Source organism: Brachycentrus maculatus, unplaced genomic scaffold (assembly GCF_059751285.1).
Source record: "Brachycentrus maculatus isolate JH-2025_06_01 unplaced genomic scaffold, ASM5975128v1 h1tg000364l, whole genome shotgun sequence".
Classification (NCBI taxonomy): domain Eukaryota; kingdom Metazoa; phylum Arthropoda; class Insecta; order Trichoptera; family Brachycentridae; genus Brachycentrus; species Brachycentrus maculatus.
The window spans coordinates 55,007-116,314 of record NW_028281113.1 but is presented as its reverse complement, the minus strand read 5'-3'; the positions used below and the strand labels follow the sequence as shown (position 1 = coordinate 116,314).

The 61,308-nt window shown below is 33.5% G+C and overlaps 1 protein-coding gene across 1 annotated transcript; it reads right to left on the bottom strand.

Annotated features, from left to right (window-relative positions):
• Positions 1-3,287: 3,287 nt before the first annotated feature.
• LOC148303524 (T-complex protein 11-like protein 1) lies at positions 3,288-15,092 on the bottom strand. Its single transcript, XM_088269813.1, has 9 exons — positions 14,914-15,092; positions 13,207-13,392; positions 11,723-11,843; positions 9,747-9,953; positions 8,540-8,690; positions 7,215-7,378; positions 5,075-5,259; positions 4,362-4,528; positions 3,288-3,813 (listed from the first exon to the last, which is right to left on the bottom strand). Exons 1-9 carry the CDS (start codon positions 15,054-15,056, stop codon positions 3,617-3,619), a joined length of 1,521 nt encoding a protein of 506 aa, XP_088125939.1. The 5' UTR covers positions 15,057-15,092; the 3' UTR covers positions 3,288-3,616.
• Positions 15,093-61,308: the final 46,216 nt, after the last annotated feature.

The following is a 61,308-nucleotide window of genomic DNA, read 5'->3' as shown; positions in this document are numbered from 1 at the left end:
AAAATCAAAAGTTTAGAAATAAATTGATCTGAGGGTTGCCCTGCGAAAAATTTTATAAACTGGAAAAAAGGGTGTACTTAATGCATTAGTAAATATGAATTGTATAGTACATACAATGTTTATATTTTGTTCGCATTCTTATGTTGGACGTATGAATGTTTAACTGATTTTTTAAATATTTTTATATTCGAGTTACGATATATAAAATACTGATACATTTTTTCATCATATACAGGGTGGCATAATTGTAAAAAACTGAAAATCATTGAAAAAACGAGGATTTTATTATAAGAAAAATTATGCTTGTAAAATGAATTCATCTCATGTTGCAAAGGATGACTTTTTGAACCAAGTTTTCACATAATTGGTTACATTTCGCTGGCCACAACGCAAAGAAATAAATTAAACTCTTTATTCCAAAAATGGTATCTAAATTTTCAACATTTTCATATTCGAAAAACACCCATGATTCTAGCGTTAGAAATGTCCATTTCATTTATATTCATGGGTGTCTTTTTAGAATGTGAAATTTTTTACGATTCAGATACCATTTGTTGGCTTGTAGACTTTTGGCATTAAACCAGCGATATAACTGTGTACATCGCCATACAATTGAGACTAAACGTAACTCAAAATTTCAAGAATGTAGATTCATTTAAAATGGTTTTCTGTTTGGCATGCTATAAACCATAGATGACATGTCATTATTTATACTTTTAATCCTCATTTTTTCATCAATTTACACACCCCACGTAATATTTCTACTCTATCAATAAGTCCAGATGTTTGATCAACAGAAATGGTAACGGAGTGATGATATTTCAAGTATTCACTTGTTTGAATTCATTCAAATCATGGTTATATTTTCCCAATAGATTGATGAATAAAATATATGCAAGCATATCTTAGCGATGAGTTGCATTTTTCATGAAAGTGCACTATTCAATTTCCAAAGAAAGTACGAAGCGTTTTTAATATTTGCACATTGAACACAATTTACCTCTTTAGTTTAGCAAAAACTGGAATAAATTATAGTGGAATAAATTACAGTCAAAACAAAAAAAATTGAGACAACAAGAATATTATGAATAATTCTGACAGTAAAAAATATTATTTATTGTCCGGGAAGTATAAACCAGGAAAATTTATGCATTAACACATTGTTTACAGCGTGCACATATTTGTGCATTTCAGAAACCATATGTTGCAGCAGTGTGCACATTTCTGTGCATTTCGGTTACCTCCAACTTCATATACAAAAAACACATCTCAAATGTCTAATTTCTTGTCATGTTTGCTTTGCTGTGAAGCAAATAAGTGTCATTTGAATACAAAAATACTATCTTGCAGAGTGTCTATTTTAGATGCTTGTCTGCAGGTAGGATAGTCAGGATATGGAAGGTAAATGTGAAAAATACATCACAAACACCCTGACCAATTGATAAAAATTTTTTCTTGAATTCATTTTGCAATTGGCGGGAATCGAACCCGCGATGCCAGTTTCGCAGTCGAGCGTCTACCCGACTACGTTACGGAGCCTGTCATCAATTATTTTCTGTCATCATTCTTTCAATGTGATCTAATATCGTCTGTGTCGAATAACATTTCTTTAACAAACTTCACAGTAGCCAATGTGTTAATAACCACTGTGTTTGTCTCCAACTGTTTTAAACAGCAACTTAAAGGAACCACTCTTTCTAGTACAAAAGTGTTAGGTAAGAAAGTTTATACCTAGTACATAAGCAAACTCATATCGCGCACTCCTTTCAAGAACGTCATAAATCAAAATACTCGATTTTTCAGGAGAACGTTTTTAAAGTTTATAAATATACTACAATGTATTAAAAATAAATATAAAGCCACTTATCGAACTTTTTACTGTTCAACAGATCTTTTTAGGTAAATCCTGAAGATTTATTCTCCATTTGAAAAATATTAAGTATATTTGAAAAAATAATTAAACAATACCATTTCTTCAAAATGCAAAAACAACACTTTCTGCCCTGTAGCGGGTAAATATTAAGTTAGAAATATTCCGCTTTTGCTGGGATATAGTACATTTTCTGGGCATTCCAAAAACATGCACAACTGAATATTGACGATTTTTGATTTATGATGTTCTTGAAAGGAGTGAGCGATATGTAAATTCACAAGTAAAATCATAGATTTTTCCGCCTCCGTAGTGTAATGGTCAGCACGCTCGGCTACCGTTCTGGAGGTCCCGGGTTCGATTCCCAGGGGGGTCGAATAAATATAAGTGATTTTTTCACTCCAATATTTATTTAATATTACCCTGGACAGGTTGGTACCTGAAGCGGAGGGCTGATCACCTTTCCTTCGTGTGTTAACGATCAAGATAACACTGTGTTTATATAATGCAGTGCCCTATGCACCATTGGGTGCGGATAAGGGTTTGAATGAAGTGTGAACCAGCCCACGTAAAAAAATCATAGAACTAAAATCATTCACCCAAGTAACTTCATCGCTAACTTCGAATCATTGAATTGTACAAACTCACACCTTACGAGATAGTGAGTGTTTTTGCCCAGAATTTTCACTCATGAATTACATGAAATTATAGTTAGTTTAAACATAATAGTAAACCATCTCACAAGTAGGAATAGGTTATAAAATTGAAGCCTAAGTAGGGCCACAATAAGCATCATTAGTAGGCTTACCATGATTATGAGCCTCTAAACCGGGACAGGTAGGGAAAAAAAACAAATACAGTGGAACTTCTTATAACGAGCATAATTCGTTCCAGCATCTTACTTGTTTGTCTGCCTCCGTAGTGTAATGGTCAGCACGCTCGGCTACCGTTCTGGAGGTCCCGGGTTCGATTCCCAAGGGGGGTAAAATAAATAGAAGTGATTTTTTCACTGTCACATTTATTCAATATTATCCTGGACTGGTACCTGAAGCGGAGGGCTGATCACCTTTCCTTCATGTGTAAACGATCAAGATAACACTGCGTTTATATGACGCAGTGCCCTATGCACCATTGGGGTGCGGATAAGGGTTTTATTATTATATCTTACTTGTTAGGCAAAATACACGTTAAGCGAAACATGTTTTCCCATAGGAATCAATGTAAAATACGATAATGATACTGTTTTCAATAATTTTATGTAAGAAATGCACCGTGTGAATACATAAATAGATAGTGCTTGGGACAAAATCTAAGCCGGCTGGGACTCTGGGACCCGTGTCAGAAACCGGTACAATCCCGGTCAAACCGGGACGTATGGTAAGCCTAATCATAAGTATTTTACGAAAATAACGGTATATAGATTACGCAAAATTATTGCTTTTATTATTATACTCATCGCTGATATCTAAAAGTGGAGACTGACCGGAGCATTTCGTCGTAACATCGCACGCGGTGAGCATCACCGAGTATCCGAAACTATGGATGGAGCGCTCGGCTCGCTGTAATGACTGCCTGAACGCTCGCATCGTAACGTGTTACGTTACGACGAAATGCTCCGGTCAGTCTCCACCTCAAGCTTACTTCTCAAGGTGCCTTTATTACATTTGAATCATTACTCTACGCATCTTTGAATATCACTGAATTTAGGCTTGCTGATCAAACAACGGGGTCCAAGAAAGGCAGCGTTTAGTTTTTGTCCAATTGGCTGGCGACAATCTCGGAGTAGTACCGGCTGAACACCGCCTTGTTGTGCATGACCAGACGCAGAAGGGTTCCCGCTATGGAAGTCAGCTCCGGACTGAACGTGGACAGGCCGATGGGAACTTGCTTGGAACCCCCGCCGCACACGAGGATCTCCTTCAGGAACTCTACAACTCGTTGGCCTAGGAAAAAATATCTGTCATTAAACTCTCTAGTCAATAAATCTTAATAATCTTTAAAAGAGTATCGACGTTAATGAACGTAGAAGTCCGTCTGTCAGTTAGTATGTAGTAACTTGTATAGCAATGACATCTGTGGATATTTATGTGTAATTTTGTCATATTTGAAAAATATTTCGAATAGGTGATTTAAAAAAAAAGTATTATAACATAATTTCTATCTTCATAATTCATCGACTAAATGAAAAAAAAAATATATATATATCATGTTAAAAGAACCCACTCCCCAGAGAAAGTCGGACATAAATTTTTGTACTCCCGGAAACGTTAATTTCATTGATAAAACTAATCTCAGCCTTGCATTCTTTCCTTATTTCGCCATTCTAACATCTATCATACATAGTTTTGCCACACTGAGAGATGGCATTTCGACTGCATTCAGTCTACTTTCATCCTTCTTTTGCCAACTCCAAGCTTACTTCCACACCTTAGGGTTGCTACAAAGACTCCACTGTGCCCTAATAAAATAACTATAATAAATATCAACTTACGGACTAGATGCCTGACTTTATTTTGAGGGTCCTTAAGAGAGGTGACCTGTCCTTTGATGACATCCTTCACCTGATCCGTCAGCGGATCGAGCTTCAACTCTTCTAGAAGCTTGTCCGTGTCCGCAATAACTTGCTCAGCAAGTGATGGAAGAATCTTCTCCAATTCACTAAAAAAAAAATATACTAGTATTTTTTGTTAATATCTTGTTAAGTCAGAGGAAGACCAAGAAAAACTTGCCACAATCAGGTATGCCAAATACTTGAAAGCGGTCAGATTAGGAGTCGAAACAATCGGCGGGTGTGTATGAGGAGATGTATACCCAGGAGTGGTCACTGAAGCGCAGGAGTGATTCCTTGCCTTCATGTAAGTAAAGATCAAGAAATCACTGCATCTATACGATGTAGTGCCCTATGCAGCATTGGGTGCTCATAAGGGTTAGAGGAAGAAGAAGGCATGAGTACAGCCATTCTCCTGGACAGCTTAAGAAATCATTAATTGATTGCGTTTCAAGTGATGTTATTTATATGTATTAGTTTTGGTTATTTAAAAAAAAATGTTACTTTATTATTTGTGTTCCAGTCTTGTTAACCGTAATCCCATGTCCCAAAATGAGATAAAGAAATTACTCATCGGGAATGTTATATGTATATATGACTTATGTACGTAATATGTTTTGAAAAAATAAATAAATTTATGAGACGACAACACATACCTGTCATTTGTCACAGTCTGCAGTATAATAACAATTTTCTTCTTCAGCTCGACCTTAAACTTGAGAGCCAGTGTGTCGTTTGCTGTATTGCAAGACGGACTAGACAGCAAAATGCACGCCGCGGCGATAAGTCTGTACATCGAATAGCCGAGGTCTGCAAAGCGAGACGCATCCATCATGACTGTCTGAAATACAAAAATTGAAGATTAAAAGTGTATTCTTCTTCATCTTGTTGTAGGCTGTGTGGCCTGTTTTTATGAGGGATAAAGCCCCCTGCGATTTCGATTCCCAGCCATCGACCCATCTCTTTGGTGGTTTGCCTGGGAGTTGTCTACCATGGGGTTGGCCGTACAGTGCGATGTGGGGGAGTCTGGATGGTTTCATTCTCCTCACACGCGAATACCATTGTCTCCTTTGTTGCCTTCCCACCTAACGACATCTTCGATCTCGCATATTTCCCTGATCCTGGCGTTTCTATATCTCGAAGACTCTTGCCTGACATGCTTCTTAGAGTCTTCATTTCTGACACTCTAAGCGCGTTCTTTGTGCCAACGGTGTCCGCTCTACTTTCGATTCCATACGTCATGATGGGTCGGACACAAGTTTTGTAAATCTTGATTTTGCTGCCGATCTTCATCTCAAGATTTTTCCATATACCATTTTTCAGGCATCCTGAGATGGCTGCAGCCTTTTTCACTTGCCCCATCACTTCGCATCGCAAAAATGTATTACTGTTAACAAATGATACATAAAGACACACATAAGGTAAGGGCGTTCCATACGTAGATGCTTCAAATCCCTTGAAATTTCTGTTATCCGCCCTGCTAAGTTGACGCAATATTTTTATGTACATCTATATAGATCATAGGTGGCATTTGCAAATGCCGCCTATATAATTCAATTCAATTCAATTTATTCTATCATAATTCATGTACCGTAGAACGGGGCTACTTGAACTTTGATGTATTACTTGAGCCCAGTACAAAAAACAAAAAAATTAGATTGTGGTATCGATCGAAGTATCGTGACAATAAGTGTCACCTGCCAGGGAAATAATGAATCATGTCGATACGTTCATTATTGTAGACCAAATACAGATTTGAATATTTTTTTTGTACTGGGCTCAAGTAACACATCAAAGTTCAAGTAGCCCCGTTCTACGGTATATAATACATTACAAACAAACATTTAAAGCGTATGCATTAAAAACAAGTAAGTGAGGAGACTCTTGTTAAAGATGTAGAAGAATCCCGCTTCGGAATACTCCATCAGACACATGGAACAGATCAATATCCGGCGTGATATTGTTCAGTATAGGGGTAGCTCTTCCTACAATTATAACCAACGGCAGGTTGGTCCTGTGTATATGAATGTGAAACAATCTATGCCGACGCTGTCTTAGGTAACTATCGGGAACAAAAAGAACCGATTCTCCGGATAATTTCAGGATTATCGATTAAACAATTGATAAAAATGCGTAATCAAATACACATTCCTTCTAGTCTCTAAACTGTTGTAGCCAAGCATACCTTGGAGCAACTTGGTCGGGTAGAGCCGGTAATACCGGTCATTAATGCCTGACCAGCCGTATACTCAGCTGTGAAAATAGATTAGACGTGCAGTGGTTTCAATTTATGAAGAATGAAGAAATAAGGCATAGGACGCAGTATCCCATGGTCACACCTGTTGTCAAGATAAGGCGATTCAGTTAGCTACGCCATGTACTGATCATGCCTCCAGATAGCAGAGATCGCACGGAACATATCTACCATGCAAATGGAGAGTTCAGCGTATTTTCTTAACTCTTACCACTCTGTAGGCCAGACATTCTGGCCCGTATGATTCTAGTAGGCAGCTCCGTGGGCCACAATGTCTGGCCCGGCGCAGGTATAACTTTAATCACTGATTTCTCTATCACCCAAGTATATTCTACCAAAAAATATTTCAGATAAATACAGTTAATCTTAATTAACATGGTCATACGAATTGCCAGACAGAGTGTCCCAAAATTAGGGAACCAAAATATTTATTTTAATGGTAGAAAAACGTCGCATTTTTTTGATCAGAGTAGCTGATCAGTTATGAGAAAATGGTCAGAGTGGAAAGGGTTAAAACAGTTAGATTGGTAATAAAAATGTACCTCAGGATAGGTTTTATCCACGTCCCATTCCAAAAGTTCAAGGTACGCTTTGGCCAACGTCTGCGATGTTGTATTCCTCAGGTAGAGTCCATCAGATTCCGCAGGCTTGGCGACACTCATATCCATGTGCCCTAGTAACCATTTTTTCGTGTTTTCTAAACCATCTGTAAAATAAAATGGGTTATTATCGTAAGCTGAAGTGAGAATGCCTTAACTATAAAGTACTCGCATTGCAGGAGCCTGTGTGAAGACCTGTCCGGCATTGGATCTGTGATAGTTCATAAGGAACTCTCACGAGAGGTGGTATCATACATGATAAAAATAGTGAAGGACATTGGTACCATAAACCAAGCTAGGACACAAAATGCCGAACCCTCTTCTAGTGGAACGGAAGGCCTGTTGACGACAGTCACCAGTCCAGCTTTGAGGTTTCTGATTTTAGAGCTCACACTAGATTATCTCTCCTGCTCCCAACACAGATTAAAATAAAACATTTTTGAGCTAAAAGAAACAAAAATCAACAAAATCTATAAACTTTGTACATAATAAGCAAGGTAAAAAATAAATGCAGCTCCCACCTAAAAAAAAATCAAACTATAAAGTACTTAGATAAAGTAAAATTTAAACCTTGTTATAGAGTTGAAAATCTTAAAAGACAGTACTGCGATTTTTGAGAGCAAGTTGCAATTCAATTGTGCCCTGTCATATATATAATCAAAGGGACAATCCAATCTTGATATATATATACATTTAAAATTACTGCCGGTACGTGGAATATTGTGGATGAGTAACATCGTTGAACAACAAACTAGACAAAAATATCAAAATCCTTTAGTACACAACCATGATACACGATTTACACACAACGAAGGTTTGATAGTCCCAAGAATTAACAATAAATATGGGAGTCGAACACTGTAAGATATCGTTCCGAACATTTTTAATTTGTTGCCGACGGATGTTAGAGGTCAAAATAAAATATGGAACAAAGGCAAAATAAAGGAATGGATAAATGATCAAGAGTTAATTTTATTAAAATTGTAAAATGTTAATATTCATAATTTTTTTTCTCTTTTTTGTGTGTATATTAGGTTAAAAACATCGTTAAAAACAATAAAAAATGTATTAAAAAAGAACTCCACCGACAAGACACACAAGGTGGCTTGGTGGGTCTCTGCAAAAAAAAAGTTCTTAATATGTATAAATTGTGATTTAAATAAATGTATACAAATAAAAAATAAAATAAAATCTTGCGTCAATGCTCTTAGACAATGGAGATGAGACGGTCGACAAACAAGAAAAAAGAATATTATAAACAAGCTTACCATCTTGAACTTCCAGAAACTCTTTAAACTTTTCTTGCTCGTACTGAACGCTCTGCGCCTGCACGTGAGGCCTTATCATCGCAATCAACGTGTTGGCCAAGTCGAGTTTCAGAACCTCCAAAGTCTCTAAGATGGCACGGAATATATCCACCTGAAATATAAACCAAATGATACAGAACCCGCGACTCCAGTCCAAATGCGATCTCCCAGACAGATCATTCAGTAATTGATACAATTTTAATATACACATCTTCATCAAACCATTATCCACACCCTAATGGTGCATATGGCACTGCATCATATAAACGCAGTGTTATCTTGATCGTTAATACATGAAGGAAAGGTGATCAGCCCTCTGCTTCAGGCACCAGTTCAGGGTAATATTAAATAAATATTAGAGTGAAAAAAATATAATATACACAGCTAATCGGAAATACGCATTTTTATGGTAACCGAACCATTATTGGTTCAAACGGAAAATGAGGGGAAGATTCTCAGAAATTATTGAATTGGTAATATGTAACATGTTGGTAATATGCTAGGTGAATACGCCATGCGCAATTTACTAATACGGAGAAGAAAAAAAAACAAGTAGGAATGTATAACATGTGCGGGAAGGCGATGTATGATAGATGTTTGAATGGTGATATAAGGAAGGAATGAAAGGCTGAGATAAGGATTATCAATAGAATTTAGAATGGTGTGTTAAAAATGAAAGACGAAAAGAGTGGTAAAAAACAAATTTATGAGGCGAATGTGGTTGGTAATAGAATCTAAGGAAAACTTGGCTTTATCAATTATTTGAAATCAGGCGCTGTGGCAAAGTAGGTAGACGCTCGACTGCGAAACTGGCGTCGCGGGTTCGATTCCCGCCAATTGCAAAATAAATTCAAGAAAGATTTATTTTCAATTGGTCTGGGTGTGTGTGATGTATTTTTACATCTACCTTCCCTATTCTTACTATCCTACCTGCAGACAAGCCTCTAAAATTGGGGCTTTGCAGGTTATTCCTTTTTAAAAAAACATACATGAAAGTGGTCAGGACAAGAGTCGGAATAATCGGAAGGTATGTATGAGGAGATGCATGGACGCGGAAGAGCCAAAGATTGTTTGCAAAGACAGATTGGTATGGCATTCTATTCTCTCTGCCTACCCTTGCAGATAGTGGTGTGATGGTGACTTATTTAGCTAGTTAAGAATGACTTACCGTGTCCTCGAACTTAGAAATGTCTTGAATCATCTCATCTCTTATGGGAGCGGCTAGCTTGGACATCAGGTCTATGACGAAGGCGGCGTACTTGGGGAAGTCGATAGCGCCGCTCTCCGCTTGCTGCCTGATGAAGGACTGGTCCAGGACCTCCTCGATCATGGTGCGTACCTTGGTGTGGCGGGGCATCAGGATGGAGAACAACCCCTGCAAATTTTTCCAATAAAAAATCAGAATAGTGCGATGGTAGTGATGTGTAATGTTATTACCATGCTGGTGTAGTGATTGTCCTGACAAAGAGACGGGTTATTATTATTATTATTATTAATTAAGTCTTTACAAGCGCTCTGAGGTAGTATTTACGAAAATGGCACTATACAAATTATCCAAATTATTATTATTACGTCTCGAAACACGTAGACTAAAACTCGGTGAGCAGTTATAATAAGTACTTTATAAAATTAAACAACTTTGTTTTAACCACTTTTTTATTATTAGTACACTTTAACCTACCGGTTTTGACAAGAACCTTGTCATCATCGGGGTTTATTAAATTTTAAAACATTAAAAACATTAAAATACTCATAATTAATTACATTCCCTTACTAAAAACTAAATCCTAAATGGTATTGATTTATAATAACAAGGTTATACATATATAATTATACTGATGTATATATAAATAAACATATATAATTATACATATATAATTATAATTATAATGATGACAAGGTTCTTGTCGAAACCGGTAGGTTAAAGTGTACTTTTAATAAAAAAAGTGGTTAAAACTGTTTAATTTTATAAAGTTCATAAAATGTGCCACAAAGTATCTGCTAAAAACATTCAAGAAAAGTTGTATTATATTTTATCTATCAACATTTTGTAAAACATTACTAATAGTTTGTAAAATTCTATATGGAAAAACTCTGACATGAAGATTGGCAGCAAATCAAAATATATAAAACTTGTGAGCAACCCATCATGACATATGCAATCGAATGCAGAGCAGACACCGCAGTAACAAAAAACGTGCTAAGAGTGTCAGAAATGAAGACTCTAAGGAGTATATCTGACAAGAGTCTACAAGATAGTATAAGGAACACCAGGATAAGAGAAATATGCGAGATCCAAGACGTTGTTAGGTGGGGTAGACAACAAAGAAGAAAATGGTATGCGCATGTGAGGAGAATGGAACCATCTAGACTCCCCCACATTGCGCTGCACGGCCAACCCCAATGTACATAAAGAGATGGATTGACAGCTGGGAATCAACATCACAGGAGGCTTACCCCTCTTAACCGGATCCACGCGGCTCGCATAACCGTATGTGTTTTGACAAAACATGCCCCATACGCGGCTAAGTTTCGAACCTCAGTTCACTTGGGAGGGATTTTTTCATGGTGTGGAACTTTGGATAAAATAATACGTCAATCCTTGGCCTTATGACATCTGTTGAAATATTTGACTAATAATTTGTAACATCACATGGATAAATAAAAGAAAAGATTCCTGATTTTTCTTGAGGTCGATAATTAGTCTGCGCCATAATCACGCCCTATATCTGTCTCACTCTCGACGCTATGCATCGCCAGTGGGTAAGAGTGACACACGACGCGTGCTTTCATTTATTTATGTTACGATCTTATTTGCTTATATTACGATATATTTCAAGAATAATGTGACACACGTGTATTATAGAGTACCAAAAAGGCACAATGAATCCCATTAAACGTTTTTGTTTAGGGAAATGAATTGTTTCTTAACTAAATACATGATAAAAGTAATCATTTAAAAAACGGCGAAATACCGTCGCGCACAGGCGTTTTTCAGGAACAAAGTTAACGCGGTTAAAAGGTTGAAAACAGGCCACGAGACCTACACCGAGCAGAAGAAGAACAAGAACATTTTTAAAAAATTACTGACCACAACATAAATATTAATAATACACAAATATTTCTTTATTTAATATAAGATACCTCTTTTACATCCTCCAAGAGAACTAAAGCTTGCCGGAATATGGGTGGGTCTGAATTCAATTCCTGTCGCAGGATATCGAAGAAGGCACGATGCATGGTTTCCTTCACAAGCTTTTGATAACTGCAATAAAATAAGACAATACAGCAAGAAAAACAAAAGTAAACTCACCCAAACTTGAAAAGATTTTTTTTTAAAAAAATACTGGCAAAATACACTAAGAAGCTTGAAATGTCATATATATATCGCTCACTCCTTTCAAGAACGTCATAAATCAAAAAACTTGATTTTTCAGGAGAACGTTTTTAAAGTTTAAAAATATAATACAATGTATTAAAAATAAATATGAAGCCACTTACTGAACTTTTTACTGTGCAACAGATCTTTTTGGGCAAAACCTGAAGGTTTTTTCTCCATTTGAAAAATATTTATTATATTTAAAAAAAACAATTAAACAATACCTTTTCATCAAAATGCAAAAACAACATTTTCTGCCCTGTGGCGGGTAAATATTAAGTTTAAAATATGCCTCTTTTGCTGGGATATAATACATTTTCTGGGCATTCTGAAAACATGCCCAACTCAAAATTCACGATTTTTGATTTATGACGTTCTTGAAAGGAGTGAGCGATATGTGGTTTTAATAGTAAATTCAACTTTAAGTTTAACAGCGGGTATTTTATTTATTTTATATAATAAAATCGTCCGCCTCCGTAGCGTAATGGTCAGCACGCTCGGCTACCGTTCTGGAGGTCCCGGGTTCGATTCCCAGGGGGGTCAAATAAATATAAGTGATTTTTTCACTCTAATATTTATTTAATATTACCCTGGACTGGTATCTGAAGCGGAGGGCTGATTACCTTTCTTTCGTGTGTTAACGATCAAGATAACACTGTGTTTATCTAATGCAGTGCCCTATGCACCATTGGGGTGCGGATAAGGGTTTGAATTTGAATGAAATTTTATACAGGCTAAAAGCTTTAAATAACAGGGATTATTCAAACAGGGATTTTAGAGTAAACGTTTTTTGCAATATACCCACGGTATATATATGTGTCCTGCAAACAACCAACAGGATGATTCAGGAAAAAATGTATTTATATATATATAACGTGGTAATATTTTTCTTTGTAAATTGGGTGTAAATAATATGTAAAGTGGGTGTATAATAATAAAATAAACAATGTGTTGCTTTGTAATTAAAGTTTATAATTAAAGTTAATTCTTAATTTATCTTTATAATATTTTTCTATCTATCTATCTGATTCACACAGTTCAGAATATTATGTCTTTTGTTTTATTCAGTGCGACGCATGCGACATCTGGTGGTAGAACTGTTTTATGTAGGTACTATTTGTAAGTACTTAATAAAATGTAAAGGTAGGTACCTAGGTATTTTATTACATATATATGTCACATTTCCTAACCACAATTAAGAAAAAACCTTTTTATACATGTCTCAATAACAATGTGAACAAAGTGGCACCTGTTATCTGGGGGTTCAAAAGGCTCCAGCCTGAAGTCCTGGTCAATGGCTATTTCATGTGCCAAGGCCATGTCCTGAACTCCGTGAGCGGCCTTCATGATCTCTTCCAGCGAGATAAACTTGGGGGGAGACGCAGCTGTGATGGTGGACCCCCGTACCCTGAACTGGATGTTGTCGGATCGTCCTCTGAAAACATCGACAAATACATTTACAGTTGATCGACTCGTCAATGGATTAATAGCTTTTTTCGCATATAAAAAAAACATTGTTAACTGTGTGGTATAGTAATTTAATTTTTTATATTATTTTTAATTAATTTTTTATTAAGTAAATACCACTATTTCTTAAAATCTACTGTGACACGTGTTTCGATGCATTCTCCACCATTTTCAAACACCGTATTTACTTAGTAAAACATGAATTAAAAATGGATAGATTTTACCACAAAGTGACTGCCGAATCAATGAATGATATTTTTTTGGAAAACCAACAGAATGCTTTAAAAATAACAAAGCATAAAAAATATAAATAAAATTACAGGTTCCAATTAACAATTAAAATTAAAACTACAGGTTACAATTCCACTAAAAAATAATCTAAAAAAAAACTGTCCTGTAAATAGGTATTACTTTATAATATTTTAACATTTTTTAATCAAATAACACTCTCCTTATCATTAATCATACACTTTGTGTAATGCCACTAAAAAATACTACTGAACGACTATCGGTTTTGGAATAACCATTCCATCATTAAGTCAACTGTATTCCATCATTAGTTCAACAGTGGACCTGTTGATGGAATGGTTATTCCGAAACCAGTAATGAAGTACTGTTTTTAAGTTATACTACACAAAGTGAATGATGAATGATAAGAAGAGTGTTAGATTAGTACCTTAATCGCTCTACCCATACGAACATATCGCTCACTCCTTTCAACAACGTCATATATTAAAATCGTTAATTTTCAGTTGTGCATATTTTCCCCCTGAAAATGAACTATATCTCAGCAAAAGCGGCATATGTTTAACTTAATATTTACCTGCTACAGGGCACAAAGTGTTATTTTTGCATTTTAAAGAACAGATATTGTTCAACTTTTATTTTAAATACACTAAATATTTTTGAAATGGAGAAAAAACATTCAGGTTTTACCTAAAAAGATCTATTGCACAGTAAAAAGTTCAATAAGTGACTTGATATTTATTTTTAATATATTTGATTATATTCTTAAACTTTAAAAATGGTCCCCTGAAAAATCAAGTTTTTTTATTTATGACGTTGTTGAAAGGAGTGAGCGATGTGTGATACGTCTGCCATATTGTATTTGATTGCATGTCATAAACAATTTTTTTAAATATAATTTTAAAAATAAGTACTTTATACTTTGCACTAGGCATGAGAAAACCTAGTGAGGGTACATTATTATAAATTGTAATTATGTATTTAAATATCTAGACACTGGCCATAAACACAATTTTTTTATTGTTTGGGAATTATACAGCTTGAACATAAAAAATAGTAAGATTGACAAAAATAAAAGCCAATTAAATATTTCCACAATTATTGAAGGGCGAAAGCCATAAAAGAAACATTTTATTAAAAAGAAAATGAGTCATCGTATTATTGCACAATACCTATGGACACTTTTACTTCAGAATAAATTAGAATGGCATTTATTTCATTAATAAAAAGTAAAATGTTTTACCGATTAATTATTGGCAAAGCGATAGACGCGGTGATGGAAGGTCCAGGTAAGTTAGCCGAAGAAGTAAGAGGAACACCTTGGTCCATGGGTTCATCATTTTTGTCGCCGTCATTTTGCGACGACTTTTGGCTCGGATCACTCATTTCGAATGGTGTTCTCGCAAAACACAAAGGGATACTGAAGATTGAATATAAAAATGACTGTTTCCAGCGCCTTTTAGGCGATAATGGAAGGTTATTCACTAACAAGTCCTTTGTTTACGGTCATCCGCCTTGAAGACAAAACACAACATAACCTCGTTTCACAAAATTTATCACGAGTTTAGTTTATCCAGTACATTTTTTTAAAAATACACTGAATTTTTAAACACTTGTATTAAATTTTATTATTTATTTAAAATACAACTTGAATTTAACGCCTATATCTTATTTACGAAGAACGAAACAGTTGAAATACAGTGAACGCAATATACGAAGGCACAAACGTCAAATTTTAAAATCAGCTGTTTTTATTTTTGTATATGGCAATATTTGTGAAGTCAATTTTGTTTCTCTTCTTTGGCGATAGATGTTACTCCTGGCACCTAAAAACCTCCGTAAGCTAACGTTTTCCATAAGAGTTTTCCTCTTTACAAGTTCCGAATGCACGAATCTCATATGAAAATTATTCTTAAAAATATGTTTTTGGTACATAGTATTTGCATGCGATATATGCATTCGGAATTCCGAAAGAAGAAAGTGGCGACCGAAAACTTCGGCAATAAGCACACGTTTGCAGAGCGGTTAATTCGACAAATTTATTTGTAGAATCGCCAAAAATAGAACTAACATAAGAAATAAATTAAATAATAAATCAACCATATCCATCATATGTATATAAATAGAAGTGCATTAAAAATAACTAACCATCACACCGCTTCCACGCAAAGTTAGACAGAGAGAATAAAATGCCACACCAAGCTATGTTTGCAAACAATCTTTACCCATCCACGTCATGCATCTCCTCATACCACTCACTCCTTTAAAGAACGTCATAAATAAAAAAATAAAAGATTTTTCAGGATAACGTTTTTAATGTTTAAAAACAACACACAATGTATTACAAATAAATATCAAGCCACTTATTGAACTTTTTACTGTGCAACAGATATTTTAGGTAAAACCTTAAGTTTTTTTCTCCATTTGAAAAGAAGTAGTAAATTAAAAAATAATAATAAATCAATGCCTTTTCTTCAAAATGCAAAAACAACATTTTCTGCCCTGTAGCGAGTAAATATTAAGTCTTTTCTGCTGGGATATAGTACATTTTCTAGGCATTGCCGAAAACATGTACAACTAAAAATTGACGATTTTTGATTTACGACGTTCTTGAATGAAGTGAGCGACACATACTCCCGGATTATTTCGACTCCTGAACTGACCACTTTCAAGTATTAGACGTACTTGATTTGCCAAGTTTTCCTCAGCCTTTCTCTGATCCTATTTCCAATTACATTCGCCTCATAAATTTGTTTTCCTGTTCTTTCATAACTCATTCGTACCGCGTGTCAAAACCATCTCAACGCACCTTTCTTAGTTTTATCGATATTGCTTATTTCAGCCTTACAATCTATCCTTATATCACCATTCGAACATTTATCATACATCGTTTTGCCGCTTTCAGAGATCGAATTTCGACTTGTTTTGCCTACTACATGCTTCACTTCCAAACATTAGGGTTGGAACCATAAGTGAAATAATACAAACTTATAACCTAAAACGTTAGTAATATTTTATTACTAGAGTGCACCATTACCATCAAACTAGAGTCATGTTTCGCGCAACGAGCTTAATTCGTTCCAGGAGAAGTTTGTTATGTGAAACGCATTTTCCCATAAACATTATTCGAACCCTTATCCGCACCCTAATGGTGCATAGGGCACTTCATCATATAAACGCGGTGTTATCTTGATCGTTAACACACGAAGGAAAGGTGATCAACCCCTCCGCTTCAGGTACCAGTCCAGGGTAATATTAAATAAATATTAGAGTGAAAGAATCACTTATATTTATTTGATCCCCCCTGGGAATCGAACTCAGTACCTCCAGAACGGTTGCTGAGCGTGCTGACCATTACACTACGGAGGCGGACAAGTAATGAATACTAACGGCATATTGACATCCTGACATAAAATATATTAACTCAGATGAATGCTATCCGAATGGTCCAGAAAATATAAGGAATTTAACTATCGGACCTTGCTTATATATAATTTTGATCAGGATAAAGCTGCATTTTCTGATGCATTGCTATATGCCCCATTGAACATGTTTAAAAGAAAACATATTTAACATCTCAACATAGATGAAGAAAAATATAGAAGTCTGAGTGTCAAAAATGTTAATAACTGAAAAAAAACAGATTTCAGAACAAAGATTTGGACACGATGTTGTAAATAACATAACTGGTCAAAGTATAAGTTGTTAACAAATTTTAAATCAAGTTTTTAGGCGTTTCCCAGTATGTAAAATAATTCGGATTCGGATCTTGCATACAAATAATGATCTCTACTAAATAAAAGCTGTCTAAATCCAACCATAGGCGGCTGTTATGAACTCAATCATGGAACGTCATGAGATTGAGTATGACCAAATTTTGAGTATTGTGGTTGTCAAACTAGAATGGTGAATGTTACACGTGTGTGAAGTGATCACTTAAACCAACCTATGACGGTCGTCAACCCTGTAAATACCCAAGCTTCTATATTCTTCTTCATCTATATTGAGATGTAAAACATATATTTCGGAATTTTCATGCCTGGTTTATCTCTGCTGTAGCTTGGCTTGTAAATGGTCGTTCAAGTATGCAGCTCCGAGTGTCCGAGCCCGTAATCGCTATAATCCTTTTCCTAACTGCCATTTTTTCCCAATTACCTTTCCTATTGCAAAGCAGTTATATTCTTTACCCTGACTTCCTTCATTTGTGTCATCTGTATCCCATGAAATATATTCCACTCCTTTATACCATACATGAATTTGGAGTACAGAACAGGCTTCATCGAGTATAAACTGCGTTGAACCGATGCAGTGCCCTATGCACCATTTATGCCAGAAGAAGATAAGCATATTTATTTGAACTCGTGATTAAATTTTTGTCCAATAAATGTCGAATTACCGAAAGTCTGTTTCATTAAAAAAATTGCCTAACGTCAAGATGATTCTGAAACCTAGCTACGGATTATGTAACACCGCTTATTATAGGCCTTATTAAACTCCAAGTTTTAAAGCCTATTTCTACTTGGGAGGTGATTTATTCTTCATGTTTGAAGTAATTATTATTTTATGTAATTCATGAGTGAAAATTCATAGAAGCAAAAAGTTTCTCAAATTCTTTTTAATAGGTACCTATTTTTAATATAAGTCTGTTGTAGCGTAAGTACCTACCTCCGAGCCAATTTTTTAAAAATATGATAACCCTGTAATAACGCTGATTAATTTTGGGAAAAAGTCAGCCGATTTGTAAACTAATAATCAAATAATTGCAGTGTTTCATCAGTGGTATCGGATTCCCTGAAACAATGGGAATGTACACACGTTTGAGTCTAAATTCAGCATAAATAAATTCATATTACACGCACGACGGATAACGTCGGATGTGCAGAAACTTAACAGATTTTTTTATTGCAAAAATTGTACAAAAAAAATCGAAACATGTGTAAAATAATGATAGTCGTTTCGAATTTAAAAAATATGAGTTCTGCTAGTTACAGATATGAATATATTACAAAACATGCATTTTTAATTTATTTATTGAAATAGATAATAATTTTAATAATGAGAAGAAGACCGAGGGAAACTTGGTATAATCAAGTATTTCAAATACTTGAATCTGATTAGATCAGGAGTCGGAATAATGAGGAGATGCATGAATGGGGAAGAATCGAAAATTGTTTGTAAATACGGATTGGTGTGGCACTCTATTCTCTCTACCTACCCCTGGCTTGTTAGAAAATTTGTTTATTCAAAATGATCATGACGTCATCGCCAGTAGTTTCATATAAAAACATTTTTTTTAATCGCAGGTTTTGTAAACATCAAGTTCTATAGGTGTTTTTTAAATCAGAGACAACGTTTTTTACATATTATTTTTTAAGCATTTTAAGCATAACGCATCTTATCTTCAAACCCTTATCTGCATATGATGGTGCATAGGGCACTGCACCATATTAATACAGTGTTATCTTGATAGTGATCACCCCTCCGCTTCAGGCACCAGTCCAGGGTAATATTAAATAAATATTTGAGTGGAGAATCACTTATATTTATTTGACCCCCCCTGGGAATCGAATCCAGGACCTCCAGAATAGTATCCGAGCTTGCTGACCATTACGCTATGGAGGCGGACTTATTTTATTTTAAATATACATATATTGCATTTAGACTATTGATTGTTTATTTTTATAAGTTTTAAATGCAATACTTGTTTTTTAATAGGATCGATTAGTACTAATTTCCGTGTTTTCAATAGATACGGCTTTATTCGTTGGGCGCTTTGATATTAGTCTCGGACAGGCATTATTCTAGCTTACGGGCGCATTGTTCCTGCGGCAGTGTTGCCAATCGCTGAATGCGTTTTCCCGCGCTGTCATTTTCACAATTAAACATGGCCGGCTGGCAATTTGGTGACAATTGCGACCAAATTACTTTGAATGACAGATTTCAGCTATTATTAATTATTTAAAGCGCTCGCATTATTTCACAAACTCATCCGCATGGTCTTACTAATTCATCGATTGCTGACGCAAGCTACGATTACCATCAAATCGTTTTCTGCGGGGTGAGCTGGGAGGATTGAACGCCGCATGCATCTGTCCTTAGCCCTGATACAATAAATCAAATCCATAGATAAATTCCTCCGGTGACACTGACTTTTGGTATGACCAGATCTCAAATTATGATTCTTTTAGTAATTGTAAGTTTCTTTATTAGGTCATTTAAGGTTTACTTTCCGATTCATGCTGCCAAGTACTTTATTTAAATCATTATCTTTTTCTCCAAACAATTTGCCTTAAATTTTCTTTAAGATTTTTTTAAACTAACTAAAAAAACTAATCATCACTCCGCTTGGGGGTAGGCAGAAAAAATAGAACGCCACACCAATCTGTCTTTGCACAGAATTTTTGCCTTTTCCATATTAATGCATCTTCTCATATGTACACGTACACCCCGATTACTCGAATTATAAATTGTTTTTTTGGGAAATTTCTTCAATTTATATACATGTAAAAAGTTTCTTTATATGAAGTAAGTTTTTTTAAATATCCTTTGGTTTTATTCTTAATAGCATAATTAATTTTCCAAAGTCGTGTAAATAATGAATCACATTATCTTTTTAGTGACTGATGTTAACAAAAAAAATGGTACCTACTTAACTCATATTTTCTATTGAAATACCTGGTCAGTTGTGAATGGTGGTGTCAGCCATTAAAAAAAAACAACAGTAAAATCAAAAACAGATGCACCGCATTGTTTTCGGAGTCGTTCGGTATTTTTACTACATGTCATAGAAATACACCGATCATTTACAAATCTTTTGTCTGCGGTCCCATTGAATTCCTTTGAAATATCCTCTATGAATATTATTTGATCATTTTCGTTTGAAAATTCGTATTCCCAAATAAAGCCAATCGGATGCGCCAAATTCGCGGGAATAGACCTTCAAATTAAATTGGATAAAACAATTTTACATCGTTGAAATATGGAAGCTTTAAAGTAATAAGAAGTTGTCAGACATTTGAACCTATTTTATTATGGCATGAACCTATACTCCTTTACAATCAAATGTTTATTGATTTATGTACGTAAATAAAAATGAAAGTACATTTTTTTGATATCTCAACAAAGATAAAGAAGAAAATGGAAGTCTGGATATTTACATGACAGGGCTTATGATCTCTCATAGGCCGGTGAAGTGATTACTTTACACACCTATAACATTTACCATTCAACCACACTGCTAATTTTTTTTGAACTCCTACATATATCATTCATCTCATGACTCTGAACAGTTGTACAGTGTACACTTGTTCAATATAGTACACTGTACAACAGAGTTCATTATTGGATTGGGATTCATCAGAGCTATGGTTGGATTGGGAAAGCTTTAATTTAGTGGAGAACCTTTTATTTGGATGTACGCTAGAGCCTGATTGTATTATTTTACAAAAACAAAATAATAAGAAAAAAACCTTATAATTGCGGTAACATTTGTTTCTACTTCATTTTAAATTCTTTTACATTTCACAATGTATTATAATTGAAAGTACAAAATATGTAAAATATAAATATAAAAAAATACAAAGGCATTGCCTGTGTGTGGGTATCCATTATATTTTAGGTTATAATAAAAGGTACTGACAAGAAAGAATACAATAGATATTATCAGAAATAAAATATGATTTTAAGTGCTAATATAAGCTACAAATATTTGATTTCAACAGAAAATAAAAAAAAATCAAAAATATGAAAATGAAAAAAGTTGTACTATATGAGTTATACGTTTAAAAGAAGAAGGTACTTAGATCTGTTTTTTTTTATTTTAAATAAATAACTTACAACTTCGCCATAACCAATGTGTTAATATAAATTAAACATATAACTAGTTGAACTTTTGGGTAACATATCGTATAAATGTTTTTGGGAATGGCCGGTCCGCCTCTGTTCGCGGTAGGGGAAGTTTCCTTGCGCGCCAGGGGCGGAACATGTTTTACATGGGCCCAAAAATCCATTGTTATCGGATAACAAGGGTTAACCGAAGTATTTCGGGGTCTTTTTACAACGTCAATGTTTTTACAACGTCATTAGCTGATTCATGATATTAAAAAAAAGCTTCATTTTTTAACTGGTGAAAAATTATATATCATTACGCTCACTCCTTTCAACAACGTCATATTATATATCAAAGATCGTTTTTTAAGTTTAGGAATAAAATAAAATGTATTAAAAATAAATATCAAGCCACTTATTGAACTTTTTACTGCGCAACAGAACTTTTTAGGTAAAACCTGAAGGTTTTTTCTCCATTTGAAAATGATTTAGAAAGTATATTTGAAAAAAATAATTGAACAATACCATTACTCAAAATGCACAAACAACACTTTCTGCCCTGTAGCGGGTAAATATTGAGTTAAAAATATGCTGCTTTTTCTGGGATATAGTTTATTCTGGGGCATTCCAAAAATATGCACAACTGAAAATTGACGATTTTTGATATATGACGTTGTTTAAAGGCGTGAACGATGAGTTTAAATGGTGAAACAACCTACTCAATTTTTTTACTGGATGTAAAAAAAATTCAGTCCTTTAAAAAAATTCTTTTGTTATTGATACTAACACTTTACATTTAATAATATAAACTTAAATATATACCTCAATATTGCCATATATAGTTGAAAATTGTAAGTTAAGTGAATATATAAGAAACTTCACTTTATCCGTATACGATTCTTTATGACACAGTGAAAATATTGTTTGTAATGGTACCTGTCCTTCGAACTAATTAAGCGCGGAGTTCACCTATGTTTCGTATGGCTAGTGAGTACAACTCATGTTTTAGCCAAGTTGACATTTTCAATTACGGAAAATCTGTGTTGAAGAGTCGAATGGTGAGCATATTGTCCTCTTAGGATCTTTAAAAACTATGCTTATCTGCATTGTATGTATGCTCCTACTGGAATCAACATCACACACACACACACACACACACGCATCCTCTTACACACATTTTCTCTCATAAATACGTGTTTATTTGCTAGATCTACACTAAATATTTTGTACTAAGTTTTATGTTTCTGTGGTTAACTATAATTGGCTTATAACATTTTGAGTGTGTCCAAATACTTGTTCACAAAATCTGGATTATCTCCAATTACAGGAGTTAAATGCCCAGACTTTCATATTCTTCTTCATCTTTGATGAAATGTCAAAAAATGATAAAATTGGTTTGTTTAATTTATATCTTTTGATGTTTTCTTTTACATATGTTGCTTTTGTTAACCCTAATAAAAAAATAAAAAAATAATTTCATTAAAAAATGTGAATAAAAAAACCTTTCCCATAAAAATAATTACAATCATTATTGATGTAACACAAACTAATGATATTAGTAAATCTTTTTGGGAAGGAGAGCTTTCTGGGAGCTTAGAAATATGGTAATAAATAATTTGAAATTGCCGGCAATTTGTTAAGATTTCTCGCCCCTAATGGTCAAATGTATAAGGGTTGTCATTGTATTACGACTTGAAAGTTCTAATAATTAGCCCTCTGAACTCAAACTTATTAACGGGTTTTCGAAGTAGAAAAAAAGGACTATATTGTCTCATTCATTTCATTCAAACCCTTGTCCGCACCTCGATGGTGCATAGGGCACTGCATTATATAAACGCAGTGTTATCTTGATCGTTAACACACCAAGGAAAGGTGATCTGCCCTCCGCTTCAAGTACCAGTCCAGGGTAATAATAAATAAATATTAAAAGAAAAAATACTTAAATTTATTTGAGCCCCCTTGGGAATCGAATCCGGGGCCGAGAACGGTAGCCGAGCGTGCTGACTATTACACCACGGAGGCGGTCCCTATATTGTAATGAGACCTAAATAATACTTTTAATATTATGGGTATCTCAACCAGAAATAAGTATTGCATACGAATTGGTTGATAGATGTATCATACTTCGATTGGCTACAACAATTACGATGGGTAAATTTATCTAACTAGCTCGCACTTAATTCGACGAACGTGCCTTTGCTGTTGTGGGACCGATGGCGTAAAATGCTCTTCCCCCAGTAGTTAGAAATAGTGAGAAATGTCTTCGCCTCCGTAGTGGTCAGCGCGCTCGTCTACCGCACTGCAGGTCAAATAAATATAAGTGATTTTTTTAACTCTAAAATTTATTCAATATTACCCTGGACTTACACCTGAAGCTGAAGGCTGATCACCTTTCCTTAATGTGTATGCGATCAAGTTAAGACACCGTTTATATGATGCAGTTCCCTATGCACCATCGAGTGAGGATAAAAGTTTTGAAAATGCATGATGAGATGAATGAATATTGGAGACAGAATTATATGGGGTTCTATTCTCTCTGCCTACACCTGCAGAGAAGCGGCGTGATGGTCAACTAGTTAGTTATTCGTTTGAACAAAAGTGGGAATCATTAATTCATTATGAGTCTGACTGCACTTTAATGAGTTTCGAGTACCTACATCAGAGTTGATCCCATAGGTTTGAATATAATAACATTACAGTGATGCCTCGAGCAACGAACGCTGCGGACAACGAACTTTCTGTGCGTCCAATACAACGAAGCTCGAACGCCACAGCAATCTGTCTTTGAAAAACAAACTTCCCCTCTTCCACACTCGTGCATCTCCTGATACATACCCGCCAATTATTCTGACTCCTGACCTCGACCACTTTCAAGTACTTAAAATACTTGATCATGCCAAGTTTTGCACTCAGTCTTTCTATGCTTCCATTTCCAAATACATTCATTATTATTATTATCACTCATAATTATCAAATTAAAAATAGATATAAGGTGTGTTGAGATGGTTTGGACATGTAGAACGAATGAGTGAAGAAAGAACGGTAAAACAAATTTATGAGGTGAATGTTAGTGGGAAAAGAAGCAGAGTAAAACCGAGAAAAACATGGCACGATCAGGTATGCCAAATACTTGAAAGTGTATGAGGTAATGCATGAACGTGGAAGAGGCGAAGAATGTTTGCAAGGACAGAGTGGTGTGGCGCTCTATTCTCTCTGCCTACCCCTGCGGGGAAGCGGCGTGATGGTTAGTTAGTAAGTTATTTAAAAATAGATATTTTGTAATATTTTTACACAACTAATAGAACTCAGTATTTAAAACTCATTCAAAACACTATCAATATAGTTGAAGAAGAATATGTCGAAAATTAATATGCGAACTCCTTATTGGAGAGAATCCAGATTTGTGAACAAGTATTTGGACTAAAATATTTAAAAAAAAATATTTTCAATACAATCTGCTTCTATTACCAACCAAACTCATTATAATACATTTGTGTCATTTTTTTGTCCACCTCCATAGTGTACCTGAAGTGGAGGGCTGATCACCTTTCCTTCGTGTGTTAACGATCAAGATAACACTGCGTTTATATAATGCAGTGCCCTATGCACCATTGGTGTGCGGATAAGGGTTCAAATAATTTTTATGGGAAAATGCGTTGCACATAACGAACTTGCTCCTGGAACGAATTAAGTTCGTTACGCGAAACATGACTCTAGTTTAATGGCATTAGCATTATAAAGAACAATTTAAATATCGATTAATGCATAGCTTTGGATAAGCATTCCCCACTTCACCCCTAGCTTTCTACACTCCTCGCCCACCCCCACACGCTGCCCAGCATTGTTTGTCTACTTCGGGAACTTAATTAAAACTTTCAGTCAAACTTCGGAGCACCTCTGGTGAATCTCATGCGAAACCAACCAACTAACCATCCTTCCAATTTCTTCTGCCCGGATCTACTGCCGTACATCTCTCTCCGTGGCCTACATATCTCGCCAGACAGGGGCGAGCGTTGATTCGCCCGTACCAGGACGCTACGTAGTTATAAGAACTTCTTCTTCAAAGCGTTATCCGCAACCCAATGTTAGTAACATCTTCTCCGTCTTATTCCTCATTGCTGAGGGTTGTGACCCTTGCAGAAGCAACGACTCTTCTCCAGTTATCTCTTGTAGCGCTTCAACCACTGAGGTGCCTGCTGCTGCCTTAATTTGATCGGTCTATCGTGTGGGGATCTTCCTCTCCCTCTCTTTCCCTCCAGGCTACCGATCACAACTAGTCGTTCCAGGCTATCCTCGTTGCCACGCACAACGTGTTCAAAGAACTAGAGAATCCGTCGGGTACAGTTAGTAACATGGTTTGTTCAAAATGATTATGACGTCATCGCCAGTAGTTTTATATAAATATTATTTTTAAACAAAGGTTTTATAAACATCAATTTCTTAAGATCCTTTTTATAATCAGAGACAACAGTTTTATATATTTTTTAACGCATTTTAAGTATAACGGATTTAACCTTTAAACCCTTATCCGCACCCGATTGAGCATAGGGCACTGCATCATATAAACGCAGTGTTATCATGATCATTTACACATGAAGGAAAGGCGATCAGCCCTCCGCTTCAGGTGCCAGTCCTGGGTAATTTTGAAATATTACAGTGAAAAAATCACTTATATTTATTTGACTCCCCCCTGGGAATCGAACCCGGGACCTCCAGAGCTGTACCCGAGCGTGCTGAACTGAATTTACTTGTCAGTCGATTTTGTAAAACGTTAAAAACATTTAGTTGACTAAACTCCAAATGGGAGATAAAGCTGTTTAAAAAAACTCTAAATTATGTAAATGAATTCACAGCTCGCCACTGCTTTTTTGCATCTTCAGTAATACCTCTAGGGGCTCATACTCGTGTATTCATTTTGGAAAACATACAAGTTTTTTTTAATGGAATTTACTAATTTGTGTGAGTAGAAATTAGAAAAAAAAAAACATTTAATTTATTTACATTTTGTTATCTCAACAAAGATGAATAAGTGTAAAAAAGCCAGGGTATTTACTGAGCTTATGTCCTGTCATGTTTGTTTAAGTGATTACTTTATATACGTGTTACGTTCACCATTCTACCCGTGACAACCACAGCACTCAAATGTTTTCAATTTTATGTATATCGTAGTCGTACAGGAGAAAGTGACAAACTAACAAAACGCAAAGTGTTCAGGAGGGCCATTTAAGTCACTTTTGCTTGGCAACAAAATAAACATCAATGCAGTTAGTCATTTTTACCAAGTCAATATATTATACTTCTAAGTTTAAAATCCTTTGGTTATGTTTTTCAGGGCAATATTAAACTTATAAGATATCAAATAGTCAATGATCACGTTTTTGTAAAAAATACACATGGTCACTTTCTCCTGTATGACTACGATATATCATATTATTCAAATGTCAGGTTAAAAAGATTGAAAGGTTAAAGGTTATTGAAGATTAATTAGTAGTTCTTTGAAACCACATCGATTTTTAGGTTGAAAATACGTGAAATTAAAGTAATATTTTCCATGCGGAATTGGCTTCATAGCCGAGAAATAATTCATAAAGTTTAATTACTTTCCGGAAGTCACCCATACGTATAATTGCATTAAAAGCACCTGCACGGAAGTGCATCAAAGCCTCCGAGAAGTTTCACGGTCTCTCAGCCCACAGTTGTGTGAATGGTGAATGTCATTTAAACTTTTCAAATTTTACTCCCTGAAACTGAGACTTGAAGCCTGAAAAGTGAAACACGCTCACTGAGCTGCGCGAACCGACTCCGGGAACATGTTGGCGGGTGGTAACTAGACATGGCCGATCGAATTTGATAACGACTAATAGTAAACATAAAATAAGTCATAATTCGGTTTTAAGATTCGATTTTTTCAAGCTAATTAGTTCCGTGTCTGTCTGCTGTGCTGGTCGGGGTTGTGAAGACGTCTATGTACTGGCTAATGTCGGGTCGGAATCGGATCTAGCTGACTAACCGAAACTATCTACATATCCTTTTCACTGCCTACACCAGGGCACATCTAGAAACTTTAGTGTTGGTTTTACCATAATTATTTATATATATATATACATATATATATATATATATATATATATATATATATATATATATATATATATATATATATATATATATATATATATATATATATGTATATATATAAAACTTTAGAACCTTGTCATATTTCACAATTTTTTTTTTAATAATTTCGAGTTATTTTTTGACATCTCATCAAAGATGAAAAAGAATATGGAAGTCTGGGCATTTACGGGGCTGACAACCGTCATACGCAGGTTTAAGTGATCACTTTAGACACGTGTAACATTCACCAATTCTACCCATTATTGACAACCACAATACTCAAATTCTTGGATGTTCTATATATAATACATGAACCAATTCCGAAACGTTGTTCTTGAATCATTAGAACTCCACTAGCGACATCTATTAGTGAGATATAAAGAAGTTTTTTTACTGAGCAGAAAATCTTTATACTTGCATATTTTTCTTCATATATGATGAGGTGTCAAAAAATAATATGAAATTATCTCCTGTAAATGGAGATTTTGTAAACAAGTGTTTGGACACACTCGAAATGCTGTAAATTAATTTAGTTTGCTAAAAAGGTGATTACAGACTATTAGTATGGATAGAATGTGCTCACCGCGATAAATCTCCTCATACCACCGCCTCCAGACGTTATTCGGCTACTCTACCTCGACGGTCCGATAATTTATTATCGGCCAACTCCGAAAAACCTCAAAGGCAAAAGGAAATGAAACCGGCCTTAATCACTGATTAAAATCAAAGCACGGAGCAACAACTTTCCGCGGAACTTCATAATATTACGCGCCCCAACCCCTTCGAGACGGGTAGGGTGAATTTGCCAGATAAACTTTTTAGCCTTTTCTATGGTGATAGTTTTCATCGACACAAAAACCTGTGAAATAATCGACTTTCGTGTTGAGTAACGCGTATTCAAATAAATATGATATTGAATAATTTCTCCACTCTCCAATCTCCAATCATTAACCAATCTCCATTCTCTATGATTGTGACGCACTCGCTCGCAAACAAAATCACATCTTTGGAGGACCTCTACTGGACTCCGAGAAGGTGAAACTCCTACCACCAAGACAGGTCGTGAGTTACATGACTCACGTAGGTCTTGGGAGTGAGCTGTGATACAGAGGGTCATAATAGACCTAACATGGTCGCAGTGACATAAGGTATGCAAGACCCCTTGACCTTACAAAAAAAACTTAGTATGATAGCATGTACCGGTAAAATTAGCATAAGCTAAAAAATGATAATGATATTTTCCGGTGTTTCTCATGTATGTCATTATAATCCAGGATTCGGACTTCACAAACAATTGAAAGAGTTTCTACTTAATAAAAAGCTTCTTTCATATCACAATAGATGTCTCTAGTGAAGTTCTAGTGATTCAAGCACAATGTTTCTAAATTAGATTATATATAAAGAACTTCCAAGAATTGGAGTAGTGTGGTTATCAATCATGGGTAGAATTGGTAAATGTTACACGTGTGTAAAGTGATCACTTAACTACTGTGGGGGGTAAAAACTGTTTGCAAGCAGCAACCAATGATACAGAAGAAGCCTATATCCAGCAATGAAAGACAGAGGGCTGAAGAAGAAAGAAGAAGAAAAATTATTATTTTCCCTTATATTAATACTTCTAATATTTAAGGTATTGAAAGGGTTAAAGAAATTAAAGTCCTTTTGCGTAAAATCACCTTAACCAATCAGGGTCTCGTATTTATACTGTTGCTAAGTATTCATTAGCTTTGGGGGAACTGAAAGCTCTAAAATATCTCGACTCATAATTACAACCTTTTCAGGAGGCCTGAAAACTTCTGCAAGGGTCCGTTAAATGTCTTAGTTTAAGTTTTCAGTGTCTTTTTTCACACCTTTACTGAAAGTTATGAAGCGTCTCGGATTTACGACCCGAGAATTACATTTATTATAGAAAAGGACTATTTTACATGACGAATCCGCCCTGAAAACTTTTCAGTAAATCCCCTTAAACGTATGGCGAAATTCGTCGGGAAATTTTTGAATTATGGCCACATTTCGTATGACGTTAGGTGAATATTTAAGTATCTACTTAACATGTACAGTTGGACGAACGAGGCTATATTTATGTATCCATTTTCTATCTTTGGAATTTGAACTTTTTTGCAAAGCATCAAAAATTGAGATATACTCGAGGATACATGCCAGAAATAACTGGTATTTAAAACAAAATTGTGAAACTGTGAATTAACACTTTTTAATGACCACTTATACTCACGCGTTTTCGTTACATTTTTCAAGTTTTTTTATGATTGGATTATGAGTTTTGTAGACTTAAGCCAGTTTATTTAGAAACCACTATATTGCCGTTACTATATAAAGTTTTTTTAGATATTTTTTGTTTGTTAACTGCCGTATTTATGTTATATTTATGTACAACATTTTGAGTGTGACCAAAAACTTGTTCACAAAATCTAGATTATCTCCAATTACAGGAATTATTTTCATATTATGTCTCTAGTGAAGTTCTAGTGATTCAACAACAAGGTTTCTAAATTGGTTCATATATATAGAACTTCCAAGAATTTGAGTAGTGTGGTTGTAAATAATAAGTAGAATTGGTGAATGTTACGCGTGTGTGAAGTGATCACTTAAACCAGCCTATGACGGTCGTCAGCCCCGTAAATGCCCAGACTTCCATATTCTTCTTCATCTTTGATGAAATGTCAAAAAATTGTATTTATGTATTACATTATGTGTATCTTTTATGATAAAATAATGTGTTTTTTTTTTCTTTTTAAGTATATTTTTGGTTCGAAAAGTACTTATCTAAATAAGGATGAACATATAAAAAAAGGAATAATGCATTATGAAATATTAATTTTTACATGTTACTTCCAATTAATACTTATGAAATGCTAAAAAACATAATTTGAAAAATTATTTTTGTTTTCCATTTACACAAATTCAAAATAAAGACAGATTAGTGAGGTGTTCTAATGAAAATGAATTTTTTTTTTTTATGAAATTTTTTATGAAAAATGATTTTCTGTTTTCTAGAAAGACAAAATGCAGTCGAAATGCGATCGCTCAGACGAATGTGTGGCAAAACGATGTTTGATAGATGTTCGAATGATGAAATAAGGAAAGAATGTAAGGCTGAGATAAGCATTATCGATTAAATTAAGAAATGTGTGTTGAGATGGTTTGGACATGTGGAGCGTATGAGTGAAGAAAGAACGGTTAAACAAATTTATGAGGCGGATGTAGTTGGAAAAAGAAGCAGAGGACGACCGAGGAAAACTTGGCACAATCAGGTATGTCAAATACTTGAAAACGGCCGGGTCAGGAGTCGTAATAATCGTCGGGCATGTATGAGGAGATGCATGAATGTAGAAGAGGCAAAGAATGTTTGCAAAGACAGAGTGGTGTGGCGTTCGATTCTCTCTGCCTACCCCTACGGAGAAGCGGCATGACGGTTAGTTAGTTAGTTAGTTAGAAAGACAAAATGCAAAAAAATCGCCCACAGGACTACGAATGCAAAACTTTTCGTAATAAAAATATCTTTCAGAACTAAGATAACAGTAAAACAAATATGTCTATACAAAAACAAAGTATTTATGCTTTCTGTAATCATAAAAGGCGCCCAGACTTCATCAAAATTCGCTAAAAAATTGTATAATAAAAACATTTCAAGTACACTTTTTAATTCCACCTGAACGAGAGTTCGTGGAACTTTTTTTCGAACTGAGTAATAAAATATATCTGTCGCTCTCGTTTTTATTGCTGTTTCATCACCTACCCGAGACCTCCCCAGACCCTAAGGCACACAGACTTAATAAAAATAGGACTCGCTTTGATACTATGAAATTTTGATTGAAATTTCAACAAAGATGATGAAGAATATGAAAATATTAAAGGGCTTTACTTTCTATCACAGACTGGTTTAAGAAATTACTTTATATACATGTATCATTCATATTTTACTCATGATTGAAAAGTTGTAAATGTCCTTCAATTGAAATATTTTTTCACATGCGAATTCTCGGCATCTAAATTTGAGTGTGTGTGTCATAGTTGCCAATAATGGTAGGAATGTTGAATGTAACTACCCTTTGATAGATTGTTAGCTGTCTGAATACCCAATATGATAATCAATATGATGAGATATCAATATAAATAACTCCTAAATGGAAAAACTATTTATATTTATACATATATATATATATATATATATATATATATATATATATATATATATATATATATATATATATATATATATATATATATATATATATATATATATGTATAAATATATATATATATATATATATATATATATGTATATATATATGTATATATATATATATATATATATATATATATATATATATATATATATATATATATATATATATATATATATATATATATATATATATATATATATATATATATATATATATATATATATATATATATATATATATATATATATATATAATATATATATATATATATATAAATATATATAAATTTATATGTATATATATATATATATATATATATATATATATATATATATATATATATATATATATATATATATATATATATATATATATATATTATATATATATATATATATATATATATATATATATATATATATATATATATATATATATATATATATATATATATATATATATATATATATATATATATATATATATATATATATATATATATATATATATATATATATATTTATATATTTATATATACATACTCGCGATTTAAAAATCGTACTAATGTACTAAAGTACATCCCTTCTTTTTTTTAACCTAACCTAACCTTACCTAACCTAACCTAACGGTCTAAGTGACTGAAATCTAGCTACAGCTTTTGCAAAAACTTATAAGCAGATTTACGCTTTTTATTTTAAATCACTTTAATTTCATGTAATTCATGAGTGAAAATTCTAGACAAAAATACTCGCTATCTCGCTAAAGGCATGATTTTAAACAATTCAATGATTCCAAGCTAGCAATGAAGTTATTATACTTAGGTATTTGATTGGCATGTCCCCTTGTTTAACATTCAACGTTGGCAAGTCTCGGGAGCTTCTGGAAAATGGAAGGGGCAGTTTGCACAGGAGGGGGGAGTGGAGCTAGGGGGACGAAAAGGCGAGAAAAGTTTTTAAATTAATGACTTTTCATATTATTTACCTACTTTTACCTCTGCTGAAAGAACTGTGCAAGTGGAAAATTATATTAAGATTTCATTGCTCTTGATTTGAAAGGAACTTGGAGAGTCGGCAAAACGGTATTCTCATACAAACATAAAGTGTAATTTGGCTAACAAAATTTGACAAAAATGTATAAAAAATGGATATAGCAATCTTTTGCTCTCAAGTGATGGTAGCATCATCTAGAACGATTTTTTCTTACTAACTAAATATTTTGTTTACTGTTTTGGCATTCATTTTGTGGTTAGACATGATGAAATTGTAAATAAACACAGTTTTTTTACCACTTTAGCTATATTTATTTTAACGACTAGTTTTGGAAGCTACATATTGCCCCATCTTCGGATCTAAATATAAACTAAAGCATAAATGATTATCTGTACTGTAAGTGAACATCTGTAACTTCTAAAACTAGTCGTTAAAATAAATATAACTCAAGTGGTAAAAAGTATTTTCATTTGCAATTTGACTTTTTTAAATGATAAAAATAAAAATAATATAATTATTTAAGTGTTTTTTTAAATTCTGTTTTACTTGGTAAATACCACAATTTATTAAAATCTCTCGTGACACGTGTTTCGATGCATTCAGCATTACTGTAAAAAACGTGTATTTGAAGAAATCGTAAACTTTAAACACAAAATGATATTTTAATACAAAATGGATATTAATTAGTGCAAAGTGACCACCGAATCAATTAATGATAATCCAGTGTGATATATTTATTTTGTTTTTATTTTTTTCTGACTTTTTAAAATAAAACTTTGTTTGTTTTTAACCATTTTTATTGTTGCTACTTTTCTCCGACCGGTTTCGACAAGAATGGATGTTCTCTACGGATATGTACATATCCATCCCTGAAGATGACAAGGTTTTTTTTAAAACCGTTTGGAGAAAAATACCAAAAATAAAAATTTTGTCAAATGAATGTTAAATAAAACGAAAACAAAGTTTTCGTTTTATTTCATACAGTTTGAAAAAATACACGTATAATGCCATTCCATTTATTAATCCAGCAGTCACTTTGTGGTAATATCTAACAAATTTTGAGCTTTACATTGTAAGTATCACTACTTCTTAAAATATAGTTATTATAACTTCTTAAATCGACACGTATTTTAATGGATTCTACATCCTTTTGTGTACGGTGATTAAAAATATGTTGCACTTAATTTTAAGAAATAATGGTATTTACTTATCTCTTCGTAAATTATCATAAAAACGAGCCCCGTACGGTATTTGAAAATGATACGGAATGCATCGAAACAGTGTCACAATTTATTTTAAGAGTGGCATTCACCAAACAGTACAGAAAAAATGTTATGATAAGGTTTTCGGGAAATTTTCAACTTACAAAGTCCCGTTTAAAAGTGATATTATTATTCAAGGACCAGGTGTTGAAAACGTTTTTCTAAATAATGTTGAATGCACATTGTGCATTTTAAAAGGCCAGGATTTTAAATTTCAAGTCAGCGAAAAGGGGTTTGCTGCCAGCTTACCGCTTTGTCTGTTAATTTCTTTGTTTTTATTATATTAAAAGAAGGGTGAATCCGTGACAAGAAATACAATTGTTATCATTCACCTCTCAAGTAGTAAGATATTGTGTCCGCCTCTGTGGTGTAATGGTTAGAGGTCCCGGGTTCGATTCCCAGTAGAGTGAAAATAAATATTAATGATTTTAAACTCTTTTATTTATTCATTATTACTCAGGACTGGTCCCTGAAGCGCTGGAGTAATCACATTGCCTTCGTGCAAGTAACGATCAAGATAATACTGCAACAATACTTTGGAGTGCCCTATGCACCATTGGGTGTAATTAAGCGATAGTAAGATTTTAGTGAAAAGGTTGTACCATGCAGAGTAAGTATTTTTTTGACAATTTTCTAATTTGTAACCTAAATATTTCGTTGAATATAAAATAATAATACCCTTATCCGCACCCCAATGGTGCATAGGGCACTGCGTCATATAAACGCAGTGTTATCTTGATCATTTACACATGAAGGAAAGGTGATCAGCCCTCCGCTTCAGGTACCAGTCCAGGGTAATATTGAATAAATATCACAGTGAAAAAATCTCTTATATTTATTTTACCCCCTTTGGGAATCGAACCCGGGACCTCAAGAACGGTAGCCGAGCGTGCTGACCATTACCATAAATAAATAAATAAATTTATAAACATAAAATAAACTGCCAACTCCATAGCTTGGAACCAGGACTCCGTTGATTCGTCATTATTTTATTTTATTTGAATGTACATAATTAATTAAACGCAATGTTTTGTCAGCGGATTTATTTTCCAGCATCTCCACCTGCCTCTCTACTTGAGTCAGTTCTTTCTCTTAATAACTTTTCCCTTTAAACTTTGCGAAAATAAAGTAAGAAAAATAAACATAATAACAGGTTCAAAGATGGCGACACGTTTTCTGAATTCACCAGTTGGAATGAAGTTGTGAAATAATAATACTACACTGAAAATGTTTTCTATTTCCCAAAGATTTTCAATGTGATATAATTATCCCATTGAAAATCTTTGTAAATAATGAAAGTATAATTAATATTTTTATTTATATATATGTCCGCCTCTGTAGTGTAATCGTCAGCACGCTCGGCTACCGTTCTGGAGGTCCCGGGTTCGATTCCCAGGGGGGGGATCAAATTAATGTAAGTGATTTTTTTACTTTAATATAAATTCAATGTTACCTTGGACTGGTACCTGAAGTGGAGGGCTGATCACCTTTCCTTCATGAGTTAATGATCAAGATAACATTGCGTTTATATGATACAGTGCCCTATGCACCATTGGGGTACGGATAAGGGGTTTGAAGTGAATATTTAAGTCACGTAACCACAAAAAACAATAATATTATCATAAAATATAGAAAAAAATAAGCAGTCGTATAAGTGGAATTTTGGGTTAGTTAATATAACCACGACTAGTTTCGATAACTACAGATGTTCTCGAAACTTGTTGTGTTTACATTAATAAAAATAAAAGTGATATTATGCGAGTGTTTTATTTGTACTTTTAAATCATCACCTTGTTCCACAAAGTAAATGCTATATCATTAAACTAATCAACCTGTTTGTCTTGTGGTTTGCGTGTTTGTCCGCCGTATTGGAGGTCTCGCGGTCGATCCTCAGAGTTATCAACATAAATATAAGCGATTGTTTTCTTAGTTTAGTTATTTTATATTAGCCGGGTCACATTTTCCATGTATGTATAACGATGTATGTATGTATGGTGTATGTATGTTTAAGATAACATTGCTTCTTTACAGAAATAAAACATGATTCGAAGATATGGCTTAGGTGATGTGTATGATGGATGGACCTACAACCTGAGGACAAAGAGAGCTGACCCCAACAGCCTACAAAGACGATAAGTTGGAATGAGGCTAGGAAGAAGAAGAAGAGTTGACAGCTTTTGCCTCATAATACGTATAAATATATCGTAAACCAGTGATTGATTTTTTATGAAAATAAAAATATTTAAGGAACACTGGTCGAACTACACCATACAAAAAGCCATGAAATATTAAATATATTTTCCGTACAAAGAAAGAGTACTGCTCGCAGAATTGTGAAAAGTTTTTTTTTTCTTCGGAAAATTCATTTTTCTCGAATGCTTTATCAAGCTTTCGATATCTGTAAGTATTAAAATACAAATATGGCGAGTTTCGACATGGGAAATCGACTTTTCTCCCAGAATTCTAAGTAATTTTAAACGTTAAATAATTTGCATGATCAACTTCGTTGTAGTTTGCAATTAAAATAAAACATATTATTTACTGATTTGGCATCATATTTGTGGATGTAATGTATGGAGTTCTATATTTATGAACCAATTTTAAAATATTGTTCTCGAATCACTAGAACTTCACTAAAGACATCTATTGGTGAGATGAAAATAAGCTTTTTAAACTAACTAACCATCACGCCGCTTCCCCGCAGGGACAGGCAGACAGAATCGAACGCCACACCACTCTGTCTTTGCAAACATTCTTTGCCTCTTCTACATTCATGCATCTTCACATACATACCCGACGATTATTACGACTCCTGACCCGGCCGCTTTCAAGTATTCGACATACCTGATTGTGCCAAGTTTTCCCCGGTCGTCCTCTGCTTCTTTTTCCAACTAAATTCGCCTCATAAATTTGTTTAACCGTTCTTTCTTCACTCATACGCTCCACATGTCCAAACCATCTCAATCCATCTTTCTTAATTTTATCGATAATGCTTATCCCAGCCTTACATTCTTTCCTTATTTCATCATTCGAACATCTATCAAACATCGTTTTGCCACACATTCGTCTGAGGGATCGCATTTCGACTGCATTCAGTCTGCTTTCATCCTTCTTTTGCCAACTCCAAGCTTCGCTTCCATACATTAGGGTTGGAACCAGAACTCCATTGTGTACTGCCAGTTTAGCTTCCGCTGATAGATTTTTATTTGCTAAAACACTAACAATAGTATGTGAGGTCCGAATCCCGGATTATAATGACACACATGATAAACGTCAGATAATATCATTCTTATTTGTATTATTATAGATTGTAATTTGACCAGTTAATTTATTTACAACATTTTGAGTCTGTCCAAATACTTGGAATCTAATCTGGATTATATCCTATTAAAGGAGTTATTTTTTGACATCTCAACATAGATGAAGAAAGATATAGAAGTCTCGTAAATGCCCATACTTCCATATTCTTCTTCATCTATGTTGAGATGTCAAAAAACAAAACGATAAATGACTCCTGTAATTGGAGACAATCCAGATTTGTGAACAAGTATTTGTACTCACTATAAATGTTAAAAAAAATTAACTGGTCAAATTGTGAGCTAAAATAATCAAAATAAAAGGATTTCCTGTACGTTTATCATGTATGTGATTATAATCCAGGATTCGAAAAATATTTTTCTTGATCTTTTTTGACGTCAAAAAATAATACGAAAAATAACTCCCATGATTGGAGATCGTCCAGATTTGTTAATAAGTGTTTGGACACACTCAAAACATTGTCAAAAATACCATGTCGAAAAATAAGGGGAGGTCTAAGGCAATTCATGTATTTTATATATTCATTTTTTTCAATTCAAACCCTTATCCGCACCTCAATGGTGCATAGGGCACTGCATTATATAATCACAGTGTTATCTTGATCGTTAACACGAAGGAAAGGTGATCAGCCCTTCGCTTCAGGTACCAGTCCAGGGTAATATTGAATAAATATTAGAGTGAAAAAATCACTTATATTTATTTGACCCCCCCTGGGAATCGAACCCGGGACCTCCAGAACGGTAGCCGAGCGTGCTGACCATTACACTACGGAGGCGGACAAAATATTTTTTATGTATGTATATATAAATTTAATATATACATACATAAATTGCCTTTCATCTTCTCTAAACATCTAGTGGAACGGAAGGTCTGCTGATGACAGTCAATAGTCCGCCTTCTCCTGAGGAGTTTTACGTGGTTTCCTCCCAGCAATAAGCAAATGGTGAGAAGTTCCTATTTGACCCACACTAGATTATCCCTCCTGTTCCCAACACAGATTCAAATTAAAACATATTGAATTAGCTAGAAGAAACAAAAATCCACTAAATGATCTATAAACCTTGTACATAATAAGCAAGGTAAATAATAAATGCAATTCCCATCTAAAAAAAAATAATTAAATCTTCTCTAAACTATGGAAACTCCATCAAATCAGTTAAACACCATTGAATAAAGACTTTTCATTTTACGGCACAAACAGATTGTACTCAAAGTCTTTGCTGCGATTGTTTAATTACTCTCTGGATGCATAATGCATATCTTTGTATAAAAATGTTTCATCTCGAATCGTATACTGCAAAGCGAAGTCAAATTGAATTGTAGATGATCATTGTCGACTTCTCAAAGACCAGGTTTTCATAAATAACGAATAAGGGTGAATAATTGAGGGATTACAAAAACAATCGACGAGTCAAGTTTTAGTCTCCTGGTAGAATTTTTGAAGATCAAATGTAAAATCCAGAATTCAGTCATCAAAATTTATATATTTTCACCTGTTGATGAGAGCATTCATGCTTATACTTTAGTAAACTAGTCGTGTTTACATAAATAAACTCAAAACGCTCACTCCTTTCAACAACATCATATATCAAAAATCGTCAATTTTCAGTTGTGCATGTTTTCAGAATGCCCAGAAAATGTACTATATCCGAGTAAAAGCGGCATATTTTTAACTTAATATTTACCCACTACAGGACAGAAAGTGTTGTTTTTGCATTTTGAAGAAAAGGTACCTATTGCTTAATTATTTATTTAAATATACTAAATATTTTCAAATAGAGAAAAAACATTAAAATTTTACCTAAAAAGATCTGTTGCACAGTAAAAAGTTCAATAAGTGGCTTGATATGTATTTTTAATACATTTTATTATATTCTTAAACATGAAAAACGATCTCCTAAAAAATCAAGTTTTTTATATACATATGACGTTGAAAGGAGTGAGCGAAAAACGGTATAATAAAAATGTTATATTTATAGTACAATACATGTGAGTTCTATAGATCTATCTATGAGTGGAATAAAAGCTTTTCTTTAGCAGAGATCCTTTTATTTGAATGTATGCAAGATCACTAAACCAGATTATTTAATATACTGGGAAACGCCTGAAAACATGATTTTTAATATTTCATGCAGCTTTTAATTTGGCCAGATTATTTTATTTACAACATTTTGAATGTGTCCAAACAGTTAAAAAATCTAGACTTCTATATTTTTCTTCGTCTATATTGAGTTGGCAAAAATGTAAATACAACTCCTAAGTGGACAAACCTAGATTTGTGAACAAGTATTTGGACATACATTAAATGTTATGTGAATCAATTTTATTATTCATTTGGCATTGATTTTGTGAAAAAAACTTGATGATTTCAAAACAATAAAAAAAAAGAACCTGGAAGTGTAAAAGAAGAATTATTGTATCGAAAAATGATCACTCTTGCGCTTCAGGGACCACTCCAGGGTAATATTTAATAAATATTACAGTGTAAAATCTCTAATATTAATTTTCACCCTTTCTGGGAATCGGACCCGGGACCTTTAGCACGGTTGCTAAACACGCTTACCATTACACCACGGAGGCGGACGATCACCTTGCCTTCATGTAAGTAATGATCAATAGATAACACTGTGTCAATACGATGCAGTGCCCTATGCACCATTAGATGCGGATAAGGGTAAGATGAGAAGAATATGGAAGTCTGGGTATGTATAATTGATTATTATGTGTATTTGGTTGTGGAGAGTTATAAAGTTACAGAAACCGAAATCGTGAACGTATTATAGGAGCAGCTAGGAAAATATTGTAAGGCTCCATGCACCATTAAGCTCTGCCGACTTTATCTTACAAGATGGCTCCTCCCGCCGAAATGGTTTTGGCGCCAACGTTACAGGAAGTGCTCACAACGTACGGCGCGCGGCTGTATCAGCTACACTTGATTTCCTGTAGAAAATGAAAAAGTTTTAGAGTGATATTACCCATATGTGTACACCTATATGTATAAACGAGTACCTACGTATCGGATGTTGCCCGCCGTAAGGGCATAAGCGACAAATAGAAAAATCGAAAATTTTCAGGAGAGGCATATGAAGCGCTATAACTCTCAGAATATTTCAGGTGTGTTCAAATCTTTGGTCACTAATTCAGGGTTCTTCTTCTTTGAACCGGATGGTGCATAGGGCACTGCATCATATAAACGCAGCGCTATCTTGATAGTTGTTAACACATGTAGGAAATGTGATCATCCCTCCGCCTTAGGTATCAGTCCAGGGTAATATTGAATAAATATCAGCATGAAAAATCTCTTATATTTATTTCACCCTCCCCTAGGAATTGAACCCGGGACCTCCAGTATGACTTAAGTGACCATACGTCCCGTTTTGAATGAAACCGTCCCATTTTTAAATGTGTTGTTGTCAATAATGGGTAGAATTGGTGAATGGATGACTTAAACCAGCCTATGACGGTTGTAAGCCCCGTAAATGCCCAGACTTCCATATTCTCCATCGTCTTTGATGATATGTCAAAAAATAATATGAGAGACATCTATGGTGAGATGAAAAAAAAATATGCATCGACATTCTAGGTAAGGTACTTAAAAACAGCCAAGAGAGTCGTTCAAACTTTGCACAGTGTACCGATTGACTCGAACTCTTTTAATCCACAGCCTCTCAAAGGAGCGAGCATTCAGACGGAGAAGTAAATATGACCAAATCGCTCGCGCTCTATGGCATCCGTAAACGGCGGAATATCTTATTTTTCCCAATAACGCGGGAAAGAGAAGGACGCAGAGTAAGAGGGAGAGCTATCGTGTTTATATTATATTCGGATATTTGGAAAACGCGAAGGTTTTATGGGTGCTCCATACCCGATGTATGCAAAGAGCAAACGTCGATACGAACGGCTTCTCGAAAGGCGAATTTGGAATCGTAAAATTGAGTAAAAGAAGTACATAATTTATGAATACAGTTAAACCTCGATATAATGGATCTCCGTTTAACGAATATTAGATTTAACTGAACAAATCCGTTATTTCCGCTATATTCAAGCATATTTTTTAATAATCTCTCTAAAACTACGAAAATGCGTATAATATAGTTGAAACTCGTTATCTGACGAAGTCAATAAATGTTATAAGATCGTCAAGATGTAATGGCCTTTAAAAATTGCTTACATGAGGCGACACTTGAATTTAAGCATGTATAATATAAACTCTTCTTCTTGTTCAAAGCTTTATCTACACCCAATGGTGCAAAGGGCACTGCATCATATAAACGCAGTGTTACTTGATCGGTTACACTTGAAGGAAAGATGATCAGCCTTCCGATCAGGTATTATTCCCGGATACATATTGAACAAATATCAGAGTGGAAAAATCACTAATATTTATTTGACGCCCCCTGCGAATCGAACCCGGGATCTCCAGTACGGTAGCCGAGCGTGCTGACCATCACACTACGGAGGCAGACATTTGCATAATTTTAGAGTGTTGATTATTAAAAAAAAGTCAGAAAGTTTGAAAAGAACTCATTCACTTAAAGACGAGTGTCCGAAGACAATTGAAAGATTTTTTATGTTTTGTATCGTTTATTTATTTCATTAATTGATTCGGCAGTCACTTTGTGGTAAAATCTATCCATTTTCAATTAATGTTTTACTTAGTGAATACCACTATTTCTTAAAATCTACTGTGACACGTGTTTCAATGTTTGAAAATACGGTGTTTGAAAACGATGCGGAATGCATCGAAACACGTGTCATAGTAGATTCGTTTATTTATATCTACAACAAATACAGTGTTCATTTAAAAGAGAAGCTTTTTATTTATTGTAAACCTGTTTTCATATAAAGGAACGGACACCTCTCCCCCCAATTAGTCAGTTATAACGAGGTTTTACTGTACCTTCATTGGAGCCCCACTAGCGAGCGCTCGACTTGTAAATACGACATTTCTGAACGCTCGACTTGCAGACATATTTTTTCAGCGTCACCAATTCGTAATAATATGAAAACTAACGGAGCAAAGCGATTCAAGTCAAATGTGAATATTATAGGTGTCTCAACTTGAGATAAAAGTTGAGATTTCATATCGAGTAGAGACACCTCTAAAAAAATTTTGGATTAGGTATTTATATGAGACCATTTTCTTAAAATGCTACCTCATTAGATTATTGAATTGTTTATTTGAGTAGACGTTTGGCTGTGAGACTGGCGTTGCTGGTTCGATTCCCAAAAAGTGCAAAATAGATTCAAGATTTTTTTTTCCTAGTTGGTCTAACTAACTAACCATCACGCCGCTTCCCCGCAGGGGTAGGCAGAGAGAATAGAGCGCCACACCACTCTGTCCTTGCAAACATTCTTCGCCTCTTCCACGTTCATGCATCTCCTCATACATACGCCGCCGCCGTAGTTGGTCTGGGTGTTTGTAATGTATTTTTTACGTTTACCTTTCCTATCCTTACTATCCTACCTGCAGACAAGCCTCTAAAGAAAGATACTTTGCGGGTTATCATTTAAAAACAAAACAAATGTGAATATTTAAGGTTTTTCAATTTGAGATGAAATCTCGATTTTCAGTTGAGACACCTATTATTATAATTTGCGGAGAATTTATAAAGCGCCATTTTCATAAAATTGCACCTCAAGGGTACTTCACTGTGATTGAATTGGTGAAAAAGAGGCTGAGGGAATGAATGAGCAAATAAATACCTTTTTTAGTATTTCGAAAGATCATCTCACTCTTACTATTTCTAACTAATGGTGGAACTATTGCGGGACCTAAGACAAAATCACGATCTGTCATTGACTGGTTTATATGATCACGCAGGTAACGTTAACCATTTTACCCAATTCATCTATGTTGATATGTAAAACAAAATCCTAAGTGAACAAGGATTTTGACGCTCTCAAAATGTTGTGCATTCTTTTTTATAATTGCTGGGAGTAAAATATTGAACACAAAATAACCAATTTAATAAAATAAGAATTGTGTAATTTTAACACGTATAGTTTATTTTATTTGACCAGTTACCGGGTTTATTTACCTGATAATGTCGGTTAAGACGAAACTCGGTCACTGGTCAAATAAAATATACGTGGAAAAAACCATTCGAGTATAGTTGTCATTTTATTATGTAAAATGCAGTTCCACTTAGAATCGTATGTACAAAATTCAAACAAAATAACGTGTCGGGTTGTGGTCCCGTATTTAGTGTTGCGGACTCTTGAGTCAGAGTTTCTCGGTTCGAACCCACTCTATCACAATTTGATACCTATTTCTAATAATGAGCCGCTTAGGCTCACAGAAGTAGTATGTAGGTAATTGAAATATTTTCGTAAATAATAAAAACACAAATATTCCTTTTTTTTAAATAAAAATAAATATATATTTCCAAACACTTTTCTCCCAGCTATAATTAATATGAGCTCACAACACTTTGAGTGTGTCAAAATCCTTGTTTACAAACTTTGGTTTCTTCACATTTTTGATATCTCGATATCTAGATGAATGGGTAGAATGGTTGCCGCTTAGGTTCACAGAAATAGTTGAAATTAAAATATTTTTGAAAGTAATAAAAACACAAATGTTTCTCATTTCAATAAAAAAATATTAAAAATGGATGTAACCGTTACGTTAGATTTTTGTAAGAAATGTAAAAATGAACATCATTCATTCAGCGAACTGCTCTCCATGCAACTATTTTTCTAACGTAACCTGTCAAACTAACCCCACCTCGTTTGAAGCCTTTTCCTTACAACCCTCCTCCCCTCTGTTGGCACAACATCCCCATATTGAGGATTTCAGCACCCGGAGTAATGATGTTTATTTACATGCAATATGAATACCAATAGAATCCGAAGAAAGGACGAAATGGGACCGTGTCGTTTGAATTCGACTGAAACGCACATCTGTATACGTTTTTTCTCTCCTTAAGGCTTTGTCGGAATACGTTATGAATAGTTATAACACTTCCTTATACAAACAACCCCTCGGCTGTCAAAATTTAAAGGCGCATAAGGGTCGTTTAAAAAACGTGAAGGAAATGTATTTTGATCATATAAACAAACAAAAATGTTTTTATACAACATTTTGAGTGTGTCCAAATACTTGTTCACAAAATCTGGATTATCTCCAATTACAGGAGTTATTTTCATATTATTTTTTGACATCTCATCAAAGATGAAGAAGAGATCTTCTTCATCTTTGATGAGATGTCAAAAAATAATATGAAAATAACTCCTGTAATTGGAGATAATCCAGATTTTGTGAACAAGTATTTGGACACACTCAAAATGTTGTAAATAAATTATCTGGTCAAATTATAAGCTTAATAATAAAAATGAAAATGGTATTTTCTGGCGTTTCTCATGTGTGTGATTATAATCCAGGATTCGGATCTCACATACTAATATAAGAGTTTCTGCTTAATAAAAAGCTTCTTTACATTTCACCAATAGATGTCTCTAGTGAAGTTCTAGTGATTCAAGAACAAGGTTTCTATATTGGTTCATTTATATAGAACTTCCAAGAATTTGAGTAGTGTGGTTGTCAACAATGGGTAGAATTGGTGAATGTTACACGTGTGTAAAGTGATCACTTAAACCAGCCTATGACGGTCGTAAGCCCCGTAAATGCCCAGACCTCCATATTCTTCTTCATCTTTGATGAGATGTCAAAAAATAATATGAAAACAAAAATGTGTTCACGACATTTTGAGTATGTTCAAATACACTTTAACTACACAAAATCAAAGTTTTAAAATGATGTAGAAGCATCGTAATAAGTCTCACAACATGTTTTAAGAACACTTGATATTTCAAGAATCACTTGATATTTCTTAAGTAAAACTTAAATCACAGCATTTTAAGTGTATCTAAATACGTGTTCACAAACCAGGGTTTTCTGCATTTACATAGGAGTTATGTTTTCATTTTATACATCTGAAACCCAAATGTGTGAACAAGGATTTGGACACACCCAAGTTGTTGTGAGTAAAATAAGTGATCAAAATAATAATAATACAAAATAAGCTTAATTGGATATACAAATCAAGTTTTGAGGCGTTTCCCAGTATGTCAAATAATTCGGCAAGTATCTTGCATACATTAAAATAAAATGGTCCCCTCTAAATAAAAAAAAAATAATGAGTTTAAATGGCAACGTTAAAGGTATGGTTTGATTTCAATAGTTCATACTTAAATCATATTTTTCTTATTTTTCCATGTTAGCTGGCTAGATGAAGCATATGGCCAACACGAGACGTCTGTAAGTCACTCAATCACGCGTCATCTCCTTGGCTTCCTACCAGGTCAGTCCGGCGTCTCGAAGTTCCGCTGAGTATAGTCGGTGAATGGTCGTCAGCGGCTTTCCGGGGCGCCGAAATCCTCGGCGTTGGAAGAAAAGACATGAGGGGTTGATGCTCTCAGGTGGCATTCTGAGGACATGTCCCAACCATGTCCACCTTCTCCTCTTCAGGACTTCCAGTATGAGGGGCTGTTGGGTTCTTCTCCTCACATCCTCATTCCTGACCAAGTCATACCACTTTACACCCAGTATTCGCCTCAGGTACCTATTTTTACACTATTTTTAAGTATGTAGGTGCCTGAATAAATAACACCAAATACCAATTTGCTTGAACTTTACCCCCAGTATTCGCCTCAGGTACCTATTTTTACACTATTTTTAAGTATGTAGGTACCTGAATAAATAACACCAAATACCAATTTGCTTGAACTTTTGGACTGACCTGATATATACAATACACATATGTGTAGTTGGCATAGTCCCTCGAACGTGAATTCGATAGTTACGTAGCGTGAATATTTACGCTGTAAATTCGGCGCAATGTGTCACGTTTTATATTTTACGTGAATTTTCTGCCATTCAAAGAATATTTTACACTAAAGTATTTTGCATATAAATAAAACATAAATCAATGAAGAAATCATTTCATAAATAAAATTGGACATGTTTAAAATTGTGTGTGTAATTTTACACATTGCAAATTTGGAGCAGCGTGTCACGTTACATATTTTACGAGAATTTTCTAACATTTAAAGGGTTTTTTACACTCGAGTATTTTGCATATAAATAAAACATAAATCCATAAAGTAATCATTTCATAAATAAAAATGGACATGTGTGCAATTGTGCGTGTAATTTTACACATTTTAAATTCGGTGCAATGTGTTACGTTACATAATATATTTTACGAGAATTTTTTACCATTTAAAGGGTTTTTGAGACTTAAGTATTTTGCATATAAATTAAACATAAATTTTTAAGGTATTTATTTTATAGTTTAAAATTCTACTGTAAAAAATGGTGTGTGTAGGTACATACAGTAGATTAGATGCAATGTGTTGGGTTACATGTTTTACTAGAATTTTCTGCAATTAAAAGAACATTTTACACCGTCTTTTTTAAGTACTTTGCATACTCGTATTAATAATATTTAAATCAATAAAGTATTCATTACACAAACAAAAATTGTACTGTGTACATTTGTGTGTATGAATTTTTTTACTGTATAAGATTTAATTGAAATGTGTTATACTTGCGATGTAATGAAACAGGGTTTGTATTATTTTACCGAAAATAAACACAAGTTATAAATTAAGTCTTTTGGCGATGATTTGTTTTCTCGATTTATTCGCTCCTAAGCTACAATATCACCACGCAAATGTTATTTCAACCCCCCTGTACTTCGCCCACAGGGTGTTTCAATATTTTCTTAGATTTTTTGATAAAATAATTTTAAAAATGCTGCTTTACCGAATTTCACGACACGACCCTACAATTTAGACTTGGCTTCACAAACACTTACTCTATATATTAACTCTATAATTTTAATTTTTAATATTAAAATCAAATACTTATTTTAATGAAAACGAAAGGCCATGTGTTAGAAAGACCCTTAACTATTGATTTCTCCCATAATTATTTTTGTACATGTTATGCCTGATAAAACTAATTATTAATTAAGTACCTAGAATTATAAAGATATATAAACTCAGTCAAAAAAGTAGTTTCAAAATGCCTTAATAAGGCGAAAAATTTAATTTAATTTTATTTTTGCTAATTTTTATTTTGTGAAAAAAATATAAACAACTTAGTTGGCCCTAAAAATTAGTGTTTATTTTTAATATTTAAAACATTCACATACATTATATGAAAATGACGCGGAATGCATCGCAATACGCGTCACAATAGATTTTAATACATAGTGGTATTTATTTATTTATTTAAACTTCTTTTACAGAAAATAAATAAGTACATTGGCGGGCTTATTGCTTAAAAGCAGTATCTTCCAACCAACCAAAAACAGACTAGTGATATTGATCAAAACGTTTAATACTATGAATAACTGTTTGCAATCAGAAAGTAGATAGTACTTGAACATTAAAAAAAAACATAAATTACAAGAGATGATAATAAGGAGAGCAAAGGAAAAAAGGGATTAAGGGAAGGAGGTAGAGGGAAAAACTAAAGGAGGAGGTTTGATCCTATTATACTGAGTAAAATTAAAATTAAAATAGATAGGTTTTACCGCATTGAGACTGCCGAATTAATTCGTTACGTCAAAGATTATCCATTTAATACAAAATAAATACGGCTTGTTTTCACGACCCTGTATTTTTCAGCAGTGCATTAAAAAGCCATTAGGTACAGCCCCCTATATTACAAGGGTAGTTAGGTAGGTACCTGCTGTAAATTGTGAGTATTGGGGGTAGCTAGCATTGCTGTTTACAAGGACATGAGAATATTTTCGAAATGGAATATTACCGCAACGCACTAATAACGACCAACGGCTTAGACATTATGAAGACTTTTAAATCAAGAATTAAATGAAATAAAAGTGGAAAAAACAGAACAATTTATGTTTTATTACGTAAAATACAGTTTCATCAAGAAATGTCAGTAAAAAATTTAAATCGTATACGTATTATGTATTATTTGAAATCATATATAAAATTACATTTTTATTTGACTGGCGTCGCGGGTTCGATTTCCGCCAAGTGCGAAATAAATTCAATAAAGATTTATTTTCTATTGGTCTGGGTGTTTGTGATATTATGGTATTTTTCACATAAACGTTCCATATCCTTACTATCCTACCTACAGACAAACCTTCATAGAGGCTTTGCGAGTTCCTTTTTTTTTTAAATTATTTGTAGGAATAATTATTATCATAATGAAATTTCATTAAAATTTAAATTGTTTTTTTTTTTAAATTGACAACTAACCAGCCTATTTAAACCTTGCAAATACCCAGATTTCTAAAATCTTCTTCATCTATGTTGAAATGTTGAAAATACTGAAGATTTTGCAAGAATTAAATCATTTTTTTTAAATAGTAGCATCTAAGAAATGTTTAGATTTTTTAAATTATAATTTTCATTTATTTACTTTGATCTGCAATTTTAGGTGAAGACGATGTTTTTTATCATGTCGAAATAAATATTTAAATTTTAAATAAATTTCATTACGAAAAAAATATATATTAATCGATTCTATACATTTTTAATTTAAGTTTTACTTGGTTACATCACTATCTATTAAAATCTATATTGACGCGTGTTTTGATATATTCCGCATCATTTTCGGTGTTTGAAAATGATGCAAAATGCATCATGATAAATTTTAAGAAAAAGTGGTATTTACCAACTAAAATTTCATTAAAAAAAATCATTATATCGAATATAATATTACAAAAAATATCTCGAAACCTTGACTTGCAAGAGATATATTTGTAAAAAGGGTCATAAATGAGTTAACTATTTAAGAAAAACGTTAAGCATTAAATAAGTATTAAATAAACAAGTATAATAATAATAAAACCCTTATCCGCACCCCAATGGTGCATAGGGCACTGCATCATATAAACGCAGTGTTACCTTGATTGTTTACACATGAAGGGAAGGTGATCAGCCCTCCGCTTCAAGTACCAGTCCAGGGTAATATTGAATAAATATTACAGTGAAAAAAAACAATCATATTTATTTTTACCCCCCCCCCCGGGAATCGAACCCGGGTCCTCCAGAACGGTAGTCGAGCGTGCTGATCATTACACTACGGAGGCGGACAATTGATAAATCTTATGAAAAAAACGATTTTTAAGGTTTTTACCAACTTTTTGCCAGAAAAGTGTGGCGTTTCGTCCTCTCTATCTGCTCCTGCAGAAAAACGGCGTAATGGTAGATGAAGTAGTAGCAGTAGTGTTAAAATAATTCCTAAGTAATCATCTACTTTGTAAATGAAAAGAATTGTTCTATTTTGAGAACAACTATTTACTGAACATCTGCTAACTTGTCCCATAAAAATACTTAAATATGCTGAAGCTGTGGAAATAACAAATATGGAATTTAATATCCATTTTAAAACCATGTGGATTGAACTACAAATGTAGTTCAAAATACTTAAACAAAGATGAAGAAAAATATGGAAGACAGGGCCTATGATCTGTCTTAAACTGGTTAAGTGATCACTTATCACACGTACAACATTCACCATAGTACCCATGATTGGCAACCACACTGCTAAAATTTTCGGAATTCCAAGATATAATTATTAATCAACCTCATGACACAGTACGAGTATATATGATTTAACAACAGCCATCTATGATGGATCAAGGAAAGCTTTTATTAAGCAGAGACTCTTTCATTTGTATGTGAGGTCCGAATCACAAACTTGAATACCTGAGAAATATACCATACCTGAGAAATGCCTGACAATATCATTTTTAATTTTATTTGACACCTGAAATGTTTCCGGTTCACCGGTAAATAAATTTACCGGTCAAATTATAAGCTAAAATACTACTACTACTACCATCACGCCGTTTCCTTGCAGGGGTAGGCAGAGAGGATGGAACGACACACTCTTCTGTCCTGACATACACTCCCCGCCTCCTTCACATCCATACATCTATCTAGTCATACATGCCCTCCGATTACGCAGACTTTTGACACCGCCAGATTTTAGGTTCTAATTGATCTGATCGTGCCAAGTCTTTTTCGGTCGTCCTCGTTCTGTTTTCTCTCTCACATTCGCCACATATATTTTCTTAGTCATTCTCTCGTTATCCATTCGCACCACATGTCCATACCACCGTAAAGAACTCTTCTTAATCTTTTCGATAATTTCTCGTTCAGCCTTACATTGCTTTCTCATTTATTCGTTTTTAATTCTGTCATACAATGATTTTCCACACATTCGCCTGAGGGAGCGCATTTCAACAGCGTTCACACTACTTGTATCCTTCCTTTGCCAGTTCCATGTTTCGCTTCCATTCATTAGTGTCGGTACCAGCACACCATTGTGAACCGCTAACATGGCTTCCATGGACATATTTTTATTTGCAATTTCAATTCATTTGAATAGAGCTAAAAAAAAAATTTTTATTTTTATAATATTTTATTTTTATTTTTTAACATCTCATTAAAGATGAAGAAGAATATGGAAGTCTGGGCATTTACGGGGCTGACGACCGTCATAGGCTGGTTTAAGTGATCAGTTTACCCACGTGTAACATTCACCAATTCTACCCATTATTGACAACCACACTACTCAAATTCTTGGAAGTTCTATATATATGAACCAATTTAGAAAACTTGTTCTTAAATCACTAGAACTTCACTAGAGACATAATATGAAAATAACTCCTGTAATTGGAGATAATCCAGATTTTGTGAACAAGTATTTGGACACACTCAAAATGGGGTAGACCCATTATTGACAACCACTTTACTCAAATTCTTGGAAGTTCTATATATATATATGAAACAATCACTAGAACTTCACTAGACATCTATTGGTGAGATGTAAAGAAGCTTTTTACTAAGCAGAAACTCTTATATTAGTATGTGAGATCCAAATCCTGGATTATAATCACACACATGAGAAACGCCAGAAAATACCATTTTCATTTTTATTATTAAGCTTATAATTTGACCAGATAATTTATTTACAACAACAAGTATTTGGACACACTCAAAATGTTGTAGAGCTAAAATACAATTAATCAATTATCAGCATATACAGAATTTAAGCCGAAATTCAAGCAAGCTGATAAAATTTTAAATCTTAATCTTCAAAGTATCCATTACATCTCAAGGATCTGTCTCTCCTTAATGGAATATTTTTATATTTGAAAAAAAGGAGATTTATCACAGAGACTCGTCTCAGCAATCATAAACGTCATACTTATACGATTATTTTATTACTACCTTGTTTAATGGTATTTTTCTTCTACTTCTTCTTGATATAGGCCTTGTGGCCTGTTTTTAAGAGGGATTAGCCTCTTGCGATGTCGATTCTCAGCTATCAAATTGATTCGGCAGTCACTTTGTAGTAAAATCGATTCATTTTTAATTAATGTTTTACTAAGTTAATATTAAAATCTACTGTGACACGTGTTTTCATGCATTCCGCATCATTTTCAAACACCGTAATTTACGGTGTTTGAAAATGATGCGGAATTGTGTCACAGTAGATTTTAGGAAATAGTGGTATTTACTAAGTTTACTTAGTAAATACCACTATTTCCTAAAATTATTAGGAAACATACATTAGTTCAAAATCAAATATCTCTTTAGTGGTCTGCCCGGGAGTCGTCTACTTTGAGTTGGTCATGTAGTACAATGTAGGGGAGTCTACAAGATGGTTCCATTCAAATCACATGCACATACCATTATCTCATTACTTAATACTGTGTCTTCTAATTCTAGATAAAACCTCCTGAAATGAACCCAGAAATTGTGTATCTAGTCCGAAAGTTATTTTAAATTATGGAATATTTCAAAGCTTTTAAAATTTGTAGTATAATTTAGAAAGGTCGATGAAGCTTTAGAAAGAAGAGTTAATGCTGGAAGCAGAGAAAATGTTGCAGTAAGATCAATTAAAGTAAATAAAAACCTGTCAGCAAAAACTAAACTGGCAGTAAACAACAGCGTCCAGGTATGGAAAAGAACCATGGAGTTGGCAAAAGAAGGATGAAAGTAGACTGAATTCAGTCAAAATGCGATCTCTCAAACAAATGTGCGGAAAAACAATGTTTGATGCATGATTGACTAAATACGGTATAAATGCGGTCTCTTAAATGGATGTGTGCCAAAACAATGTATGATAGATTTTCAAATGGTGATTTGAGGAAAGAATGTAAGGCTGAGAGAGTCATTATTAATAAAATTAAGAAAAATGTTTTGAGGTGGTTTGGACATATGGAATGAATGAGTGAAGTAAGAAAATCTAAACAAATTTATGAAGTGAATGTAGTTAGAAATAGAAGTATAGGAAGACCGATGAAAACTTGGCATGATTAAGTAATTAAAATATTTGGGCGTGGTCAGGTCAGGAGTCATAATAATCGACGGGTATGTATGAGGGGATGACAGATTGTATCAGAATGGTGTGGCGTTCTATTTTCTCCGCCTACCCCATGGGAATCGAAATCAGGACCCTGACCTCGTTATATAAATGTTCTAACTACCCTGACCTGACCCTGAGTTCGCTATACAAATGTTCTAATTACAATACTTTAGTTTTACAAGACACAGTATTACGATAAATTAAAATAAATTGAATATTGCAAGACCAAATAATTTTAAGCATCTATTTTGTATTTATATTATATATTGTAGTAACGTTTCCGAAATCGGTCAACTGCTAAGCTGCGCTAAGAGCCGTAGTTCGGCAACCAGTGATTCCCAAACTGTGTGTATAGGTGCTGAAAGGTTTTGGTTTAATTCTAAACAGATTATAAGATTAAATGCATCGGTGATTGCTACAACGTGAGTACACATTACTAAAACAGGTTATATAAAATGAACCGATTAAATTTACCAGTGGTCCTTTAAATACAGTAAAAATTGTTGAAATTTGTCACCATTTCTGATTTATAATTTAATTTTTTTTTTTGGGTTTACAACAGCAACACATATAAAACAAAACATCAAAAGAATGTACATCAAATAAAGCCAATTTTAGTTAACCGCAGACAGATAAAAATAATATAACAAAATATCAAGGCAATCAAATACAACAGGAAGCTGAAAAAAGGTCACAGCGAAGACCTTTAAAATTAACTCTCGATTCCTGATCATTTTTTTATTTTATTTTATATTTAATATGAAAATTTTAATTTAATTTAATTAGTTAAAAAAAATAAAAGTGGCTTATCCCAAACATGTGTTTATTTAGATGGCAGTGACAGCGACGTTGAAAGCTATTAAATGAAAATTCACATTAAAAGTGAGATACTATTTTGCTTCATATTTTCCTATACTTTTTGCTACTTAGTTCATAAAAAAAATGCTTTAAATAAGATGTCAGTCAGGAGGCCTAGAGCTTTTATATCAGATCCGAGAATGCGGTTGGAAGCTTTCAATGGTATTTGTTTTTACCTTTAAAAATCACATTTGTTTTGTCCCTGTTTATTTTCATGATGAATTTATTTTTATGCACATTCTTAGTAGGTTGAAATTCACCTTTTCAAAATAAAATCTAAGCAAAATACTGGAAATCGAATTTGATAATGCCCAATTTTTACATCAGATTTCGGAAATTGCAAAACCCTATAGAAATTTAATAGGTTTAAAAAATGGTACCATTTCCACATGCGAAATATTTGAAAATAAGTGCCTTTTCAGTGTTACGGTACTAACTGAAGGTTGAAATGGAATAAGCCTGTTTACAAAATATACATCGCAAATCAGGTTGGGAATTACTGGTACGCTGGACTTTTTTTACACGGTGGATGGGTTCCACGAAATACCGTGTAATTTTTTTTCACTAAAAAACTCAGTGAAAAGTAAAGTAAATAAGTTTTCTTCTTTTAATTTTTTTTCGGGAAATCAAAAACAAAATGAATTATGACATCTCAAATTGAAGAAGAAGAATTTGAAAGTCTAAGTAGTTACAGGGCTTATATAAAGGCACCAAACTTTTTGACCAAAATCACTAATCTATTTTTGGTTGGTTGGAATAAATTGCTTTTTAGCAAAAAGCCCGCCAATATATCTTTTTCTTTTCTGTACGTGAAGTTTAAGTAAATAAACATGTGTTAGTTTTAAGTATTTTTTTTTGTGCAATGATATTTTTTTCATGAAGCTGTAATAAAAATAGCATTAATAGAAATTTTATATATTGTTACGGCATTCACTTTGTGGTAAGACATGATGAAATCATAAAAGAAAAACACTTTTTTATCACTTAAGTTTATTTATTTTATTATAAAGACTAGTTTATATTTATAACTAAAGATGGAAGCAAAGCTTCCAAAACTAGTCGTTAGAATAAAATAAATAACCTCAGGTGGTAAAAATAGATGCTTTTCTTTTAAAATTGCACAAAAATAAGTTGGAGTAAGCACATCGCTATTGACTATTAATCGTGTTAAAAAAATCCGTGCAAATGAGATTCCAGGGTATACATATTTGAAACTCTACATAATCCCTCTCTGTCCATTAGGGGATGGGGATAGAGGGAATCCCTTGCCCGCTTTCGGCCCTGTATTCGTGTTCAGAACTACCCCATCCGATGAATAAATCATGTCCAATTCACCTAATGCGTTTCTCTGTCTGCCCGCCGCCATGACACGCCGTGACGTCACACAGCAAAATGACAGATCATCATTACCGGACGATCCCCAATACTAATGTTGACCTCTCGATGTAAGGTATCAATAATAAATGCGTAAACATATCGCGTAAGTGGCCACGTTGATCTATGGAAAATTATGCTTCATATAACTGCGTGGCAAATAAAATGTTTACGCATTCGGGCTTCAATAATAAGGTAGAGGAAAGGCAATTGATATGGTATTGACACATGATGCAGAGGACCTGAATATATTGTGAACCAGGCGTTCGCCATGGATCTTCCTCGAAAGACGTATAGAGGAAGACCAAAAATTCGTGGATGCTACTGAAAGACAGCATGAATCGAAGACATGGCCTTTTATTTTATGAGAATTGCATTTATTTTTTATTTACCTTGCTTTTATGCACAAGGTTTATAAATCATTAAATGGATATTTGTTTCTTCTAGAAAAGAAAAGTTTTATTTTAATTTGTATTTGGAATAGGAAATATAAACTAGTGTGGGTCAATCAGGAACTTTCAGCATTTATTCATTGCTTTTTTTTAGCTGTAAGTTACATTTATTTTGTTACCTTGATCACTATGTACAAGGTTTAAATATCAATATTTGGATTTTTATTTCGTTTACTTAAACATATATAATTTTAATTTGTGTTGGAAACAGAAAAGATAAACTAGTGTGGGTCAATCAAGAACTTCTCAGCACTTGCTCATTGCTGGGAGAAAACCTAAGACTGGTTTAAGCGATCACAAGGTGCAAATAACCATTCTACCAATGGAGGAACAGCCACTTTACACACTATAACAAATTTTCAATCACTTAAAAAATCCTTATTCACCCCAAATGGTGCATAGGGCACTGTATAGTATCAACATGGTTTTATCTTGACCAAAAGTTATTTAACAAACAAGGTGATCAGTCGCACGCTTCAAATACCAGTCCTGGGTGATATTTAATAAATATAGGAGTGAAAATTACAAATATTTATTTTGACTACCCTGGGAATCATATCTAGCACCTCAAGCACGGTAAAAACACGCTAACCGCTTAAGTACGAATGCGGATAAAATTAATAGAAAATATAATTTATGATATATAATTAATAGTATATATAATTTAATATTAAAAACCGAAATTCAGGTTGGAAAATATGGTAAAATGCAAGATTTAGCGTCAGTAAATTTTTCATATAAGTAAAACCCGGTTTGGATTTTTTTTAACCGTCTAGCAACACCAGTGCCGGCTTTTAAAAATAATTATTGCAATTCTTTCTTCAGCTCCGCATCTCACAATGGCGGGAATAAAACTCTTTGTTACGAAAGCCATAAGAAAACACTTCAAAGGTGTTGCAAGCTAGAAAATACTTTTTCCTTTGTAAATAATGAAAGAGTAACTTTCAAGCGACCATATTCTACGTGTTATCCAGATTTGTTATAGATTTTTTACACAGACGTACCAATTTATGGGAAAGGAATGTCACATACAAATATATTTTTAAGAAAAAAGAAGGATACAGCTATTTCCTTAAGAGGAATCTCCCTAAATGTCGCAGTGTCTCTCTCTGTGTGTGTGTGTGTGTGTGTGTGTGTGTGTGTGTGTGTGTGTATTATATATAAATATAAAAAACAATGGTTGTCGGGTCATGAAATCTGTAAATGTCCAGAGACTTCAATATTACCTTCTTTAACCTAAAACCTATATCACTTACGTATCCTAAAAAATTGCTTAATTTCGGATCACCACTAAACTTTATCATCAACTGCCTAATTTAATTTTTCATAAAAGTTCTTTTTTTCAATTAATTTTTATATTTTATTAGAATCACTTTCTGAAATAATTTATTATAAAGTGTGCTTTGATGCATACCGCAACATTATGATAACTATGTCGAAACACGTATCACAGCACATTTTAATTTGTAGTAGGTATATATGAAGTAAAATATGGGTGTTCATCCACCTCCCAGCAGCGGACTCCGAGAACAACAGGACACAGTCCTAGACAAAGAGGAAGAAGAAGAAGAAGAAGAATAAAAAAGTTAAATTTAAATAAAAAATATGATATTAACGCAAAGTGGTAGTGACTGCCAAATTAATGACTAATTTTCTTAGGTTTATTTAAAATCAATTACAAAATCTCGACAAACACCAGAGATGAAGCTAACTCGAAGGGTGCAATTCATATTTTATGTAGAGGTAGGTTTTTTCAAAGAGTTAACTTACACAATTGAACTCTTTAGAGAAGCCAATATTACTAATTTCAATATTATTTCACCGCAGTAAGGAGCCTTTGAAGAACTCCAAAGCAATTAAAATCCTCTGTGATAATTATCGACACCTTTGTGAAAAGGCTTCGTTGCAACACGGTAGAGGGTGCATTCTGAAAAAGTTATTATTGTAGCCAGGGATTCATAACCAGCAAGATGAAAATCATGTACAGAGTTTTGCGTATTAAAAGCATTTACTTATTGTAACTGTAAAATAAATATCAAGCCACTTATTGAACTTTTTACTGTGCAACAGATCTTTTTAGGTAAAACCTAAATGTTTTTTCTCCATTTGAAAAATAGTGAGTTTATTTAAAAAAAAAAAATAAGCAATACCTTTTCTTCAAAATGCAAAAACAACACTTTCTGCCCTGTAGCGGGTAAATATTAAGTTTAAAATATGCCGCTTTTGTTGGGATACAGTACATTTTCTGGGCATTCCAAAAACATGCACAACTGAAAATTGATGATTTTCGATTTATGACGTTCTTGAAAGAAATGAGCGATGTGTTAAATTCTCAAATAGAAAAAAATAATTAAAAAATAACATAAAAGAGGATTCTTCCAATTCCCTTGTGGTCCATTGACCGCTGGTTACAACCCCTGCCAATGAAAGAGCTTTCTTTATCATTCAAATTATAATGGTTGAAAGTTTTCCGCATTTCTTTCTTACAATCGAGAGCTTCCTTTGAAGATGGTTACAAATTGTAATTTGTTCCGTAGTTTCCTCGAAATATGAAGATGTATTTCGAATTATAAAATTCTATCTTAGGAATTGCATCGAGGTTGGATTCGCGGATAGGATTAAAGTATGTAAATGTGTTTTTTTAACTATTTTAAATCCACTAATCACCACTTTACTCAAACTTCCAAATATTGTATACATATTGCACGTAACTTCAGTGATTTTTTTCATAAAAAAAAATGTTTTGTTGATTCAAGATTTTTACTGGATATCTCAACATTATTATTATTTTTTTTATTTCTTTAGTTAGCTTATATTACACTAATATAAACTATTATTTACACTTATTTTACATCATACATATATTAACATCTCCTTACAGCAAACAAAACATTTATTTTTAAATTCATTCAGACTCTTTTCATTCGGCATACATTCAGGCATCTCATCAAACAATTTCAAACCCTTATACGTGAAACAATTTTGTGACTCAGTTTCTTTCAAAAATGGCAGTTTTATTGTATCATTATATCTAGTTTATTAAAATTAAACACTTGAATAATCCACTTTATCGAAGAAAGATCAAGTCATGAATAATTTAGAAAATTTAGAAATACATAAAAATTTAAATTCAGATAAAAAAATAATTAAAAATATACTGTTTCAAAATAATTCACCATTATTATCAATGTTTCCTTTTACAAAAAAATGTTGTTCCTTAACCCCCCTACCTATATTTATTAACCTATATAAACACCTAAATATATTTTTATTTGTTAGTTTTAATTTGTACCAGAAGATGAAAACAATTGTCGTTTTCGAAACTAGTCGTAAATAAAAATAAAACTCGATAAAGTGGATTATTCAAGTGTTCAATTTTAATAAAATAATCATGTCATTCCACAAAGTTAATGCTGAATCAAAAAATAATATTATTTCTAGTAATATGCTCATTAAAATTTTTGTTTAACACTATTTTAGCCTTATAAAATTTGGGTAATTTATCGCTTAAAAATTTATATATAATATAAAGATCAGCATATTTAATTTTAGTTTCTTTTTTATAAATAACCAGTTAAGCTCTTCTCTCATTTTTTCTATATTATTATATCTATTTTTCTCCATCACTTTATTTTCATAAATGAAAAAGAATATAAAATTGAAAGCCCCATAAAGTCAACAGGTGATAAATTGGCGTAAAAGTTGACAGGCTGTTAGTCCTGTAAATGCCCAGACCTACATGTTTTTCATCATATATGTTGAGATACTAATAAACATTCCATACATTGGGGTTCCGACCCGAATGTATGAAGTGAAGCATGGATTTGGCAAAAGAAGGCTAATAGTAGATTAATTGCAGTCGAAATGCAATGTATTATAGATGTTCGAATAGTGATATAATGAAAGAATGCAAGGCTGAGATAAGCGTTATCGATAAATTAAGAAAGGTGAGTTGAGATTTTTGGGCATGTGAATCGAACGAGTAAAGGAAGAATATTAAAAATATAGACAATAGAATCAGAGAAAGACCGAGAAAAACTTGGCATGATCAAGAATTTCAAATACTCGAAAGTGATCAGGTTATGCCAGAATAATCGGGGGGTATGTATGAAAAGGTGCAGGAATGCGAAAGAGGCGAAGATTGTTTGCAAAGACAGATCAATGTGACAATATATTCTCTTTCTCTTATCCCTACGGCGAAGCAATGTGATGGTTAATAAGTTTTATACGAGTTTAGAATACGCCTACCAGACTATGAGGGTATGCACACGACTGCGTTTATGTTGCTGTCACCAATGTATCACCAACATACCCACATTCCTTACAACATACATATTGAGCTTTTATCGACTGAAGTTATTGAGTTTCACGACCGTAAAGTAAGTTTGTTCAGAATATAAATTAATGTAATGACCTAAAAAATATAATATTCATTTATTCGGCATTTTTCTTTGTGGAATGACATGCTTATTTTTTTAATAAAACACTTGTATAATACCACTTAATGAGTTTTCTTTCATTACACACGACTAGTTTCGAAAACTAACAGACCTTTTCATTTACAGGTAAAAAGTAAAAGGCAAAAAAATACACATATTCAGGCGTAAAATCAAATACTAGACGAGTCAAAGCGTTGTATATAGCTATTGCAAAAGTTAAATGTAACTATTGCAAAGAGTTGAATTTAACTATTGCAAAGAGTGGAATATAACCATTGCAAAGAGTTGAATGTAACTATTGCAAAGAGTTGAATATAACTATTGCAAAGAGTTGAATGTAACTATTGCAAAGAAATGAATATAACTATTGCAAAAAGTTGAATATAACTATTGCAATTACCTAGGTAGAAATAGTGCGAGTGCTTTGTAGGTATGTCTGTTGTAGACAGTAGTGTAGTTGAAGGTATTAAGATTCGATACAATTCGATCGAACAGAGGAGAGACTATGTAGCTTCATTCTCCCCGTTATGGAATTCTGTAACGAGGCCAATTTCTCGACTAGTACGAACGTCTGAAAGTCTACGCTTTATCGCAGGGGTGTATAACATTTCACTTAATTTTTGATATAATAAGGAACAACAGGATAAGAAAAATATGCGAGATCGAAGATTTCGTTAGGTGGGGAAGGCAACGAAGAAGATAATGGTATGCGGTTGTGAGAAGAATGGAGCTCAGTATGTAAAACAATCCGGTTTCGATCTTGCATATATCTAAATATACAACCATAGATGATTCTCGTGAACTCTGGGGATTTATCTACAACATTAACAATTTATAGACTTTATAATTTTAGTTTTAATTAGTAAATACCACTGTTTCTTAAAATCTCTTGTGATACGTGTTTCAATGCATTCTGCATCATTTTCAACATCTTGTAAAAATGATGAGGAATGCACTGAAATACGTGTCACAATAGATTTTAAGAAATAGTGGTATTTACTAAGTATAACATTAGTATCACATTACATTAAAAATGGATAGATTTTACCACAAAGTGACGAATCAATTAATGAAATTTATTTATTTGTAATTTGGTGTCTTTATTGTTATTATTTTTAATTTATTTTCTTTGTAATCTGTATTTTTAATATATTTATTAATTTATTCATTAATTTATTGAACGGCTAATGCTTTTAACATAATACATATGTACAGTATCTAACATAAAAATACACTAATGAATACACTAATAGAGAAACAAAAAGTCTTAAACATAAAATAAAAATAAAATAACAAATAGTAAGCACTGGTAAATACACGTCTCCGAGCAGCGAGAGAGAGTTAAACACAACATTTAAATTTATCCATTATAACATGGAGAAGAAATGCTGAGAAAGTACAGACTTCAAGGTAGATAACAATAT

Excerpts from the sequence above, each read along its gene's own strand:
- LOC148303524 (XM_088269813.1), bottom strand. The coding sequence starts at position 15,056 with ATGAGTGATCCGAGCCAAAAGTCGTCGCAAAATGACGGCGACAAAAAT. Across the intron at positions 5,260-7,214 it reads TGGATAAAACCTATCCTGAG|ACAGTCATGATGGATGCGTC; the intron begins GTACATTTTTAT and ends TTTGTATTTCAG. Across the intron at positions 3,814-4,361 it reads TAAAGTCAGGCATCTAGTCC|GCCAACGAGTTGTAGAGTTC; the intron begins GTAAGTTGATAT and ends ATTTTTTCCTAG.